The sequence below is a fragment of the Cryptomeria japonica genome, chromosome 5, assembly GCF_030272615.1.
Source record: "Cryptomeria japonica chromosome 5, Sugi_1.0, whole genome shotgun sequence".
Classification (NCBI taxonomy): Eukaryota; Viridiplantae; Streptophyta; class Pinopsida; order Cupressales; family Cupressaceae; genus Cryptomeria; species Cryptomeria japonica.
In genome coordinates, this window is record NC_081409.1 from 163,556,719 (window position 1) to 163,617,666 (window position 60,948).

The following is a 60,948-nucleotide window of genomic DNA, read 5'->3' on the forward strand; positions in this document are numbered from 1 at the left end:
GTATTAGGATCTTATGTAATTGGTGTTTGCAGTCAAGCTTAATTTCATTGTAATTCTGGTTGAGTTGTCATTATGTCACATGTTATTATATCTCCTTGTTCAGGTGTTGTTGTGTAACCTTGTTGATGTAAGCCATTGTATGTTTTGTCCAAATGGTCAATCTTGGGTTAGTGATTGAGTATCTTTCACCTGTGGTTTGTCAGGATTAGATATGGTTGTTTGTTTCGCCATAGAATTCTCATAGAGAGACCTTTCTTGTTAGTGTCCTATGAGAGAGAGTGGCTTTCGAGCGGGGGTCGCGCCCGAATTGGATGGCAGGATAACCCGTTGAAAGTCGGTTAAGAAGTGATAACCTAATAATTGATTAGGGGGTGGGTAGAATAAATATTAATTAAGATAATGTACCTCATGCATAGGTGAGTGCTAGTACAGGGCTCATAATGTTGCGAGAAGGCTTGGAATGGCAAACTTACCACCTTGTCTTCACGAAAGGATTGGTAGGGTCCGCATGAGACTTAGATGGAGCCGGAGGTTCGGGAGAGGTTAACAAGATAACCTAGGATGAGGGTCAAGACCTATGGAGGCCTACCATGGTAACCACCGTAATCTATGCGATGACACTCTCTCCTTAGAGTCACTAGTGTTTGTGAATTGAGTCACATGGATTTTTGCGGAGTCATGTAGTTCTTTCGTACTTGTCTTATTTTGCTTGCTAGAGGACAATCTCCTAGCACGGTGGGGTGGTTCCATTTCGGGATCACATGATCGGGTGGTAGTGCCACTTCCCATCGGATTAACTAGATTGTATCTTCAGGCGAGGAAAGGCTTCACTGGTGTTTCTTGGTTCATGGTTCATGTACCAGCTCTTGTTCGTGATCATTGTTCGGTTGAGACCTTGTGGTCATTGTATCAGACTTTTATGTAACCTTGATATTGTAACTTTTGGATTTCGTGGTATTTTTGGAAGCCATGTATTTATGGATATTGTAATATTATGTCAGTGGAATGTATGTCAATTCAGTTGCTTTGATCTTATGTATAAATGAAATATGGATAAATAAATGCATTGGAATACTTTGATTCTTTCATTATGGAATTTAGATGTATGTGTAGGTTTATTTAAAGCATTTAATTTACCTAATTAAAATGGACAATTGGATTAACCATGGTGTTAATATAATCTATGAATTAATCTTCATTGGTAGCCCTTAGGAAATAATGTGTTAGACTTTCGTTGTGTTATTAAAGGTGCAATTGTTATAATTAATGCACTTAATCTTTTTAAAAAAAAAAATTCACCCTTTAGTTGCCTAGCTGTGTTGTTTTCCTTTAGGGTTCCTAGCGGGGCATTACAGAGTTCTAACTGGAAGCTAAAAGGATGGATAAGCAAGAAGATGTGGGAATGCTTGGAAGGTTTATCTAGTTTCTCAATCAAACATATCTATCGAGAGAGAGGCCAATAAAGTGGCTGATTTTCTGATAAAATAGGGGGTACAAAAAGAGACCTTGAACGGGTTGAGAGTTTTCTAGCGGTTTGGGATGTTTTGCTAGATGTTATTGAATGGGACTGGGAACTTTGTTAGCAAAAGGACAGAGATTTTATGGATCTTACAACAAGTTGTATAGAAGAGTGGCTTGAAGCTTCATATCATGTCAGCCTTTATTTATTTGAGGCTTTTAAAAAGTGATGTTTAAAATGACAACAGATTGTAGTATGGGGTTGTCGGGTCGCATCATCAATAAAGAGGTTGTGAATGGCAGTCTCACAGGTAGATTAGTGTGCCATGATATCTCCTATTGGGATTTCATGCACTTTGGCGAATGGGTTTATGTAAGGGTGGTGTTCTATGCTTTCTCGAAACTCTCTGGATTAGATTTGGCCCCCCAAGCTCTTTATTTAAGGCTCGAGAAAGGTTGGTCTCTTGTAGTTGGAAATGGTGGATCGCTTTGGGGTGCAATAGTGGTGCATTCAAGAGTCAAAGGAATAGTAGGTGGGTCGACTATTTCAACTCTAGGAGGAGCTTGCGAGAGATGTAGTGATGTAGTGGGAGTTAAGCTAGGGTCTCAAGGGTAAATGCACGATGGAGCAGTTTATGATGTGTTCTTATCTGGGGTTGCTCAAATCACAGGGGATCATCTAATAGGAATATGTTTTTTCTCAATTTTTGGTGACCATAGTGAACATGGAGGTTGTAATGAGAAACTACCCATGCTTCTCTCAACTAGTTTCTTAGTTGGCACCTTCAGCGTCAATTTTGTGAAGCACGAGGAGATAACGAAGAAGGCTCTGAGTATCTTTTAGGCTAGGGTCCATGGAGGGGGGCTTCCTTAAAACAAATAGTGGGTGTTGAGATTTTTTGGGATTATTTTAAAGCGGGTGATCACATGAATTTTGCAATATAATTTTGGTTTAAGAGTTTAAACTCTAAAATTTATGAAAGCTAGTGGTCTCATTCATTTTGTTAGTTGATTTAGTATATTCAATTCACGTGAGTAAATAAATATAAAAAAATAATTGATAGAAATTGAAAAAATTCATATGCTTGACAAGTGGTAGGGAAGAAGCCTAAGTTGGTGGGGCAATTTCTAGCCCCCCACCTTTTCCACCACTCAAATTTGTAGCCCTAAAAACTAGGGGTTGTTATTGTTTAGGGGAAGATTCTTACTAATCCTGTAGCAATTTTTTTTTACTTCATATGACCTCCCACTCCTTAAAAATAGACCTTAAAGCCCCCCTCATAAGACCCCACCCTTAGAAACGTTTTAAAAATGACAATTTAGAAGCATTTAGGACTCATGTAAGTGTTAATGGGGATTTATTTTCCCCCATCCAAATATATAGGATATATGTATGCCTTTGTCAATGGGATAATGTATATAGTATATATGGTTCTATAATATTTTTTTCAAAGTTTAATACAAGGAGCTACCCCCTACACTAGCAATTATATCCTTACTAATTTAATAATTTTTTATGACCATTTTTGTTATTTTGACAATTTTTAGGAGCTAGTAAAGATTCAACTGCAACATTTTTTATTATTTTATCACTTCTTAAGACCTAGTAATATAATTCTCAAAATTTATCTTAAATAAATATATAGCATCCATTAAATTTCGTTCATGATAAATCAATATTTAGAAATAATAAAATCAATCTAATGATGTTTATATTTAATTTGCATTAAATATTATTAAAAAATAACTTCTCATATTCAACAATGTTCATGCACTCTAAACTTTATTCAATGTACACCTTTCATTAGAAATATATGCAATTTTAAAAAAATTTAGCTTAATTTATCTAAAAAATTAACTCCTTTACCATCCAAGAATCTTTCTAACACGTTCTAGTTAATCACTATTGCTTAACTATTTATTTAAGCAACCACTAGTTTTCTAAACACAAGACTTTATATCTCAATTTGCTTTGTTTTGGTGATTTATTGACTTTACCATTGTGAAATGGTTTTATCTTTTGATCATTGTGAAGTTGTGAATCACCATCTATAGTTTGAGTAGCCTTTGATAGGTATGATGTTGTTTTTTCTTATTAGGCCAATTCGTCACTGTTCATGTTTTAAATAGTGAATTGTCCAATTAAACTTGCATGTTCTAAGCAGGCACTCTTTAAAGCTAAAACAATTCAACAACCAACATCAAGAAAATTACAAGGATAGAAACATTAAGAAAGTAATCATTAAGCAAGCTACATAGTAGCATAAATTTGAATTATTTGAATATGTTAATTGAATTATTTGTGTAGCTATACATCTAACTTAACTCACTGTAATGAGTTATATGTTGGCTTCTCTTTCCCATTCTCTTAGACCTTTCTGTAAATAGTTGTGACAGGCTTAAGCTGCCAAGTTAGAAATGCTTGCATATCAGCAGTGAATGTACAAAGTGTATAAAATAATACACCATTAGCTTAGTTTTCCTTCGTAGGGTCTATACTTATGACTTGAGCCATCCACATCACGCAAGATAGCCATATAGAGCATCATGAGGCTAGTCGGTGGCTTTGTCAAGTCCCTTCTATGCAGAGTACATTTAGAATGAGCTAACTCCAAATTAGGTTGTGGCTAGATACATGGTGATATTATCCAATATTGTAATGTCCTCTATTTGATTAACATAATTAATTTATTTCAATATACTAAAATTGGTTGAGAGACTAATCATGGAGCTAATCATTGATATTCTTCAATTTGTTAGTTATTAACAAGTGCTTATTTATTTTCCTCATTAAATGATTAATTTCATTATTCATAGTTCTTAATATAGATATCAGACCCTGCTACTACTTCAGTTTTATGGGAGAAAGGTCTATGTATGTTACCAAAGCGCTTAGAGACCAAATACAGTAGGTTCCCTCAAAATTTACAGATCCAAACCCTTACCTATCTTGGGTCTATACCCTCAAGGCTTATGGGTTGCTAATCCCCACCCTATTTTGAGACTTAACCTATTGCTTGGATTTAGACTGCCCCTCTTTGGAACATCTCATCCCCATCTTCTTAAATACTAACAGTGATAACGTGATTTAAACTAGTATACTAACTTCTCATGCATTACGAATATATATGAAATTAAGTATGATTGTCATACATATTGCAGTTTATATTTATATTACTACTAAATTTTGCATAATAACATTATCAGGCTTCATATATTAATCCCCATGCATACCACCAAGAACACATAACAGTTCTGATCTGATCTGATCAATGGTGATGTCACTAGATGCTTTTGTTTCCTTCCCTTTATATCTCTCAGTGTGAGGGAGAGGTCACACCTCTTCATCATGTATGCCCTTTGGCAAGAGACGCGCCCTTTGAAAGAGTCCAACTCTTCATTATTTCTGCCCTTTAAAAGGGACACAACCTTCCACAATCAGATTATACTTCTTATTTAAATCAGAACTGCACTTCTCATTTCCAAATTGTCCCCTCCTCAAATGAGGTTGTCTGCTTCCTTTTATATCTCACGTTTGAGGGAGACACAACTTATCATTTCATGACTTTTGACCATTCATTAACTTCATTCAAATTTTAATTATATTTAATTATATTCTGTTATATTTTAATCTAATTTTTATATTTATTCTTTGATTTTTTTTTTATTAGTATTAAATTATATTTCAAAGTAGGGACATTACATATGCCAAGGGCAAACACATACATATTAGTGCCCCAAACATGCATGTTAAGATTAATCCTGCTCCAAGTTAAAGTTCAAAGTTGTTTTCATTATATATCGCATGCTAATTTAACAATCCAACCAAAATCCTCTCCCTATAGGTAGCACGAAATATGCAGTGTGGAGCATTTAACCTCTACACTATATTCTTTGGAAGAAAACAAAATCAATCAAGGGGGCAAAAAGGACTCTTCTTCCTTAACTCTTAATAAAGATTAAAAACATGGGACGCGATTGTTCATATAACTAGTCATGCCTTGAATCCTTCTATATTGAACATTTTTCTAGCAATAATTGAACATGCTTCCTCCCACAGTAGAAAATAACAAAGGGATTATTTTTTATTGGAGGGAAACTCATATAACACCTTAAGGGAGGTGTCTATTTATCAGAGCCCACTTGTATGAATTTCAGATGGCCATAATGAGACTGTAAACTTCAAATTCTTGACGGTAGACATTTTCATAAACAAGAACATGTTGAACATTATTGACTTTTGTGTTGTCATTGATGTCAAAGGTGTGTATCATGGCAACAGTCAGATTATTATTATGTTCTCCTCGCTTTCAGGCATCCAAAAGGTTGTTGTAATTTAAATTATTGCCATGTCATGTTAGAGCCCCTGTGTCAAACCATGTTGGATATCTTTCTTTCAGTATGTCATCAGTATCATCATAATCATGTTTCAGGCGTCTTCAGAGATCCAGAACTGTTTGCAAATCATATTTCAGGCGTTTTCAAAGATCCAGAAGTGTTTGCAATATTTTTATGAGGTCTATTGCTTAGAAATTGTATGTACGCTGGCACAATGTTTTGTACTGAATTTTACCGCATGTGTATTGCGATTTGGAAGACTAGTAAGGCTACCCATGAAGACAAATCTATTCAAGCTTCAGAGGTGTAGTTTCAAGAGAAAGAAAGTTATGGTCGGCAGAGTGCTCACAGTGACTAGCTCACTGTCTATACTAGTGTCTTGATGAATGCACCGGAGAATTGCACTATATGCTAGCTAGATGAAGCGTGTGGAGGCCAATTGGGACCGAGTTAGTGTTGGGCAACGCATAGTGTGTTCTCACTCTTGGTGTAACGTGTGGGCTTTTGGATTGAGCCTATTGCGGGTTGGGGTTTAGGTGTATTCATATGGCTGACTTGCAGATGTTGTAAATAAGTTCTAAGCCAACTTATTGTAATTAATGTAGTAAAGCATAGATAGTAGTGATTGGATTCATTCCAAGAAGGTAGTAGAAGTGAGTAGAACTAATTTTTGTGGCAAAAGTCGTGCAAATTGTCTACTCAATTTGTGTTTAAGTACATGCAGCTTGAAATGCACATCTTATGCACGTTATAAGAGTGCTCTGACACTGATCAAATCAAGGAAATGTTGAAGGTTTAGCCTTGAAGGTCTGCATGACATATCATTCATATATTTTGTTGTAATTGAGGTCAGTGATTCATCTTCCGAGTTGGTGCTCAATTCTTGGATTAGAGAATTGGAACCTCCTATAGGTTGGTGCCTCCAAATTTGATTGGGGACCTGTGTCTCCATTATAAGTGGTAATTCTTTTAGGTAGGTGCCTACAAAATATTCTAAGTTCTTCATTTGCTTTGTGAGGTTGAATTTGAGCAATAGATCCAAGCAACCATTTTCAGCATGGTTTTTTCCTTCTAGGTTTCCACGTAAATCTGATGTTCTATTACGTTGATGTGTACTTATCTCTTTCATAGCAATTTCTATGGCATTTTTAGAAGCTATTAATGGTAATTAATGTTGAATTAAAGTGAAGTTGGAATTCTAAGTTGTGACTCTTGATCTTCCATAATTGGCTTTTAATGGAGGAGATTTCCAAGTAAAAGGGGATTTCTAAATAGTCTCTTGGCCTTTCCATAGGTTATTTCTAGTGTGTGCTCATTAGAAGCTTGTATTGGTCTCATGTTGATGCTTGAATGAGCAAAGATATTTGTAATTGATATGTAATTCGAAAAATAATAATAAGACTATCATATCATCATAATTTACTTCTAACTACAGTGTCGATCTCAATTAATTATGTTTCTACCCATATAAAATGTGCATATGAGTTGGAAAATCTTCAAGTCAATTTATCTTCCAAAGATTCAATGTTTTGGATCCAAGAATTTATTTTGTTTGTTAATGATGTTATTCTTAGAGTGAATTGATTGTAATGAAATAATGCTTTTAAGAGATATGATACCCATTGGGCTCTTTTAAGATCTAATACCAAAATGTAATACAGCTTTTCTTAGGTATGTAATTGAATAGATTTAATTTATCCGAGCTTATTTTATTTGCCAGTAGATTTATTTATGTTATTATCTAAGCTTAAAGATTATGAAGTATATCTATAATTCAAATATAAATGCACCAAAAAGCTTATTTATGATCGTTAACTAGCTTAAAACTTAAGAACATTAATAAATCTGCTGCCAAATCAAATAAACTATGATATATTAAATCTATCCAATTCTATACTTGGAAAAAAGTTGTCTACATTTTAAATCAGGGCCTAAAAGAACCCGATGGGTATCATATCTTAGACGAGCATTATTTCATTACAATAGTTTGTTGATAATAGCATTTATTGCAAGTGCCCACTATCAAGAAAGCTAAGTCCTTCACGAGAGTTTTGGATCCTTCTGAAAAAGTGTTTTCAAAAGATTAATGTGGATACAAGCAAGATTTTCTTCTAAAATCCACACAGCAAATGCAATGATTTTCTTCTTAAATACCCCTGCTCAAAGGTAAATGAGGATTGCAGAAATCCTGGGACCTGAAGTTGGTTCTCTTCCATCATTGTATCTTAGTATCCTTCTCTTTCTTAGATGTATCTTGGCATCCCTCTCTTTCTTAGTTAGATGTCATCTAGTTTGTGGGACCCTTTAATTGATAGGTTTCATAGAAAATTATCAGGCTGGAAGGGCTGCCTCCTCGGCCAAGCTGGTAAAATCCAATTCCTTAAAAGCATGCTTTAATCTATTCATGTCTATCTAATATGAGCCTTCAAAGAACCTAAGAAGATGCATAGGACCGTTGACTCCATCCAAAAGAGGTTTCTCTGGATAGGCATTGAATAAAAAAGTGAGTTTCCCCTGCTTGAGTGGACCAAGGTATGTATTTCAAAGAAAGTAGTAGGTGTGGGCCCAAAGAAGAATAGTCTGATGAACTTTGCCCCTGGAGCTAAGCTAGGATGGTGAATATTTTTTAAAATGCTATAGGTTATGGGCCCAAATTTTGAGGTTTAAATGTCTTAACAATTTGGATCAGAACTGTACTTTTACAGTCATGGAGCCATGCAGGGTTTCAGTTTTATGAAACCATGCGGTGGACAGCAGAGAAGCTCTTTGTAAAGGCTTAAGGTAGAGAATTGGACATTGTAAGAAGGTTCTTAGCTGGGAAGATACTTGCACTTATTAAGAGCATTTAGCTAGCGACCATTTTTGGAATTTGATCAAGGATGAGTATCAAGAAAAGACAGGGTGATAAGGTGTCTGATTATACTGAAAACCAATAAATTGTAAAGAAAAAATGGGAAGAGGTTGGAATGGCATACTCAGAATGGTAATCAAATGTGTGGGTGTTTAGTCTTCGGCACCAACTAGTTTTACTGGGTTTTTCATGCAAGAGGCTCAGAATGTAATCAGCAAGGTCATGTATGATTCTAGCAGTCAACCTTGGATGTGGTCTAAAACCTGGTTCTTTCCCTTTTTTAAGTGCATTGTTCATTTTGCAGCTGGTAGCCAGAATTAACCATAATTATGTTTATTTAGTTGGATAGTTGTTTTCAGGGGGCTCTTGGTTTGGCCTTCTTTACCATTGTTATAGCTTAATAGCTTATTATGTTACAATTTTTTCTGCAGGGCCACCACGATACTCTGTTTGCTTGTGGGTTGTGCAGGGTTTTACAATCTCTTGCCTCTTTTATTTCATTCTTCATGGATTCTTTTGGGGAGTCCATGATATTGTTTGAATGTTGTTGATGACAATGATCTATGTTTGTTGCATAGGATCCCATTCAATACTCTTTTTAACCTCAATCACAAATAAACAACCACCTAACAGACTCCTTGAATATCAGTCACCAAGCATTCCAAAACAGAATACGTGCAAACCATACTTGACTGCATAATTCAAATTAAGCATAAATAATAACTCTGGGCATGGTATAATACTGTAATGTCCCTTTTTATTATATGCCCTAATTTTGCCCTAAAATCAAATTTTCCAAGTAGGAGATGGAATAGGGTTACATACAAACTTAGATCATCCAAATTGAGGTCCTGCAAATATGTTAGAGAATCATTGAAAACATAATTAAACAAATCTTTGTTAGAAATAGTAAGCAAAACATAGATCTTGTTACTAGGGTTTAGGAACATTAACTTAATTATAAGATAGACATAACTTAATGATGGATCTCAACCATAAGGAGGCTAAGATAAAGGGTATGTTAGGGTGCCTGAATGTTCCTCTACCCTAGGTCCAAGAGCGGATATTCAATCTCTCTTGGCCTCATGGGACCATTTGGTCACCACCATGAGGTGGCGTACCTAGTGAAGATTACTATAGCTGTTCCCCTCACCATCCTTCCTTTATCTTCCCCTATGATCTGAATTCCTTAATCTCATGGCCAATCATGATAGCGAAATCAGGATGATTACAATAGGGTGTCCCAAGAATTCTTCCCTCCTAAGCCCAAGGGCAACACTCCTTGTGCCCCCTTGGTCTCATGGGACCATTTGATCACCACCATGAGGCAGCGTACTAAGGAGAGGACCTCATCGCTGTTTCCCCTCCTTGTATCCCCTCATGGTTGATAGTATTAAATAAACATATAGAAATTATGCATTATTGCCTTCATTTAGTATATAAGAAATTATATAAATATTATGTTCTAGATAGCCTATATAGTTCCAACTTGAGTAATTTGAATATATTCATCATATTTTCAACTATAATTACTTCCATACCAAACAGCAGAACTATTGATACTCTTGTATGTTGAGTCGTGTTGTTAATGTTCTAAACTTGATCTGACTTGAATGATGGGCATATTCTTCTTCTACCCCCTCCATCAGGGGTGGAGGTCTGTGACCATCCTTTAAGGTTGTGATCGTTTGAGTGAGGAGTGTCCCTTCATGCATACCCTGTGTCTCTTCATGCTTAACCCGCTCCTCTAATCCTTTGTTGTTTATCTGAACTAATCCTCCATCCCATCCTAGAGGAAATCACTGTTGTTAAGAAAGAAAAGGAGCGATCAAATGTTGTTTATCACCCAGCAAACCTTATCACCTTCGCTCTGCAAAAGCCTGATTGCTGATTACAAACAATTGTAGAATGTCCTGCAGTCATGAAATTGTGAAATCTTATTTGCTTAAGACAATTTCATAGTTTGATCTGTTGTTTTATTTAATGCTTGGATTGGGTCATGACAAATACAACAAGAGAAAGATTAAAGCATTGTGCTTTCTGAATGGAATTTGCAGTCATACAAACAGCAGGATTATATGGGGGAAATGAAAAAAGTATATGCAGTTCCTATTGCAAGTTAGAGAAACCAATAGATGTACACAGGAAAAGAACCCTAATTCATAAATATGAAAGCTTTAAGGAAACAAAAGCATAAAATAACTTGGAAATGTCTCAATTGCATCACTGATCTTCTTTCTAGGTTAACCAAAAGATGAAAATTAGTTTTCTAATAAACAGCCATTAAGATTCCCACAACCACCATTGAAATGCAGAATGAATAATTTAAGCACGACGACGCTTTGGGAGTCGACACCCATTATGTGGAAGCTGGGTTACATCCTCGATGTACATAATATTAGATCTTGGACCTAATCCTTTTCGAAAACTCAAGACTGCTGCTTTCTTTTTCCCAAAATAGCTAGATCCTTTCACTCTCACTACAACTGACTTCATCCCTAGAACTTTGGCAGATCGCCCAACATGCTCTGCAGTTGCTTCAACAGCATACTTGGTCCTGCGGCGAGAGCCACCTTGAATTTCCTTCAAACAACCTGCAGAGGCCCCAAGCTTTTTATTGCCCTTATCATCTGTCACAGAAATAAAGATATTTTTGTTTTTCAGTGTGAAATGGACAATATTCTTCTCTACACTAAATCTTTTCTGCTCCCACTGCTCATAATCTTCAAGGGCATTTCTTACAAAGTTGTTGTTTCCTTGAGAAGTCCTTCCCAGAGGTCTCGTATCTCTGCTTGGGGCATTTCCTGGAAAAATCCTTCCCTGATAAGTCTGTCCAGAAAAATTCTTTCCATGCATGCATGACTGAAACATTTCTCCAGCAGAGCCAACTCCAGGTACTGAAAACAAGGAAATCAATCTTCTATCTTGCTGCAATTCCATTGTACCTAAGCAACAATATAAAGTTACAATCAAGATATCAGTCTTAATTTAGATTACATTTCATCTAGCACCAAAACAGACAATGGATAGAATAAAACACATGGTACAAGAAGCAACACTATTTATTCCAGTTAAAAAGTGATTTCTTGGCATTGAAAAACTAATCCTAAACAATTTTATGCTGGAGAAGTCTAAAACTAAACTATAAAATATTACAAAATGAATAGAAATATAACATCTTCAAAAAAGTCATTCTGAGGTGTATCCAAGCAAACTCACTAAAGTTCAGAATTAAAAACAGAAAATTAAATATATTATTGCACGACCTAATGTGTTTTCCATCAACTCGAAGAATCAAGAATTAGGATCTGAAGGCAACTTGGAGATTGCATTTCAAAAACTCTTTTTTACAGACTGGTAAAAATAAAACTTAACACTGAACAGCGTAAGACAACTAATTTCAGGCCAAAGAAAATCTGAAACTGCTATGCAATGAATCTGCATTGCTCAATCATGACAAAAGAAAATAAAATATATATAAACATAATAGGGCTATCCTTGTCAATAAAAAGGGTAGGATACAGAAAAGTAAATAAAAAAAGATGAAAAATAAACTAAAACATTGCAAACAGGCATCTGGGTATGCCCAAGGTATCGTACAGGGCATACTCAAAGGCACAGAGTGCCAAAAAGTAACAAAACGAGACATTTTTGACCTTTACTTACATAAAAAACCCTAAAATGCCCAAAAGCATCATTTTGCCCAATACAAAGATCAATTTGCTCTCTTCAGTCTCTCTTTTCTCATTTTCTCTCTATCATTGGGTTTTTCTCACATCTAACACCTTGTGCAGCTTATTATTGCTGCCCCTCAAACCCATAAGGGTCCTGTTGTGACCATTTCACACATCGCCCCATTTAAATGGGGACCCCCTCTTTTTGCTCGTTGTTGCTCGCCTTTCGCTCTGCTTTTTAGGGTTTTGGTAGTTTGTTAGTTGTCTGGATTTAGGGTCAAGCCTTAGGGTTTCTGTTTTGTCGTTTTCAGGCCAAAGTCCAGTCAGTCTTGAGAGCTTTTTTTTGAGCTTCCTTTCGCAGGATGCAATTTTGAATAAAGTGAATTCGCCAGAGGCTAAGTGAGTTGGTCTTTTTTTTAATTGGAATTTTGAATGAATTTGTCTAAGTATGAATGATGAAATTGCGAATTTTGTCCAATTGAGCGATTTTGACCAAATTTTGAAAATTTTGATATTTGATCCTGGGCATTGGAAATGACTTGTTTTTACCTTGTGAAGTGATCAAAATCCCGAAATCATGATATTTTGGCCTGTAGGAGCAAAATCGCTCCTGTCCCTCAGTGAAGGACCGGAGCTCGTTTTCAAAAATCTTACTGTCCCTGCAGGATCAAGATGATTTTTCGAGTGGAAGTAGTAAAGGGAGGCATGATCTTTCCATTGAATATAATTTGAAGAATTTCATGAGCACGGAAATGCCCCAGGAGTGAAAATCGCTCCTGTCCCTCAGTGGAGGACCGGAGCTCAAAATCAAACATCACCTTGTCCTTGCAGGATTTAGACAACTTGACGATTTGAAGAGATCAAGGAGATATGTTTTATCAATTGAATATAATTTGAAGTGCCTTCGTGAAGGGAAATGGACCAAAATGCCAAAATCGCTCCTGTCCCTCAGTCAGGGACCAGGGCGAACTCAATGATAGCTCCCGTCCCTCTCCCAGGGACCAGAGCGAAATTCCTCATGAGGCATGTTTCGGGCAAAAAGCAAGCAAGTTTTGGGTTTGAGGCAAGAAAGGAAGGTGAAATGAACCCGTTGAATACATATTGAAGATTGCAAGACACCTAATGAACTCCAAATTGACCTAGGCGCTCCTGTCCCTCAGTCAGGGACCAGAGCGATTTTTGCCTTAGGTCAATTTCTCGCCAAGTTTGAATGAATTCCAAGCCATGGATGAATGAAGGGATGCACAACGAGTCTATTGAAGATAATTTTTGAAGTTAGCAAAGTGTGATGGAGCCTACAAGTATAAATTCGCTCCTGTCCCTCAGCCAGGGACCAGGGCGATATAGTGGTTATCTTGCCTTCCATCCAAGTTCAAACCACTCCAAGACAGGATACAAGGAGACAAGGACATTTTGAAGCGTCTTGACGAAGGACGAAGTTATGAAGATTGCCAAAGATAAAGGATTTGCACTAAAATGCCTAAATTCGCTCCTGTCCCTCAGGCAGGGACCAGAGCGAAATTTTCAAATGAGGCCAAATTTAAGTTTCCATTCACATTTTAAAAGTTTGAAAGGGAGTAAAAGACATCGTTTTGCACTTTAAAGACAATTGCAAGTTAATATGATGAAGATTTTTGCACTAAAAGCCCAAGTTCGCTCCTGTCCTTCAGTCAAGGACCAGGGCGAAAATCAGTGTAGCTCCCGTCCCCCTCCCAGGGACCAGAGCGAAATCTTCATGAAGGCCTAAGTTTTGAAGGTTTATCAAGTTTCAAGTGGCCAAAAGAGATCAAAGGACCTCATTCTTCATAGTGAAAGTGATTGCAAGTTGGCAAGATCAAGGAGAAAACACCAAGATCGCTCCTGTCCCTCACCAAGGGACCAGGGCGATATCACCCCAGGAGGCATTCATTTACAAAATCAAGTCACTCAAGTTCGAAGTTCCTTGTAAACATGCCACTTTCAACATGGAGATGATGGTTTCAAACGTCGAAGGCACCAGAATCAAGATCAAAATGGTAATTCGCTCCTGTCCCTCAGTCAGGGACCAGGGCGATAATGGTTTGCATCTTTCCCTCCTCCAATTTTGGCGCTAAACATTTTTTTTGAATTTTTATTAAATGCTAAAAATCGATAAGTTTGAAAATTCAATTAAGTAGCATTTAAAAATTGCGCTAAAACATTAATTAATTAATTTTTTGCCTTTTAAAAATCGAGTTTATTAATTAAAAAACGATGGCATTTAATTAATTAATTATTATTTTATATAATAAAAAATGGCGCTTGGATATTTAATTAATTAATTTTGCCTATTTAAAAATCGAAAAAATTAATTATAAAGACAATTAATTAATTTATTATTATAAAATTGGAGCGCTTGGATATATTTTACAAAAGTCGGCCTTGTTTTTTATTTAAAATTTGTTTTTAATTGCTATATTATAAAAGTTGGCCTAGAGGTAAATGAGAGGTGAGCGCTTATAAAAGGAGGGTGAAAATTTTCATTTTCACATTATCATTTTATCATCTTTCATATGCGATTTGGAGAAGTGCGATTGGTATTCAAGTGGAGCGAATTTCCATTCCAAGGAAGTAGTTCGAAGCATCATTGAAAGGGAGTGCGAACCTTAGTTTCAAATGGAGCGAACTTGCCAAGGACATTAAAAGATCACATCAAAGGCATCCCAAGGGTGGCGAAGTTGATAGCTTGAGAGAGATCACGTTGAAGTCACCAAATTTCGATTGTTGCCTAGGCGAATTTTCTTGTTTTGCATTTTAGAGTTAAGCTCTCAATTGAGGTATGGCGATGTGGTCCCTTGTTTTAAATTTTGAATTTTGATCATCATTACTTCAAGTTTTGAATTTTGAAATTTTGAATTTCAATAGCTCAATCGTTTTTAGGAAATGATAACTCAAGGACTTATCATGAGGTTTCCTAAAATTAATTTAATCTATGTTATGCATTGCAATATCTAGTTATTTATCATGAAATGTTGTGTAGGTATGGCGACCCCGAAGGCGGGAGCATCCACCAGTCGTCCTGCTCTCATGAAGGAAGATCAAAAGACCGAAGAAGTGGAGACCAAGATCGTGTCTAAACGGAGCAACATTGGAGATACCAACTTGGGCAACTTCAGTACAAAGAAATTTCGAGAGGTCCCTTACATTGGCAAGCCATCACCTGTCGCCCGGAGGATAATTGAAAGTGGCATCATTAAGGCGGCTGGCTTCCCTCCAGCAGTACAGTGTCATGAGTTGATGATCGAGTGTACTCGTCATTATGATCCTCAATCCAGAACGATCGTGTCCAAGGAAGGAAACACTTTAGCTTATCTTTCAGAGGAAGCTATAAGTGAGGCTTTCCATCTTCCAGAGCACAGAGATATGATCTACAAGAGCATAGAAGGAGCCAGGTCCATGTACGAAGATGATCCAGATGCTTGCCTAAGCATCATTAACAAGAACTGGTTACTCAAGAGTCGTCCTCGCCTGAGCAAGGTACCGAACACACCTCACAGGATTGATTTCCAGGAGGAGTACAGAGATTTGATTACAATGCTCAACCGAGTCACAGGTGCACCTCAAGCTTTTTACTTTGAAAAATGGATGTTCTACTTCATCCAGGTGATAGTTCAGGGTAAAGGAACAATTCATTGGGCTAGAATGATTAGCCATTGCTTGGACGTACAGTTGAGGAGACTCAAAGCTACCAAGTCCTTCCACATGAGTTCATACGTCATCTATGCCTTGATCAGGAGCTTCGAGTACGCAGGACTACCTCATAGAGGAGTGATTGGAAGAGGACCCGGCGAGGTCAGAGTTTGTGATTCCTATGTTCACTTGCATCATCCGCCAGGAAGCAACTACAAGTTAGTTAATGATACCTTCACTATGAACATCACAAGGACGTTGCAAGGCGGGATTCACAACAGATTATCTCAGGATGCACAGGAACTAGTAAAGAGGTACGGTGCTTGGTTTATTCAATTTCCGAAGTTTACTTATATCAGAGTTCATGGATGTCCTTCACCTCCATACATGTTGCCGAGATATCCAACAGACAAAATAGTGTTACTTGAGGTAACAAGACAATTGGCAGCTTATGCGAAGCCATTCAGACACAGACATGGAAATGGAGTTCCGGTACCTATCATATTGGGCAATTCAGTTGAGGTATGTCCTAATGCTTTAGCCATGGAGGACGCAGAGAAGGAGTTAGCTTTGTATTCTTTTTCATTCTTTGCTTTGAGGGAAAGCTTTGATCCACATGGATATATAGAGGAGACAGTCGGTAGGAAGTTTAAGCATGAGTTTCAGATTGAAGATTTTATGATGAATCTCTTAGACGATCTTGAAGTGAAAAGAAAGATGCATTCTAGATTGCCTTTGGATTTCATCAGGAAATGCAAGATTTACAGAGTGGCCGACCAAGCTCAGGACAGTGGCAGACATCTCCAGTCATCCTATGATCGAGAAAGCAAATCAATAAGGTTAGATTGGAATGAGCCCGAGGTCGCGGATCTGGATGCTTTGATGGCTCCAGTCTTGTCTTGTACTCGCAGATGGGTTGATGTGCAGCATCAGAAGTTGAGAGAGCAAGGCATAGCTATGACTTTCACTTTGGAAGAGAAACCAGCCGAGGGTGGAGCTAGTATAAGCGAAGGTAATCCTAATCCCAGAAATGCAAATGAAGGCAACCTTCGAAGTGCAAGTGAAGGCGATCTCCATCCAAGAGGCTCGAAGAGGAAAGAGAGACCTGGAAAGAGAGAATCTTCCAAGAAGAAACAAGAGGCCAGCCGAGATCGTTCATCCGGTACATCTTCTCGACAAGAGAAAAGGACACTTGAAGTGGAAGAGTCTATGGAGTCGATGGTTCAGAATGATAAAGAAGGACAGGTACCTCAAGGGTCGCCAAGTGGATCTCTCCAAGATTATGAATTACATGAAGACAAGAACAATGACGAGGTAACATCTCCTCACAGAGAAGAAGAAATATTGCATAAGGAAATACAGGTCAAAGAGACAAGATCAGCCATCCCAGATTGGTTGAAGGAAAGATTAACCAAGGTGATCGTAATAGAGGACGAGGACAATGTAATTGATTTAGAGAGCCTTGTTGGACATTCCCAGGAAGTGACAGAGAAGAGAAAGGCTACCAAGATGTCCAAGATGATTAGAGATGAGACTGGATCCAGAAAATTACAGATAGCTACACCGGCAGTAGACAAGTACGAAGGTGAGATCCTAGCAAAGGAATATGATATAGAGACATTTGAGCTAGGTCCATCCACGGCCGAGCAGACATTAGATGATGCCACAGATTCCTTTGAGGCATTGAAGGACAAGCTTAGGGAAGAAATGGAGAAGAATAGGAAGCTTGAGAGAGAGGTCGGTGCATGGAGAACATATTTCAGCCATCTCAATCAGCCTTTAGGACGTCAGGATCCAGCAAGATCACCCATACAGGCACTTCCCCTTCAATCAATTGGTGAGGCAGAGAGATTCAGGAGTATGGTCCAGCGTATGAGTACTTGGATGGACAAATCTCACACAGTTGCCGTAGAATTTACAACAAGGATGATGAAGACTATTCATAGAGCTATTCAGGTTCTTAAGATTATCCATAACTTGATGATAACAGTGGCCGCTTTTGCTCATACCAAGGATGTTATCATTCCTGTCTTGAAAGTAATTAGACAAACATCGAGGAAGGTCTTAGCGCAGGAAAAGATTATGGATGGAGGACCTCACAGTTTACTTCAGTGGTCAACCTTACTCCAGATGAAGGAAGTTCTCTTTGAGGACATCAGTACTAGATGCAATCGTGTTGAGGAGGTGATCAACCCGATCCAGGACAGAGTATTTGAGGTACTACGTACCATTCTTGGCAGGAGGATCGAAGTTGAGACAGATGTGGATTTGCAGGAATTGGAGGATAGGATTAAGGTCATCTTTTGCAAGAACGCCAATATCACAGATGAGCAACAGGACCAGATGTTTGCTACCATGCTCCTGATTGAAAAGACTAAGGAACTTGAACTTACATGGGACGCAGCTCTTCTAGATGCATTTGATCAGGTCATCCACTTGGAAGAAAGAATGAAGAATCTTCCCGAGATTCCAATTGCTGAGATCGAGGGAATCGTATCAAGATTCATTGCATATGCTAAAAAGGAGCATTGGAAAGGGAATAAGATTCTAGATGAGAGGTTGTTATAGATGACATGGCACCTTAATTGTCATTGGTCTATGTCTCCTAGATTTTCGTGCCAAATTTAATAATTGGCTATGCATTTAATGTTGTGCAATAAAAGGGGAACTTTTGTAATAAAACCCTAATTAGGGTTTAGGTGTCATGATCTTGACCATTGATCTGCTTTTCGATCTGGACCATTCATTGTAATTGAGGATGCTATTTATACCCTCATTTCATTTCATTTTTAAAAAGTAAGATGTGAGAAGAAGATTAGATTATTGATGTATTAGAGAGATTAGAAGCAATTTACTTTTGTAGCAAGATTGAGTTTTGAGGAAAGAATTCAAACAATTGTTGTACATGATGACTTTGGAATCAATGAAATATTGAAGTTATGGTGTTTTGTTGCAATTCTCTTGGTTATCTTCATGGTTGTTCATTTTTCTTGAAACATTCTCAATCAAAGTAGTGTGTTAATTCGAAGGACAAAGTGTTGGACTTGATCTTTGGTAGGATTCGCTTTCCAAACCACTAGCTTCTTGCTGATTGTAGGAACGCCTTGCGTGGTCGACTGGAGATATTTGAATCACTTAAATCTTCAATCATTATTGCATCTTGGATATGTACCTTCGTGGTAGTGTCTTTGATCTTCGATGTATTGAAAAATCATTTGTTACCTTAGAAGATCGCATCAATTTCAATTGAGTTGTTAATTTATGGCAAAATTGAAGTTGGTAGAATCTCACCAAGTCTTGTCCACATCAAGTCATTCTTAGGGGTAGACTAGATTAGACCTCTTGCAACCCTATCCTTTTGTTATTTTTTTTTGGAAAGCTTGTTTAGTTTAGTAAAATCTTCGGCAACGTAAGGCCCCTTGAGGACACAGCAAATCACAACGACCACTGGTGCTTATCCACACGTAGAGACCCTACTTACAAGAACATTGGAGTCATCCTAACTGATCCTTCTTGCGATATCTTCAGCAGTTAGCGACTTTATTCAAGAGAGGATAAGATGCCTTTGGGTATTTTATTCTGTGTATGATTGTGTACAAAATACACGTCAACAGGTCCCCACTCCCAAACCCCCACTAGTTAGTGGGATCTCTTGTCATATAAGAAATTTGATTACAATTAGAGGGTTTGGGAGTGGAGACTAGAATCAAAAACCTAGACAACTAAAATTATCACTATTAAATGTCAATTGATAAAGATAAATATTAAATATTTAAGTATCAATTGGCATTTAATATTTATCTTTATCACTACCATGTTAGCATTTGGCATTTGCATTGATCAATGTTGAAGTATCATACTATCAAATGTATTTAATTTTACAATTCTGTATATTTCTTTAAATTTTTTGCATATATATGTGTGTATATACAGATGTACACAAACACACATACCCAGGTCAAAAAAGAAAATTGCCCATACCCACGTACCGGGTTCTTGTACCCATACCAGCAACTTGATCTAAAAGAATGGATCCCAAAAAGAATAATAACAGTGGATTTCAGGGGAGAACTAAAGTCTGCTCTTGTTCTCAGTCAACTCGGTAAATCTATTTCTGTCATACGAAGCAAAAGTAGGGTGCAGTAGGCAGAGGTGATTTCAGGCACATCTTTGGTAAGAAAAATATTGGACACAGATTTGGGATCGAAGGCCTTCTTAAGAGAAGCACAAAAAAAAATTCCCAAAAGGTAAAAGGTAACAAAAACATGGAACCTTTGGGAAGAAATCACTCACCCCTGGTATGGGAAAGGATCATTTATTTGAGACAGAGAGAAATCTGAGAGGATGACAGTTCTTATTATGGGTGAAATTTTAAAAACTGTTCAATATGGAGTTTGATCCTACAAACAAATGAGCCCTTGTGGTTCAAAGTTTGAGAAACCTTTCGTTAAGGAATCAACAAAATTTCTTTGCCCTTCCCTGCAACTTTTCTTTACAAATTTTGTGAGAATCGCATGATTATTTCTGTTGCAAGGACATGGTGCTGGAAAATTATTTCCAAGGTTGTTAAAACAGTAGTCAAGTGGATGACGATAACTTGTCAATAAATTCAGAAGTGGAAATCTGACATTAACTGAATAAATTGGTCAGCCATCAAAGGAGAATGCTAAGTCACTTGCCAGAGCTGCCATAGGAGAATAATTAACAAGATACTAATAATGGAGAAGGACGAAAGAGATGTTATGAGAGGATTCTAATTTCTTAGACAGAAAGAGTGCAAAGAAGGTAAGCAAAGGTCACAGAAGAGGATCGTCACCAAGTTATCAAAAAGAGATCTGCATATATATATAAAATCACTGTGGATTAAGAAAATAAAAAATCAACTTCCTCCTGCATTCCAAGTTTCTTTCAAGAACAAAGGGTGAGGCAATGTGATCTCATATCCCTCTAGATTTTTAATTTTAAAATTATGATTGAAGAACTTGGCAGATCTATATATAGACCAAATTACCTTGGAAGTCAATTAAAAATCTTGTGGATGATACATTGCTTTTCAGGAAGCATAAAATTGCAATGCCCAAACATTTCAAGAAAAAACTCTTTGCAGATATGAAATTACAGGTAATCAAAATAGACAAGCAACAGATCTTCTTCCCCAATGTGGCCAGAGGAGCCCAAACTCAAAATTGTAAAATCCTGGAGTTTGATTGTACTCTATCCCCAGCTCCTACCTAGGCATTTCCTTGTTTGCTAGAAGAAACAATATTAAACTGGAGACCGCCCGAAATCAAAATTTAGCATATTGGAAGGGAAACAGAAGGGAAACAGCTCTTTTCAGCTGGTAAGATCCAACTTCTATGATCAATGCCTCAAACTGGGTCAATTTATCTTACATCAAGTTGAAAGATCATCTACAAACTATTAAATGAATTGATAATACTAAAGAGAGATTTCTAGCATCCACTTTTGAGATATTTATCATCACATGGCAGCTTGAGTGTAATCTAAATTTTCTGATAATTTCCCTCCAAAAGACCAGGGATAATTTTGATGGTCACCCCTAAAGACCTGTAACCAAGATGAAAATTATGTCTTGTGGAATCATATTTTTGTAGAAAGTTACTAAATTGACAAAGCAGAACCTGCTTAAATAATTTAGGAAGACCCCTCCATGAAATTGTTAAGATCAACAGTTTAACTCCATTTTACAAATTACACTTCTAAACAATGAATTATCATGGTGAGCCTGCCTGCGGTGTTCTGACACTGGGTAATCATCATGGCAATTGCTCAAACTTGTAGGTAGACTAGCCTATGAGATTGGTACAATAAGGCCATTGGTAGTGTTATTGCTCCAAATCACACCCTGCAGATGGTACACACTGCAGACTAGCTCTCAAGAACAAAGTTGAGTTAAGCAATTAGGTGAAGCTCAAATCAAATTGCAAGTAGCCTAGCCAATTGACAAAAGAAGGTGCAACTCTTCTAGACTCTGAGTTCTACTAAACTCATGTGGGTGTTCCCTAAGATCTTGCAGGACAGTACAGGATAAACTGCAAATAAATGTTAAACCCTACTGGCACAAAATCAATCCAATACTTTTTCATTAATTTCCTTCTATGCTAACTTTTGCAACCTTACTTTCAAATATCTATATTCAAAAAATATGCAAGACTCCTCTATTACAACTCTCGACTGTCTATTGTTGGATAATTCATTCACAAAAGCCCCTACAGTTTTATAGCTTGGATGCATGACTCATCAGCCTTGATCAAAGTACCTCTTGTTCTGATGTGACACCCTTTTTTGGCAAACCCAAAAATGTACCCAGATTCTTTTGGAATGCCCTCACTCCGTTGCTATAAACTCAATTGGTTCCACTTACTCAATATGAATGCAATATGAACTGACAAGACATTGAAGGACTTCTATTCTTCAAAGAATAAATGAATTAAAGAATTGGTGCCAATTCATCCCCATACACTTTATTCAATAATCTTATTCTTTAATAGTTGGGAGATCCATACTGGTCATCATGTGCACATTTTCCAAGGTGGTGTCTGTTGATGTGTTTTTTATGGACTTCAAACACAGAATAAAATACCATAAGTATTATATCCTCTCTTGATCAAAATCTTCTTGGATGCTAAATTATATGATCAACCAAGATGACTCCAAGGTTTCCATAGTCAAGTCTTGACATGTGGATAGCTCAATTGGTTGATGTGATTGCTAGTAATCCAAGGGAACTTACATTGAATACTTGAATGTTGAACGTTTAGATGTTGCTGGAACTTAGATTCTAACTATTTGATTGGAAAATAAATTGGCAAAAGAGATAGAATTTAAGAAGTCTATACTACTCTCAAGAATTTGAGAACAATGAACAACCTTTGGTGAAACTCAACTAAGCCTTGCTGTGACATGCAAAGCAACAACTCGACAAAGCTTAATGCGATCTTCTAAGGAAAGCAAGTGATGTTCAAATCACTATCAACAACAAGGATACCATCAAGGTGATGCATATCAAGGTACGAATAGCAATTGAAGTTAACCTCATTTAAAGATTCCAGTTGACCACACAAGGCTAACTTACAATCAGCGAATTGTTAGTGGTATGGATAAATGAATTTCACCATTAATCATTCACAATTCCTATCATTCATCTAATCAACATGAAAGCAAATGAATTGAGAAGTAGAGACCATGCAACTTGTTGAAATGACACGATAATTCACCATAGCTTCAATGAAATCATATGCTCTTTACAACAAGATTTTGACAACAATCTTTGCCTTCTCCTAATCTAACTTTCATTCTAATTGCTAACTATTGATTGCTATCTATGAACTATTATCTATTACTCTACTCTTGTTGTCTTCTATTATTAACCCTTTACAAATGAGTGATTTGAGCCTTTTATAGTACTCTCAATACAATTCAATGGCTCAGATTGATTCATAATCAGTGGTCGAGATTGAAACCCTAATTAGGGTTTGTTACAACAAACTTCCTTCTAGCCAATAAGATCATTACAATGAATTGGACACATGTTCATCTTGATTTCTAACCAATGAGAGAATAGGTTAGGTACATAAAATAGTATTTGATGAGGTGCCATGTGTCATTTGCTCCACCATGAGATGAATCAGGTTCATTGAACTTGGACTTGTTGATGTGGAAGTAGCTTGATTGGCCTAAATGCGAATAGGATGCCACATCAGCCTCTTCTGAACCTATCGTCATTCCTTGATCACGTTCACTCTTCTTTACAACTTGGAAATTTTCCTCGTTGTGATGCATTCACAATCTCAACTTTTGAATCATGAAGTATTTTCTTCCTTAACCTTCTTTGATCTTGGAATTCCTTGCCTTGATTTGGAACATGTTGTTGTCTTGAAAAGTAGACTTTGATGCTTTGGAATCCATGTGACGTGTATCCTCCTTCACGCATCTTTGAGGTATCTTCTATCATGTTGATGACCTTGATGTTGAAATGTGAAGCATGTGCTTCCCTTGGAACGTTGAGCTAGACCTCAATGTGTGGATCTCCTTGTTGACTTAGCTCAAATGTGTTGACGTTGTGATACTCTTTATCTCTACACTTTCAAGCTTTCAGCCTTCCTCAATGATGCCAATTCACCTTCTCCAAGTTGCCTTGATTCGTAGTGGTATCTTCCCCTAACATGTTCATGTATGAGGCTAGAAGTTAGAAGGTTTAAAGAATATTTTAAAGCTTAATTCCAATAATACTTCTAAGTTCTGCTTTTCTTGTTAGTGAATAAAGATGCTTTCAAATTTACAAGATCAAAACTTAGAATCATTTATGTTAAATTCTGAAGATAGCATAATAGTGCATTCAATCTGTGTTTCAAAACCTGATTTTTGTGATCCTAAAAATTTGATTATTACTCAGAAAATCTGAGATATTACTTCTGGAACAATTGATGAGGCTTTACAATTCAATCTCTGAGATAGATGCATCTTTAATCAGCACTCAGAATGTGAGACAATTTAGGCTTTGGTCTTTGACCAGCCTTTTGATTCTTCTTTCCCACAAGTTGATGTTTGAAGATCTTTCTCTCAAGCTGTATTTCCTGAGTCTTCCTCTTGATGTAGATCCAAAACAACTTTGATTGATTGAGGTTGGCGGGTTCCTCTTTTCACCTTAGGCAAAGTCGATAATATTTCTTGAAGCGATTTTGATCTTGCTTTCAACTTCACCTATCAAAACTTGAAGCAAATTTGATTCAATTCTAACCTCTACTCCTGCAGGTTGCGAATGTGAATCTGATTGTGAATTTGAATGAATGAACAACACACTTCCTCACCTTTATATGCTTTAACTCTCAATAGTCATACCTTTTCAAGGCTTAACTAAGTCGGCTTTGCTAAAAAAAATTTTGTTACTTGATGAAATCGCACCCTTTCAACTTCCTAGGATGGCAGACTTGGTTTTTTAAAAAAACATTTTATTGCCTTTTGAAAATACACCAGGGGTCATTGTGTTCATTTTTTTCCAGCCGACTTAGCAAGTTCATAAACCATTTTGTTTTTCTTCAAATTAAATCGCTTCCCTTGTAGCACTCAGCAAACTTTCATCTTCCAGCTTTCATCTTTCCAGCTTCTTGCCTCTTTGATACCAAGTTCGATATATGTATTCTTGCAAATTGTTTATGTTTTGAACTTCATCTCTCCCAACATCTAGCTTTCATCTTTCCATCTTCTTAATTTTGAGCTCTTCAAATTCGCTTCATCCAACCTACTTCGCTTCATGTTTGATTTCCAATCAGGTTGGTTTCAACTTAGGTTCTTGTGAATCTCACTCCTTTGAACTTTGCCATTTTCATTGCTAATGAAATGAGGTTCGATGTATGTGTCTCTTCATTGATTTGGAAAAGGTAGGGGTTTAAATTGCAGCATCTACCTTAAATCTTTTAGACTATGGGGCAGGATTTTATCCTCTAAGGCTAGGAGTTAACCTTTATCTCTTTTGCTTGCCCTTCTCACGAACTTAAGTTGATTCACACTTTTCATCTTCTTAAGAAGATCAATGTCTTATCAAGCGAGGTTGTTGTGAGCCTTTTTCTTCTTCTTTAAGAGGATTGATTTCCCATCGAATTAAGTTGGTGTAAAAATTTCTTCTCATCATTGGGAGTTGAAATCGAATAAGCAAATTTCATTTCCTACCAACCTAAGTTGGTGCGCAAGCAACCTTATAATACTTGATCACTTCACACCAACCTAAGTTGATTCGCATGAGGTTCTATATCAGCCTAAGTCGAAATGCCTTCATCTCAATTGATCCTTCAAACTTAGTGACTTCGCCTTCCAGATTTGATCAACTTCTTAGTTTGGAAGTACTATTCCTTAATTTGTTAAGAAATGAAACCCCTTTCAAAATTAATTCTTCCTGCCAACCTAGGTTGATTTGCAATCCTTTCCCTATTATTGAAGGTTGACATTTTCGTTTAAGCAATTTCACTTCCCCTTCTCACCAACCTAAGTTGATCCAAAGGCTTAATACTTAGAAAATTTTGTTGATGCCCAGGCTCTTGTTTGATGTTCGAGGTTGATTGTCCAAGACCGTTGCCTTAGAATTTTTTTCTCTCTCCTAAAGATGAAAATTGAAATGCACAAGAGAGGGACTTCATTATACAAGGAAGATTTTATTTCCTTCAGAATCATTATTTTCCCAAAATCAAAGCCTAGAAGGGAATTTCCTAGTTCGTCCACCTTGACTCCCTAACAACCTTGGCAATTCTTGCAACATATTGACATTATTGACAACCTACATACTCAAGCAATTTTGCAACGTGACCACAACCTGACATCTCTTACTAGCAAAGGTTAACGACTAAAGAAACTAAGAAAACTAAGACACCTAATCTAGGCAAAAAAGTGTGGGTCCCCATTTGCAATGGGACGACGTGTGAAAATGTCACAATAGTGTCCCTTAATATATGCATTAAGGTGTGATTCTAGTGCAAAAATATCCTCAAGGGCTTTATTAAATTTTGTAGAATTGGATTGATTGTCCTGAGTCATAGATTCTAAAAATTCATATGTCAAGTCCATAAACTCACCTTTCCATATCCTTAATTCCTTGAAATTCACCTTTTCATCATCCCTAGGTTCAAATACTACATCTTTTGTCAAATTCTTGTAATCTTCAAATTTTTTCTTAAACTAGTCCTCACATGATTGGCAAATGAAACAATATCACTAACAAGATATAATATGTTGTGTTACTGTGATCTTGGGGAGTTCTTCTAGCTTAGTATATTTTGTGATAAGGTATTTTTTATCCATCTGATGCATCCGAGACATCCATTTGTCTCAAATTTTCATGATCCCTTACTCTACTTTGGCACGGGTGATTATTGCTTTATTGATATTCTCAAAAGACTTCCACAAGTCCTCACTGATCTAGAAATTATCTGTACTCTGGTAAGAAGTCCCTCAGATCACTTCTATCAGCTTTGATTTGGAATTGCTTACCTCCAACATGGTTTCATCTTTTTCCTCCTAAGCCTTTTGCAATGAAATTTCTACAATTTTACTCTTTTCTCTGTATCCTCTCTCTTCTATGATTGGATTGATTAACTAAAACATAGATACATGGAGGAAACCTTTTCCAAAGGAAACTGAATTTGTTCCTCATTTTGTTGTAAGCCACTCTTTAAGTGTATCAATTAAATCCTTAACATCAATTTTCTTCTTCTAGTTTTTAACAGATCTCTACTATCTTTTGGGCAGTGACTTGATTTAATTGGGCAGGACAAAGTTACAAACTACCAATTTTGACGCATCCATTATTGAAATGTCTCCGACACTTTTGACCATGAGTTTTCTTGCTAACTATTGAGGAAGATGGTCTACTTAAGGTTTGTCATATGAGGGGGCCAACGCCAAAATAGCCAAGGTTTGTAAATCAAGGTTGAATGATGACCCAAAGAAAAACCGAGCAGCCTCCACTTGGTCCTTGAAAATATCGACAGTACTCTCTCTTCTCATCATGGTTTCAAACACCATGGCTTCTACAATGTCCTAGATAGGCAATAATAAACACCCACTAGCCTTAACTATCTTTTTCCCTTCCTATTATATTTTGCACATCAAAATCAAAATGGGAGGAGATCCAACGCTTTCTGAATTATTATGTTCCTCTGATGGCAAGATGACCTTACCTTTCTTCACAAGCTGAGCTTGCTTCTCATTGCATTTGATCATCCAAGCAAATATTTTGAACTCAGGAATTTTGACAAACTAGTCATCTACCAAGAAATACTTGCAAACCTTCATTTAGACATCTTCACTGTCTTAGACACTGATGCTCTAGTTTCTACGCTGCTAAGTTCAAGCCCTCCTATGTGCCGAGAGACGATGTAATCAAATTCATATCCTTGCTGAGGCACACACTTGCCAGTCATTTCAGTCACAGGGTAATGCACCAAAGGAAGAGGATCAATTGGCATTGTCATTTGCTCACTCCTTTGGGGTAGTTCATAAGCCACTAATGCTGCAGGTGAGGTTCCTACCTCCTAATATTTCCACAAATTCATACTCAACAGACTAATCACCTCCTTGTCCTTCATCATGCACTGGCTCTATTTCAGGCCCAGGCTCCTCAAGCATAATTTCATAAATATGGACATGAACGTGTTTGAGGAGTGCATACATTCTTTCAATCTTGTCCAAAATAAGGAGGGAGGCTCCTGGATGCTTAGGATTAATCATGTACCTTTTTTACTCTACCAAATTAATCCTTAGCTGACCATCCTTTCGCATCTTCTTTTATACATCATTTATGCAACTCTTGATTAAATCTTCAGATTCATCAGATTGATGTTGCAGCCTCGACCTATTGTAAGATCTTCTCAATCCATCAATGAACTTTTCAAGGTCATAAATTCTACAAGTAGCAAATCTCATGCCCAATTTGTCAACCATATGTAATCATTGTATTAAATGCATCCTTTCCCAGAAATTTGAAATCCCGAATTTCTATAGCATGAGGAAGAAACCCACCCTTGCCGTGATTCTTAAAATGGGACTTGCCAGCAGGGTGCAACCGTCTTATTGCTTATAGAAAAGCAATTCAAAGAGATACAATATGAAGCAATATATAGGGGTTGATCATGGCTCCAAAAATTTTGATCAATGTATACTTTTTGAAGAAGAACAAATCTCTCGAATTCCACTACAATACTCCAGTAGGTTTATCTGCATGGGCTTGATAAATTTAATTACCTCCTCTATCAGCCAAGGCCTATTTTCCCTGTCATGCCCCACCTATCAACAGCCTCTCACCCACCTTCTAACAGGAAGAAAACATAAATAAATAAATCAAGAGACACCGTTAATCAGAAAATCATCTCATTTATGAGATTTCGCAATTTTTTGAAGTCAACATATCAGCCAGCAATTATCTTCACAAAGCAGAAATGAGGGCAATGATTCCATTCCATCAATGGCCAGCAATCTTAGATTACATCAATGCATAGACTTATCTAAGATAATAATGCACAGAATAGATTTAGAGGCATACGAAGGTTTGTGCTTATGTTAATATGTGTCATTAAACAATCATAGAGGTGCGATCAGCAAATGGTTGTTAGTTAAGGCAAAGGATAACTTATGGGGAGTAGCGACCCTTACAAGAATATGGAGAAAGACACAACTCTCCATCTTCGATTGGGATATATATAAAGTTATAAACAACACATGACCCTCTAATGGAACCATGGAATCAGATCAAAAGAGGATATAAAAGGATTAATACTCATCAAGGAGAAGATCAGGCATTACAGTTCTGTGATAGCAGATTGGTATGAAGCTAATATCTTACAACATCAATCTATTTATATAATTATATATTTTGTTTCCCAAGTATTTAATACAATCAATTACATAAATGCACTAGGAATATCGATTACAATATGATTGATGTTTATATTATGCTAATGATATCGATATATGCATATATTCATAATACAGAGCATACTAGCATATTCACAGCCCAATTACTTAATCATTTCTATTGTCCCCCCCCATAAGTTGAGGCGTGATGTTGTTAGGGAGAGACGGAAATCCATCCCAAATTAGGTGATCCCCAAGGGTGGTCTGGACGGATGTTCCTGAAACCTGGGCCCAATTATGGAGATGGTGTCATCACGCCCTAGACGAGTAAATCCCCATCCAGGGTTGAGGATTAGAAAGGAAGTAAGAATTGGAGCTTGAATAAAGCCACTATCAATTCTACTATGAATAAATATGGTTATCTAGTTTGATAAATTAATATAAGGCATGATAATATTAAGTAATGGGTGTTGATTATTGGGAAACTGGCAGCCTCCTAGTAGGGGACATTACATTCCCCCATTAGTTTCTTTAAAAGCAAAATCACAAAATTATTTTCAAAACTGCAATAAGATGAGTAGGTATGATGCCTATCAATATGAGTGTACCATAATTGCACCAACTTGATCCAGCCTCTAGAAGTTTTTGGAGAGACAGATTTTATTCCCAACCTGACATCCTAGCCATTTGGCAGGGCATGCAAGAAAATGCAACATAGAGCCAAGTACCTCCCAAATCTTTTGTGATAATTCATTCTTTCGAAATCAGCTATCTCATTGTGAATCTGCCTAGCCAAATAATTCCCAAAACTGTACAAAATTGTCCTGTGAGAGTTTTGAATATAAGATAGAGACCCTAATGACAATGGAGGTATCTTCGTTCCAGCACCCTACCTGTAGCATGGTTAAAGACTTGGATAGCGTCTTGGAAATTAAACATAAATTTGTCTGCATCCAATGGCTCAATTCCCCTAGCAAGGACAATCATGTCAACACGAACTTCATCTCCAATAGGTTTCCATTAATGGGGCAAACTAACTACCCTATAAGTTAGCTTAAGGGTTACTAGATTTGACTGTGTATGCTTTTTTCTCCGTCAACATTTTGGATTACACTCCACAATCCATCATCATGATGAGATATGTAGAGAAGAGAGAAGGCTTTCTGAACTTTTTGTACATGAGGACCAAATTTCTCAACATCAATTCCACTCTGGCTTCAAGTGTCAAACCAAACACCTTTTGAATAACTTTAGTGTGTCTCTCGACACCTGCCAATAAGAAGGTTGATAGCTGGAGATTGTGTCTGGGTAATAGAGTCTGAGCGTAGGCAAGATCAGTGTGATTCAAGGAGAGAAGGACCTGGCTCAGTATCAAATACTGGAGGATCTGTGACAAAGAAAAATCATATACGAATCAGTCTGAAGAAGAAAGGTTGCCCAGAATAAGGCTTACATCGGAGAATGTCATTGTGTCTGACCCAAAAAAGCAGAGAGTCCAAAGTTACCAGCATCGAGTGCTTGCACCTGAGAGCTTATCGGGCCATGTCACCTAAATCAAATAGTCTGATCTGTATGTGATACTTCCATTGGCATTATACTGGGATAATGATGTTCCTGATCATATGAAACTCTGTTTTTTTTAGAGTATGTGCTAATTAATAATATTCTCCAGTAGCATATGAAGTGCCAATCCTTTGTTCATTTGCAGACTGTATTGATGTTGAGAATTATTTTTATCTGCTAACCTATATCAGCGACTTCTAACGCTGATATTGTTTTATCTGTTCCATCGTTTACTTTCTGTGTTGGACCTTATAATCTCTGTAATCAAAGTTGTGAATTGTGTGAAATATATTAAGTTGCATTGGTATATAGCAAGGTTCCTTTCAGAGCAAGGCAACCACTACGCCAAAAGCTCTGACTGGTGGTGAATGGCACCCACTAGCATTAAGAGTGGGGTTTCCAGAGTGTCAATGCAGGTCAGCCCCCTCGTGGACACACGGTTGCCCGATCGTGGGTGGGTCCTAGCCCTGGGTACACGCCCAACGGGAATCTGCACCACCACAGCATTTAGGATAGAACATCACAGCCCACCACACTCTATAGGGCTCGACCTCAAGACCTCAGCTCTAATACCAAGAAAGGCAACCACTACGCCAAAAGCTCAGATTGGTGGTGAATGGCGCCCACTAGCATTAAGAGTGGGGTTTTTGTCCGACCGGAGTGTCAGCACAGGTCAGGCCCCTCGTGGACACATGGCTGCCTGATTGTCAGTGGGCCCCAGCCTGGGTACATGCCCAACAGGAATATGCACCACTGCAGCATTTAAGCTAGAATGTCACAGATTTCCAATACAGCAGACAATTATACACTCTCTAACAAGTAAGGCTTGCTTCCATGCAGCCTAGCAAAAAAAACAGCATTTTAGTTTCTCTTGCTCTTGAGAAACAAAATGCTCTCCATCAGTTGCAGAAGGCACATCTGACATACCGTAGAAACTGTAGAAAAGTCGTGATAGCATTAGAGAGTATTCTACTTCCTTGGGTATGTCACCAGTTTTCTACACACGTTTGCTGTCGTTTCCTTCTAATGCTCTACATCCTCTTCCTCTTGGGTAATTCAGGGAAAGGACAGCCAACACACTGTTAATCTTCAAGGTTTGAGTTGGGCACATCACAATGTCACAGCAGGCCAAATAGCAGATATTGTGGGAAGTTGGAACTATTTCCATTGATAGAACCTCTAACCTTGTTAAGCTTTTTGCACGGCTTATTTGTTTTGCAAAACAATTACATGTCTTGTAATATTCCTACCAACACAGCTATTACATGATTTACATTTTATTCCTCTATTTTACCCTTCTAAAAAAGGCTGCATTCTGGTCATATTTCATCTATTATCAATGGAAAGAAATAATATAGCACAAATTTGTGTCATCTCTAGATGCCATAGAACCACAGTAATAAACCTGACATAACTAATTTATTTCTGCCTTACCTATCCACCACTATCATAAGTAAGCTACAGCCTCGGAAAGGTGCTCAAGACTGCATGCTATTTGTCTCATGGAAGAGGTTTGCAGTTGTTAGCTATAGCTACAATTCATATGTGCATGACATTTAAAAATTAGCAGACAACCATAGATTGTATCTATCCTGCTGTGTCCCTTCCTGCAGTTCCAAAAGTTGCATAGATACCCAAATTATTTGCCCTCTTGGAGTCAAGTGCTTTTGCAAAGAAAGAACATTCATATGCAATATGTAATAATTATTGTAAAAAACTTGGTGTTTCCTAAAGCAGTATTAGAAAAGATGGCATTAGATCCATGCAGTATGACAACTATTGGCATTTCAACCAACCTCAGCTACATAACATGGGAGAAGAAGCTAACTGCAGCTTCTGACAGATATGGGCAATTGTGTTGTCTATCTTCCTTTTCGTCAATATTCCTTATGGGCTTAAGCAAAAGGCAGACTTTAAAATTATAAAAGAGAGACGAGATAGATCATACAAGGCTTTGGCAAAATAATCATACATCAACCAGCATGGACTAGCAACAAAGAAGCAGCAGATTAGAGACATTTAACTTGATAGAAAGGAATTGAATACAGAAAGTTTCGATTAGGTAGAGATTTTCTAAAATTCTATATATTGGATCCCTTTTACATGCATTCTTCTCGTTGCTCGGTGAAACTTTTCCAGTATCAACATGACTCTTTAAAGCATTCAGATACTTTAAAGCATTCAGATATGTCCTGTAAAATGGGTGAACAAGTTTTCTGATTTTGTTGAAGTCAATCTCGCACCAAAAGGTATGATTTAAAAAGTAAACACGGTCCTCTAAAAATTGGTGATTTAATGTCCCCTACTAGGTTTAGGCCTGTTTTAACCATAATTTATCTATTTCAATATACTAAAATTGATTGAGAGACTAATCATGAAGCCAGTCATTGATATTCTTCAATTTATTAGTTATTAACAAGTGCTTATTTATTTTCCTCATTAGATGATTAATTTCATTATTCATAATTCTTAATATAGATATTAGGCCCTGCTACTACTTCAGTTTAAAGGGAGAAGGGTCTATGTATGTTACCAAAGTGCTTAGAGATGAAATACAATAGGTTCCCTCAAAGTTTACAGATCCAAGCCCTTATCTATCTTGGGTCTATACTGCTGATTGTAATTAGGAAGGAATGGTGGATTCCAATTGCCTTAGGCAACATTGGAATCCACCCAAAGGGCTGGCCCCTCCTTCAACGTGTAGGGCTGGGCCCTATCTCTCACGGCACCCCTAAATCCTCACGCCACACTCAAAACATGCTCCCACAAAATAGGGCCGACCCTATTCTATCAAGGCAATTCGCTCAAAAGGAAATTAATAAATAAAAGTTAATTATAAAGCAAAAGCCGAACTAACTAAGATCTTGCACCACATATAAATAAATGACAACTTCACCTCATTATTCACTCAACATAAGATCTCTCAATGCGAATTATACATCTGCCTTATGTGAAGTTTGAAGAAGGAATAATTGTGAATTATCTTTGTCATCGAAGGTGCTAACATTAAGAGCAAATACCATCATTAAGGAGGGCAAACTATTCTAGATTCAAGGCGCTAAGGTTGCAGTCCAGTCTCAAGCAAAAGTGCAAACTTAAGATGCACTAAAAGTGCAGATCTAGGGTATGAGCCTGAGTGCTGGTTGGTGTGTTAAAGGGGCAGACCTGATGCTCATGAAAGTGCAGACCTGTTGTTGATTTCATCAGCCCTAAGAGCAAACATCTCAGACATCTTCAAGTAATTGAGATAAGTGTTGTAATCATTTTATGAATATAATCCATAATCAGATCTGAGGATCTTTTTTGGCTGGGTTTTTCCTCCTAGGAGGTTTTCCCAGGGTGACCGTGTCTTGTTCTTATTTTTGTTCATTTCTATGTTATGCCTAAATCTAGAAATCTCTAAATCTTTCAGCTAATCAATCTAGTTAGAAACTAAATTCTGATTTCTAAGTTTTATATTAATCTGAAAGTATTAAACTCAACATATACCCTCAAGGCTTATGGGTCGCTAATCCCCACCCTATCTTGGGACTTATCCTATTGCTTGGATTTAGACTGCTCCTCTTTGGAACATCTCAATCCCCAACTTCTTAAATACTAACAGTAGTAACAAGCATTACATATAAACATATTCTTCTTGCTATTATTAACTTAATGGTTATTTCTGATTTACATTCTAATATTGTTATTTGTCTGATCAAACATTCTCTCTCTCTCTCGCTCTCTCTCTCTCTCTCTCTCTATATATATATATAAAGTATGACTGCCATACATATTGCAGTCTATATTAATATTACTATTAAATTCTGCATAAGAACATTATCAGGCTTCATATATTAAGCACACATATTAAACATATCCCCATGCATACCACTATTGACGTGTATTTTGTACACTATCAAACACAGAATAAAATACCTAAGGGTACCTTATCCTCTCTTGAGTAAAGTCTCCGAATGCTGAAGATATCGTGAAAAGGATCAATCGGGATGACTTCAAGGTTCTTTTCTGTAGGATCTCTACATGTGGATAAGCTCTCTGTGGTATGATGTGATTTGCTGGAATCACAAGGGGACTTACACTTGATGACTGGACGTCTGATTTGCTTTGAATATTGCTGGAACACAGGATTTTACTGCCTTAGATTCGAAAAAAAGGAAAAAGACGAGGGCGAGGAAAGGATCTAATCCTAACACTAAGAATGTAAGAGCAATGAATGATCTTTGATGAAATTCTAACTAAGTCTTGTTTTGACATCCCAGGACCATCTCCACAAAGTTAGTGCGATCTTCGAAGGAAAGCTTTATGATGTTCAAATCATCACTATAGGCATAGACACCATCAGGCTGATGCATATCAATGAAGAAGCGGCAATTGAAGTTAAGCTTAAGCTGAATAATTCCAGTTGACTACACAAGGCAAGTCTGCAATCAACAAACTGCTAGTAGTATGGATATACGAATTTCACCATCAATCAAGCACATTTCTTCCACTCATCTAATAACATGAAATCAAATATGAGAAGTATAGAGACCATGCAAATTGTCGAATCGACCCATAAATTTCACCATTTCTTCAATGAAGTTTTACAAGTCTTTTACAACAACATATTGGCAACAATCTTTGCCTTCTCCCTCTACTCTACTCTAATTGCTATTCTATCAACTAGCTAATCACCTTCTAACTACTGATTATCTGTCTTCTATTATCCTTTACAAATGAAGAGCCGGGGCTTATATAGTGCCCACAATACAATTCGATGGCTCAGATGAATTTGAGATCAATGGCCAAGATTCAACAATGAAAACCCTAATTAGGGTTTGTTACAACCATTACATAACATTTAATGCTTGACCAATGATAAAATTACATTTTAAGGACACATGTTTTCTCTGGAAAATTCAACCAATGGATAGCTAGGGTAGGTACATAGAAGTTTGTGCCACCTCCCATGAGTTAGGTACATTGAATCTGGACACGCTGAGATGGACCACATCGTCTGGAGAAGTGATGACTGGGATGCCACCTCGTCCGACACTTGGTTGATGCCAATTTGATGTTGCTGAGAAGCTAGCTTTAATTAACTCTTCTGAAACTCTCTGCTTCTTCAACGAACCCTTGCTCTGACTTCTTTTGTCTTTGATGTGCAGGATGATTGATGTACCTCGCCTTGGAATGCTGGATTGGAAGAGGTCGCCCTTGATGACGTTAGTCCAAAGAAGGTCGTCTTTGTCAATGCTAGACTGGAGGAGGTCGCCCTTATCCTTGCTTGATCGTCTTTGATGAGAACCTGCCAACTTGTAGATCCTCCGAGCTTTGGAGTCGCCATCTTGATACCTACACAACATTTCACAATTAGTAATATATCTTGCAGTGTAGAAATTAGGATTCAAAAGGAAGATTTAAGATTTTAATTAGGAAACCCCATGATAAATCTAGAGTTATCATTTCCTAATTAACCATGCAATATTTAGATTTTTCCAAAACAAATGTTCAAAATTCAAATCTTCAACAATGGTGTCAAGATGATTTCGCCATACCTCCTCTTGAGCATTAAACTCTAAGAAATGATGCAAAAATAGATGAATTTCGCTAGGCAAAATGTAGATCAAAGTTCTCCCTTGGATAAAATGCGCCTCCTTTAGCCTTCAAAAGAATCAGCTCCACTTCCTTCTAGTCTTCAACACTTGAAATAAATTCCCTCCAAGCAAACCAGATTTCGCACCTCCAATTAGCTCTCCAAATTCGATCTTAAGGCAATGATTGAATGATTTGAATTGTGGAAAAACACCTCCAATATATAGAGCGCTCACCCCTTTGCTCCCTCTAGGCCGACTTGGCAAAAAAGAGGTTAAAAATAAATAAATTTCCAAAAAAGGGGGGCCGACTTGGCAAAATAAGTGAAAATAAGGCCTTGTGCGCTCTATATTTAATTTTAATTTAATAAAAATTAATTTTAAATGCCTTCACAATAGAAGTTCGATTTTTTTAAGGCCTAAAATCAATTTATTAAATGCCAAAATTTTAATGTCAATTTAATCTTAATTTTCCACATGCCTCAAAATTAGCAATTTTGGCGGCCTAATGCAATTTGGAGAATATTAATTTTTAAAACAAGGCTTAATGAGATTTCATGAGGATTTCGCTCTGGACCCTCTCTGAGGGTCAGGAGCGACTTTTGATTTTTAGCCTTGAATATTCCACATTTCAACTTGAAAATCTCCTGGAGGGTAAATTGATATCCCGTTAACATGTTGTACTTCAAATTTGACATTTTTTATGAGGAAAAATAGGTGAAAATGCAAATTTCGCTCTGGACCTTCACTGAGGGTCAGGAGCGATTTTTCATTTTTTGCTCAAGTTTAGCACTTTTCAACCTCCAAAACTTCTTCAAGATGTTTCAACTAGGTCCTTTCATGGAATTGCAAACTTAGCTTTGTCAAATTTTGGGAAAAAGGTGGGTTTTTGAAGTTTCTCGCTGTGGGCCTTCAGTGAGGGTCCGTAGCGATGTTTTTGAACTCTCTGACAGGATAATTTTATGGAATATAACATTTAAGTATACTTATACTTTAAGTTATATTCCATATATACTTTCAGGATGTTTGAGAGTGGTTTTAGACCTCCAGGAGTTATATTGCAAAATCTAGTTTTTGGAGGTTTTTCAGTTTCTAGACTTAGTCAAATTTCAAGATCAAGACATTCCAGACTTAGCCAAATTTCAGGATCAGGACTCTCAGACTTAGCCAAATTTCAGGACCAAGACTCTCAGACTTAGCCAAATTTCAGGACCAGGACATCACTCAAGCCGGACTTGCTATCCATGTGATCCCCTTGGCGACACTCAAAATGCAAAGGCTAACTGACAAAACCCTAAAAGACCTAGAAAACAAACCCTAGAAAGCAAAAAAGCAGGGGGTCCCCATTTGCAATGGGGCGATGTGTGAAAACGTCACAACAACCACCAAGAACAAAAATGTTACTGCCTGTAACTTAATAACAGTTCTCATCCGATCTGATCTGTGGTGATGTTACTGGAGACTTTTGATTCCTTTCCTTTATGTATCTCAATGTGAGGGGGGGGTTACACCTCTTCATCATGTATGCCCTTTGGCAAGAGACACACCCTTTGAAAGAGTGCAAATCTTCATTATTTCTGCCCTTTGAAAGGGACACAACCTTTCACAATCAGATCTGCACTTCTTATTTAAATCAGATCTGCACTTCTCATTCCCAAATTATCCCCTCTTCCAATGAGTTCTCTCCTCCTTTTTATACCTCATATTTGGGGGAGTCACAACTTATCATTTCATGCCTTTTGAGTTTTGACCATTCATTAACTTTAATCAAATCTTAACTATATTTAATTATATTTTTATTTTTATTTTATTCTTTTGTATTGTGATTTTATTATTATCATTTATTATTAAATTACATTTCAAAGTGGGGACATTACAGGTGATGTGATGGTAGGTTGTGGATTTGGAATGCCAATACTCATGCTGTTTTGATATTTAATCTGCATCACTCTCCTAAAATGGAATTGGAAAAGTATTAATAAACTTTCCAAGCATATATTTCTTTGATGTATAACTTGGCTTATGGGTGAATGGAATCTGAATACTACTTTGAAAGAAGAAGAAATTATTTTAACGTCCACAAGGCTAACTATAGCCTTTGATTAAAGATAAAATTATCACAGGGTACTAAACATTAATATGGAATTTAATAGCAATAACTCTCTCTGGGTATATATGTCTAAATCTCACAATTTATATTGAAGGATCCTGTATAAGTATTGTAAGCAGTAGGTAAGGCAAGCTGCAACAAAGGTAGATGATATAGCTAGTGACAGAACTCCACATTCATGGTCTTGCACAAGATTTGATGAGGGTATAAAGGTACTTTTGTTAGTATCTTGCTTTAGCTTTTTGCATTTGTTACAAGCAACTGCTTGTTTCCTGAGTTTACTTAGTGGCCTCAATAGGATGGTTGATAAAAGAAATGGGGATAAATAACCTAATCTATGAAGTAAGAAAGTTGATTCATTGTATAAAAAGCAAAAGATGAAGTTCTGTGTCTGAATTTTGCAAATAGTTGTCAGGCCGGTAAGACCACTAGCATCCAGGTTTTTGTGGCACGAGCAAATCCCATTCAAGTTACTGAGAATACTGGCAAAACATTAAAAGCATTGGTTTGATCTGCAGAAACTCCTCAATACTCTTGCAGTAGAAATTCTCTCACAATTAGTGTAGGTCCATTATTACCTATTTTCTGTGAAGAAGTACTTGTTTGCTGAATTATTTTCTAAATCATAGATTTTCTGCAAGCACTGGGCTGTGGAGCATGGATTTTCACGAGTCAGTTGATGAGAACCAGACGGCAAAAAAATGAGCGGAACAATTGTATTTCAAATCTATCAAACAAAATGCAATTATCAAGATTAAGGTCAGGCCATAGGAGATCTATTCCAGTAGATAAAGAAAAATTTATTGTAGATGGGTTTTCTAACATATACTGAATATTGCAGCGTGGCCCTGGTGCCCGTCAAGGCTATACGAATACAGTCTGTAAAATGGAAGATTTGAAGCTAAATAATCAAATTCAATAACCGCTCACCTGGTGAAAATATGGAGAAGAAAGTGCATGCCCGCCTCTGAGCAAAAATACGTGCCAACATTGTTTTTCTCCTTTCCCCTCCTCTTTTCCTGTATTTTGTTCTGTTTTGCTCAGTGATGTTGTTACAAAGGTTTCAGCATGGTTTATGGCCACTTTTTGTTTGCCAGGGTTCGAATTTGGGGCTAAAGTTATGTGCTGACGCTCCCAAAATCTTTTGAAATAAATACTAGGCCTAAGGCTGCGGTCCCATGGAAGGGGCCTTTATAAGAAATTCAATGGACGCTGAGGAGATTTATAGAAGGAAAGAAAGTATGAAATTATTTAACGTTCACGAGGTTAAATATAATCTATGGGACAGAATCCTTTACAAACTGATTTTTGCATTTCAACTTTTTTCTTGTGTCATGATGATCAGTACCCCTAACTTCTCCACAAACCCCTCGTTGAATAAGTTATCCTATGAGTTGGGTGCTAGGCTGTCAATATAACTATCCCTACTAGTCTTGAAAGCATCACATTTTAGAATGAAGTGTTTTTCTATTTCAACTTTACCTGAAGTGCAAAAAATGTGCACTCTTTCCTCCCAAGCTTCTTTTAATCTTTTCCAACATTCGGTTTTGCTGCAGAGTTGATGAGAATTAGTTCTTAATTGAGCAATGAGGATTTTGGCTTTCCATGGTATATTGGCAACGAAGTAGGGGAGAGGGAGTCTGTAGTGGAGTGGGTTACTTTTGGGTTTCATGTGGTTTGTTACGTGGATTGAAAAAAATTTAAAAATAATCTAAAAATTTTAATATTGTCTGTGGATGTCTACCTATCATGGGTATGCATATCATTGGTCCAACATGTTCAATAATTGCCTATTTGGATGGCCCTCTCTCTCTCTCTCTCTCTCTCTCTCTCTCTCTCTCTCTCTCTCTCTCTCTCTCTCTCTCTCTCTCTCTCTCTCTCTCTCTCTCTCTCTCTCTCTCTCTCTCTCTCTCTCTCTGTGTGCACGTGCATGTGTCTGTGCGTGTGCGTGCATGTGTCTGTGCGTGTGCGTGCATGCATGTGTGTGTGTGTGTGCATGTGTGTGTGTGTGTGTGTGTGTGTGATAGATCCAATTAACTCTTTCATTCCCTAATTAAAACAATCTTGAGATGGGAACAAGGTAAAGAGATTTAGGTATATGACATATTTAGTACAACATCGATTCATAGTCGTTGATGCACTTCATACATTCCCCAATTAGAATAGTCTTGATATGAGAACAAGGCAAAGAGATTTGAAGATCTTAATTTGCAAAAATCCATTTTATCAATTAGACCATAGTCATTGGATTACCAACGACCTGTGCTTGTAGTCTTAATCAACCATGGTAGGTACCCAAAAAATCATAGAATGTTAAAAAATACAATAAAGTTACATATGCTAACACATGAGAGAGCAACAAACATAAAGTATTATCCTCTACATGTAATGTTAGACAGAGGGGCCCCTTATAGACTAGGGTACCTTTGGGAGTCCACATGGAGTACCACATGGACCAAAAATTAATTAAAACAATATAGTGCCACATCAAAATTTAAATGGTTAACCCAAGAAATTTAAATTCACTTATGTGGATGCAATATGCCACAAGTATGCCCATGTCTTGTTGTAAATGCCTAAATTTTCTAGATGATGTAAATGTTGTTTGCCACTATTGTGTAAATATCAGAGTCGGTTAGTTGTTGATTTGCATCTGGATCTCGTTGGTGGTACTCTTGTAAGAAGCTTGCACTACAAATATATTGTAATTTGTTGTTGATTTCTAAATAATGCATTGGATGACTTTTGGAGTGTACGATTTTTCTTTAGAAAGGGTTTTCCCCATGTAAATCATTGTGTTGTGGTTTGCATACTATTTATGTTTTTTTATGTTAAGTTTCTATAACTGTTGTAATAATTTGTGAATTTTTTTGCATTACCCTCCTCTTAAGGTTAGTGTAGGAAGTTGTTCCACTACTTAACTTCCTTACACAACCAAATCCATGAACGTCTCCAATTAACAACATTCACATCATAAAGGCATTTGCACAACAATGCCAACATCATTTGCATCATAAATGACATTAAACTTAACTGAGTGTGAGGTGGTAACATTTGGGAGACTTGGTTTCCAAAGAGACTTTGGTGTTCAAGTATGTTGTAGTTTTCCTTTCACATTGAATTGTGGATATGTGCAACATAATTTAACACAAAAGGATTCTAGGAAATCAAGTCCCCCCAATGCATTATTGAACATAGAGCATAGCAAAACATGTATTGGTGACTATTGAAATTGTAAAGTGGAAAATTAGTGGTGAATTCACTAAGCCGATTTTCACTTGGAGGACTTTACATTCAAAAGAGGGGATGAATCCACTAGATCCAATCCCAAATCATGTGAGGATTGAATACTAAGTAGATTGATTGTGTTTGGAATGTGTTTGACCCTCTTTTGTAAGTTGAATGAGTAAAGTGTTAAAACTGAAGACAAGATAAGCGGAAACAGTGAGCTACATATTTGGGATTCAGTCGTGCACTTGGATCTAAAAAGTTTGAGATGATTCATAGCTGATCTACGAAATCTACCAAAAGTTGCAGGGACCGTTTATCTGGACCAGGTCGCCCTCCTAACGGTCCTCCAAACTTTATGTGCGTCAAAAAGGCTTTTTCCGTCTGTGCAAATAAAGCTTAATTCTAGAAGTACAGTTGTGCACTTGCTTCCTGCACACAAAAAGAAGAAGAAAAGGGGTTGGGAATAGGGGTTTGCCTAAGTCAAACCCCGGTTTGGAATCAACCTTGAATGAAATACTACAAATGTTTGAAATAAATGATGGAAAGGTATACTTTCAGATCCACAATAGATGATGATGATGCTATGTTTCTTAGATGTAATCACATGTGTTGTATGAAATGACATGAACATGACAAAACCCTGACCCACACACATGCTTGAAAATGAATGATGTAATTATTCTCCAATGGATAGATGAAGAATATGCAGCCTTCAAGAATGCTCGATGAATGAATGCTTGAATGTAGTCTCCTTGCCTTCTCCACTTTGTCATGTTATCATGTTCTATAAAATGAGAGGGGAAGACATCCTTATATATCTGCATATCATCGCATATTTAATTTTTTGATATAGGCCAACATGGGCCGACATGGGGGATTTATTTCCCGCTCAAATTTGAGATAGGGCCTAGGGGCCAAAATAGGGCCCAATTAGGGAGGACTAGGGTGTGGTGCCCTAGTCCTACCCTAAATTGGGACAGGGACAAGGGGTTGTGCAAGTTATAAGATGCAATCATGAAGTTTGGTTGCATAGCAGAGGCATAGATGGGTCTCGATCAAGCATGAGGATGAGACCTGTAAGGTGAGGGCCCAAAATGCGGTCAAAATTGCATGGGGTGCAATTTTAGGACGCTAAAGAAATGAACACTCGAGAATATGTGTGTAGGCAATGGGGTGTGTGTGAGCAAGATAAGTGAGATTGTGAAGAATTCAATGCTCAAATGTATCAAAATTTGGCACCATTAGAATTCAATACATGGTAAGGGATGCATAGTAACGTGTCTAGATAAGATGGAACGAGCAGATAACACACAATAAATGCAAGAAAGTATATGTTGCGAGTGATGAACTACTACTTTCTCAGCATATGGAACTACAAAACATGTATTAGTGGTGTGCCACATAATGTTTGAGCGTGGTCTCAACCCAGGAGCAATTAGCCATCTAAATAAGAAACCATTGAACACGTTGGACTAATGCTATGTACATATGGTAGATTGCATCTACATAGGGAAAATTACATTGAATACATCTTACCGATTGCATATGCTTTCAAACAAAAAGCATGTCATTACCATCTGAAAGAACTAAAAACTTATATTCGTAACAAAAATTTGTAATCCCTGACATACACTAAATAAGTAAACAAAAAAGGATGTCTTTGTAGGCTTTAATGATATTTTTTTGATTCATTCCTCCCAACCTTAATTAAACTAAATGGGAAAAGCATTTGGAGATAATGTGACAGAGGTTGTTGTTTCTTAGCAACTCAAGCTAACTATTCCAACCATGTTCTCATTCCATGTTGGTGGATTTGGATTGGAATTTGCATGAGTTGGTGTTGGACTTAGAAATTGAGTATAGATTGCATGGGATGGGGTCATATTTGAACAATTTATAGTACATGAAAGTTAAGGGATATGATGTTCATACTAACTAGGTGTTGGAATTGAAAACTAAGTGCAACTTATATGAAATGTGTTGAACTTAAACAATTCATAGTAGTAAAATATTGAGGGATATTGATATTCACCTTGAATCTCGAAATAATGCAAGATTTTTTGTTAACAGTTAAGTGGACTAGTCAAGCACCTTTCTCCTTGTAAAGCACTCTAGGCCACCTCCATCTCTTTTTCCTTTGTCTCAATCCCTTTGAACCCTCTCTTTCTACTTTTTCTATTTTTTCTACTCTTTTTCATTCTTTTGTAAAAAATTGTTGCTCTCTTTATTGATGTTGTATTTTCCTATCCACTTTGCCTTGCTCCTTCAATTCCCTTGCCACAACATGTACTGCCTTTCTCTCCTCATTTTTTTGTCTCTTCCAAACTTTGAGCTCATCTAGCTTTTTTTTTTTACTCCTATTTCATTACAAGACTCATATAGTTATCTAGAGCTATAGCAATTATCCAGACAAATGAAGGTAGTTTTGCACAAGTTTGAGGTATCCATGAAGCAAGATCAAAATGGAGTGTCTAGTGACACTTCGTATTTTTCATATTTACTAGAGCTATAGATGCATTTTTGTAATAATACTTCGACACCTTAAGTGTCATTTTGTATTCAATTTTTTGCATCTAGAACATGCACGAGTTCTAAGTCAAATAGGACTCTTCTTTGTTTTAGTCATAGCTTTCCTAGATTAGCTTATTGCACCTCACCTATGTATACGAGGCTGCTTATTGTTAAAATAAAATTAATCTTATGCAACAAAACTCGGCCAAAGTGAAAATCAAAAGTGAACCTTTGAGTTCCTATTGTTATTTTGTGAACTTGATCAAATAAGAAGATATATTTGGCATTCAAACTTTGTGTTGTATTCATTGTGTTTGTGGTGAGAGTATTCTTACCAAATCTTCTTTTGATTAAGTAAAGGTGTTGTGGAAAGATATCATTAAAGAGTAGGACAAAATTTGATTTGTGGACTTTGTGTCATATTTCAGCACTTGTTAAATAGAGTTAGTAATTATCTGATATCAAAATAAAGATTTTGCACTTTGTTTCCGTTATCTTAGTAAAGGGATATTGTAAAAGAGGTAACACTTTGAAGACTTTGAGCTTCATCTTGTTATTTTGAGGAAAGGTTAGTTGAATTGTTATAAGATAGCATTTCAAAGACTTTGTGTTTTTATTTGTCATCTTGGTAAGAAGGTAATGATTTGAAGATTTTGAATTTCACTTTATTATTTTCAAGAAAAGATTATCAAAATTTAGCCCCCACTTTAACGAGAGTATGAGCCTATGCAAATACTCACGGTAAAGGAGATGAAAGAGATGAAAGAGAGGAGCAATCAGGAGCACATTCACAAGGAGTATAAGACATCACTAATTTTGAGGAACTAATTCCCCAATCTTAGGATCTTAACTCACTCAATCGCATGCAAAGGCACGCAAAACAAGACAAAAAGGCAAACAAAGATGAACAAAGGCAAAAAGAAAAAAGACACACAACACAAAAGCTAAAAAACAAAAACAATGCCTCAAGTCAACTAGCCAAAGAGACCTCGATATCAAAATGTCTCAACCACTAATATCATTCCTGAAAAATGCAATCTCAAGAACACAAGTGATCACATAAAAAGAGAAAGAGCAAGCATCATCCATGAACTACAAATAGCAAAGCTATGAGCTCATGAGAAGAAAGAGAGTAAGCATAGATACACATTCTTGATCTATTTTTCTAGGTGATATATGAGAAGAAGAGTGAAAGAATATGTGGATACACATTCTAGATGTGTTTTTCTAGGTGATCCATATTAGGGAGGAGAGTAGGAATAGTCTAGTTGTGTTTTGCTAGTTGCACTCATCCTCATGCATGTGTGTAAGTGATGTTTGGTTTCAGGTGTTAAGTATCCTGTGTAAGAGTTTTTTTTCTTTATTTTTGAGCATGCAACAACCTATTTAAGACATAAAATGAAAATGCACGTGTGTATGGTATCAGGAACATCTTGTGTAAGAGTTTGTTTGCTTTGGTTTCGAGAATGTGTAATTATGTTTAAGACAGATATATGTTTGGTTTCGATGACATCTCGTGTAAGAATTCTTTTGCTCTGGTTTTGAGATTGTGCACCCTGTATAAGACATATAAATGCTATGTCTGGTTTTGCGCATGAAGCATCTTGCATAAGAGTTTGTTTTCTCTGGTTTCAAGAATGAACACCCTATTTAAGGCATTGCAAAAATATAGTACAATATGGTTCAAATATCGGGTGATGTGTATGCCCCCCCCCCCCACCTTAAGATGTCAACATAGACCTATGTTGATGTCTTAAGGAAGCTAGAAACAAGGATACCCACCTTCAACACCAAGGAGATATCCTTTAGGCAACAATGTTCATAAATCCAAGCTAAAGAGGCAATACTCTTACAAGAAAGGATAAGATAGTTGAAAAAGAGATATCTTGCAACAAGCATAAAGGGATCCTTGGAGAAGAAGAGATATTTTCTCAAAATTCGTATACCTCCAAGAGGAGTTTCTTACAAATATAACATCTTCTACCAAAAGAAGTGAAGGAGAATAAGAATATCTACCTTCCTCATATTGTTAGGTGAAAAATATTCTTGATGAAGGACGACACACTTTTGACCCAAAGTGAGGGGTATGTTTATAATAGATGTACATCCAAGTGTAAAAGAGGTTGTAGTCAGGGATACACACCTCTTGCATAAGAGAGAATCCTTGAGCAAACAACAACTTCACACGAGGAATGACATCAAATCATAAGCAAACACCAGTCAACAAAGGAAAAGTGGATCCTTAGAAAGGATAAGAAAGATCAATGCCCCCCAAGTGTATGGATGATAAGAAGAATTACACAACCTCTAAGGAGAGATTAAACATAAGTAAATGGACAATATACTCACATGAAGAAATATTCAATGCAAGAAAAGACATTAATGTATGTAAAATGCAATTCTAAAGAAGAGGTAATCTTGAAAGAGAAAGAGAGAAAGAATTATAATGAAGGGTCACAACTCCCCGAAGGAGAGATTAATCATAAGAGACATACCATTCCATTCAAGAAATGACATGAAAAAAGCAATCCCTAAAGGGAATAGTGAAATCTTAGATAAAGAGAAAAAATAAGATAGAGGCAAGAATGAATTATGTTGCTGCCCAAGATGTTTGTAATTGAAAAATAATCACCTCTTGTGACCAAGAGCCCCCATTTAAGTTAGCTACTTGTGTCATAGGGTGAGGAGCAACGTGATAGGGTGATTAAATGTTATAGAGATGAAATAAGACAAGGGGTTACCTCATCGTCATCAAATACTTGAATGATGTGAGCTACAAAAAGTTGTTGAATTCTATTTTCCAAATCATTACACTCATTGGTAGAATGACCATCTATTTGATGATACTTACAAAAAGAAGGATTGTCCAGATGTTTCTTACAATTCTTTCTTCGACTTTTCAAAGGTAGAGTAATTAAATTGGCTTTAAGGAGCTCATGCAAAATATCCTCTTGTTATGATGAAAAGTTAGGAATGGATGTAGTAATTAGTGGGAGAATATCTAAATGTGATATTTTGAAGGGTCAAGGGGATAAGTAGATGAATAAGGAATATCCTTTACTGTAAGATTTCCCTTTCTATCATTATTATTCATGTTTTCATCTAAGGCTTCGTCTTGTCTTAAGTTTATGTGAGAAAATATATTTCCATATTCTCTACAAATATTGTGAGGACTAGGAGAATGAGGAAAATCTAAAGAGACTGATAAGTCAACATTTTGGTCTTGCCCCCCTTGCGCTAAAGTATCCTTATTAGAAGAGGATTGTGTTATTTTTCTCTTCAATGCTTTCTCTCCATTAAAGAGATCATTGATAGGAGTATTGACTCTTTCCTCGTGAATAATATAAATTTTAGGAGGGGCACAAAAACTCATTAATGCTTCACCTTTAGGGGGTAAAAGCACAAAATTGTGTCACATTTCAAGCCAACTTATCAACACCAATGAATTTAAGTAATTCTAGCTAAAAATTAATTTTATTCAAACATATGGTCTATAGAGATTCATTATAGCTATCTTATATATAGGCCACGACTTTTCCAATTGGAATTGTCTACTAAATGTGTATTTTATACCACTTTGGGTCTAATTACCAAAATTTTATTTTTATTTTTGAAAAACTCGATGTTTCAACAACTCCTACTATTATAAATAATATTTTTTTTGAAATGTAAAAATACCCTTTTATAGATCTATAAGTAAATTTTTCAAAATATATAATATTTTAATTAGTTATGGAGATGACCCCATAATGTAGCGGTTAGTTGTGAGCCTCTTACATGGGAGGTCATGGGTTCAAGTCTACTCGACTAGTTCTTAGCTCCAGGGAAAAGCTAAACAATACCGCTTTCAGTTGTGACTTGTCAATATATATATATATATATATATAAAATTTTATATTTAATATTTTATTTTTATTGAAAGTAGGTCATCAACACTAAAATATAAGGTTGATTATCTCGTAGTGGAAAAATAATAAAAAATTATATTAATTTTTTGAAAAAACTAAATGCATTAGAGAAAAGAGTCTATGTCACGATGATATAATTCTTTTCTAATTTGGATAAATAATTAAGAAAAAATGTGAAGCCAAATGGAAAGTTATATTTTAGTACACACAACTTTTCAAATTTATTAAAAAATATATATACATAAAAAATAGTTTAAAATATATTTTTGCACTAAAGTTTCAAGTTATCAATATACACAAAAAAAATTGAAGAAAAAAATGTAAAATTTATTATATAAAGTGTGACACCTTGTGTAAGTTCAATTTCAGTATTTTATCAACAACTAAATCATAGTGTTTACTTTATAAAAAAGTATATTTAAATAATTTTTTGATTTTTTTAAATTACAAATATAAAATACACAAAAAAAATATACATTTTTTAGTTTATATCATTTCAAAATTCAAAACATATATTTCACTTTCTATTGGTTCAATTAAAAAAGTTGAATCAACATTGGTCATTTCCTTTATAAAAGTGTGACATGACTTTGTGCTTTTACCCTAGGAGTAGGGTAAGGTAATATTAAGGAAGGTGTTTATGATATCATCCTATTCTTCTAGGATCTCATTATGAGATGATGTAGGAGAAAAATCAACGTCGTTAATTAAAACATCACCCCGAGGAGAGAGTTTTAAAAGAAGTGCTAATAATCTCATCTTGCACTAAAGTGTCCTTATGAATAGGAGAATCTTTAGAGGAGGGAAAATCATAATCATGCATAAAAGAAAAACATGAGCTATCATCATATGCACAAAAGGGAACATTATGGAGATCTTTAATTAAACTTAAAATTGATTTAGAAAAGCAAGATAACAATTCCATTTATCCAATAACCCAAAATCATCTCTCAAACCAAGGCCATCGAATATACATACTAATCCTTCACTGAAACGCCCAGTTTGACCGAAATGATTCTATCGAAGAAGACTACCAGTATCCTATCGATAAAGTGACCCATCGAACAAACCTTGGTCGCGATGGATCTCCAAAGGGATTCACGGAAAACATTAGTTCCATTGACATAAAGTACATCGAGGAAATCAAAAGTGGTCCCACTGATAAACTAAAGAGTTTCGATGAAACTACAGTATCGATGAGACATGTGAATAGCTCACTGAGGGAGGAAGTTTGGCCAAAAGAGTAATATCAAAGGAACCAACATATATTTTATCGACGAAGCTATTTCGAGGAAAAGAGCGTATCGAAGAGGCACACAAGATGTTGACCAAAGATACCTTTCTCATCGAAGGATAAAGGATCGATGAAACATGAGAAATTTCCATCGATGACTTGTTATCGACCGAACATAAAGAGTCGAAGGAGAGCATTTTTCTTTTACCGAAAGAGAAAATTTCATCGACGCTAGTACAAAGGCCGGATAATGAAGGATTGTTTCGATGGAATTCTAACATCGATAAAATGATGGAGGGACTTAGCGATAAAAGCATTTTCATCAAAAAGGAAGATTGCGATGAATTGATAAAACATTATACCAACATAAACACTTACAGCGAGGCTTTGATGAAATAAAGATATCGACAAGACCAAGAGAAGTGTCGGCGATGATGTCAATTTCACCGAAATAAAGAATGATGTTGATGGAATATGGTATTTCGGGGAGACATAAGATAAAGCCATCGAGACATATGGTTTCATCGAAGTACAACATAGGTGTAAGGTTGAATAAGCGTCAGTGGAAAATTCAAAGCACTGCTAGACAAATGATTACCCGTTGCCGCAAAGATCAAAACAAATCTCAGTACAGTCACATCACCATAAATTCGAGCGAATATCTGTGTGACCGTTGCTTAACCAGAATTATTAACTGAAAAATTCACCATAAATGCTCAATGAATTGATGAGGGGACATGACTTCTCATAGAATAGGTGTTGCTTGTTTATTTATATGAGCATATTTTGTAAAATAAAGGGATCATTAGAATATTAGAGACGGGACAGATACTATAGCCTTGGGGCATACTATTGTACCATTTTGAAGGTTTAATAGAATCGGTCATTTTCTTCTGCATATGTGTTGTGGATTATCTCATTTTTTGTAGGCAGTTGTTTGTGATATTATCTAAGGGAGATAAGGTTATTCGTATTCTTATAGTGAAGTTTATGTTTCTATGTTATAAATTTGGATTAAAAAGATCTACTCGTGGATTGTAATTGTTCCTTGTAGTTCTTCCTTGAATGGTCCCTTAAAGTTAGGGTTAAATTCATTCAGGCGGTTTATAATATAAGCATTTAGCATATCTCATAAGAAAAAGGGGGTAGGTTTAAAATTTGTCTCACAAATCATACATTAAGTCCTAGAGAAATACAAGACTATGTAGCCCAAACAACAAAGAAGGCACTGGTCATCCATAAACCATAATTATCATTATATAAATGCACCATTACATTAAAGCAATAGGGACTAGTTGAGTAAGAAGTATCGAGTTAGTTAGAAATAGTGTACATATATAGGAATTTCAAGCACAAAGATCAAATAGCTTCCATAAAAACAATCTTAAACTCATCTAAAAGACATATATTCCAAGAACCTTTGCCATTCTAAGATAGGGGTTAGTTAGATCAAAATAATCAATCTGCTATAAAAAAGCATTAGTTATCAAAAGCCACTAGTGAATAGGTATACTTGCCTAGGTCTTGCAGAGCCTAAAGTGAGAGAGTTAGTAACCAAATAGGTTCACTCTATAAGTTGGCCGAGTCAAATTGGAGGGTTTGATCATAGGAGTTGGCATTTCCTTAGAACCTATCCAATCTATTGATTTGAGATCCAATAGATTGGTGACTCTGTTAAGGAGAGTATTCATTTAAAAGGACTATGATGTGGGAAAGAACTCATATAAAAAGAAACAAATTTCCTCTCTAGAGAGAGGTGGCGACTTTGAAGAAAAGAGAAGAAGTTTATGTACGGAAGGAGGTCAATAACACAAGGCCATCCAATAGTACAATTGAACTTTGATCAGAAAATAAACAAGAAAAAACCAAACAAAGAACCGACAGACAATCCAATGGAACACATGAATGATTTCGTGAACGAGAGGTATAACCAGTATTACTCTAAAAATAACTCACAGTCAACTTGGAATAAACAGAACCATACAATTCCTTCATGCCCAAGAAATGAGGACTTGGTAGCTGCAGATAAATCATGAAAAGGAAAATTCCCTCCTGGTTTTGAAAATCATCGCCCAAATTCGAGAGCAAATACATCAAGTTCCTCAGGTTCAAGCAGGATGGATGCACTAAACCGTTTTGCAAATTTGACGAAACAACTGTTAGATGTAGCTACTAAAATGAAAGATACTGGAAGAACAAGGGAGTGTGTGGAATTATGTGCTAGGGTGGGTATCAATATCAATGAAAATAATATTGATCATGACCTGAATAAGTATAAAGAAAGATGTGAACATGCAACCAAAGGGTCAGACAAGGGAAGAAATCATAAAGATGAAACCAATGTAAAAAAAAATACCTATAAGATAACTGGAAACCCCTTATATGATCATGTGAATGGTAACTATGCACACACCCATGTACCTCCTGAACGTCAGTACAATCATTATAACAACTTTGCATATCAAACTCAATTCCAACCCCGAAACCAATTTCCCCATTATAATAACATGAGTCAGAACCATGGAAATTTCTTCCAAGGAGGATATGGATTGATGAATACAGAGCGTATCAGACAATTTGAATTTTTAGGAATGATGGTGTATCCTCATCCCATCCCAAATGAAATCAGGACTGCAGTACCAAAATTCACTGGGAGTAATGCTATCACAGGAGAAGCACATTGCAAAGCTTTCGATATAGTCATGGAAGATTTCTACCTCCCATATGAAGATGTTAAAATGAAGTTATTCATGCAGTCTTTAACAGAAGATGCACGAGACTGGTTCAGAACATTACCTGATGCTTCAATAAGTAGCCTTGCAGAGTTTAGGAGACTTTTTCTCGAACAGTATGGAGATCAAAATAGCCCTGAGTTTGCCCTACATGAAATCATAAGTATCAAAAAAGAACCTAATGAGATAGTAGTCGATTTCAATAGAAGATTTAACAGAGTTATAAACAAAATTCCTAATAGGATAAAACTAGTCCCAGAGGTAAGCATCTTGTACTACATAAATGCCTTTGACAACAAGACAAATTATGAACTCAGAATAAAAAACCCTACAACTCTTCAAGGAGTTATGAAAGCTTCCATAACTATAGAAAACAATAGAAAAGATGCTGGGAGAATTGGGAAGAGAGAAGATACTAGGTTGTTCAACCCAAAAGCTCCCAAACAAACTAAAGATGAAGATAAATTGGACAAGGTATTAAATGTTCTAAAAGATTTATCTGTGAAGGTAAATAAAACAGAAAAACAACAGTTCTTCTGTCATGATAGACCCAGACTACACGATATGCCTTACAACACTACCTGGAAGGATGGGAAACTAGTGGAGAAGATTCAAAAGGATAATATGCAAACACCAGATCCTCTGAAAAGAACTGTTAATCAAGTATCAGATGATAACCTGTAGTGCTTTTCCTGTGACATGCCACATTCTCCTTAACAATGCATAGTGGCAAAGAAGTTGCAAGAAGAAGAAAAAGAATGTGAAGGGTATACAGATGACCACACCATAAATTTGCTATCATTCAAAGAATACAACTCATCTGAGGAAGAGGGGGATGGTGATGTAAGTTCTAGACAAATCAATCAACAATGTTGTATGCCGCAAATATTCTCAGGTGAGGAAGAAGAAATCAAACTCAGGGTCCCCACTGAAGAAGAAAGGGAAAGAATCACGATGGCTGCAGTGGAACAAGCCAAAAGAACCTATGCTCTCAAAAACAAAACCATAAACCCCGAGCAGGGAAAGCCCTTTGGAATGTTCATGAAAGAAGTCAATAAAATATCTAAACCAATAAATAGAATGAGTAATATCCAAGATAAGGAACCAAGAAAAACCAAAGAGAAAGAGGTTCAGCTAACAAAAATGCAAAAGGGAGAGAGGGAGAATATGACAGCTACTTCCCCAATATCCGTTGCCACATTGTTTGACATTGCCAATTCTTTGACACAAATGAAGGTCTATGTGCCATTGCTTGAGATGATGAAGTTCCCAGAATACAGAGAGAAGACTCTAAGGATGATCACAGATGTCTTAGGAAATAAAGTGAAAGAACACAAGCAGGGTGGTGAAGACAATAATGGTGAACATGATCAAGCTCCATCCATTTATTTGGGATCGACAATAACAAAAAATCCTTCCCAAGTAGATCCCTTTTACTTGACTCTAATGATCAATAATAAGATGATTAAAAACTGCATGATTGATTAAGGAGCAACAATAAATGTTATGCCCGTGGGATTTATGAAAGAGCTTGGAATGGGGGTGGATACGACATTCGACAAGTGTTACATTGTGGATAATAGATCTATTCCAGTGGTGGGTGTTATGAAAGATTTAGGGTTCAAGCTAGCAGCATGCCCTGAAGCATCCTACAAAATAGACATCACAGTGGTGGATGTCCCTCCAAATTATGGAATGTTATTATCCAGATAGTGGTCAAACCTGATAGGGGGACATGTCCAATTGGATTTGTCATATGCAACCATACCAGTGAACGAACATGAAGTGAGAATTGAAAGAGAGCCTCATTCCTCATATATCATTGAGGATGTGGAAACGCTTGAGCCAATATGTTTTATTCAGTCAGACATGGATAATTTTAAAGTACAATTGACGAAGCCAAAGACTGAGGATTTGTCTCCAATTGAGTCTTACATCAAAGAAACAAATAATCAGGTGTGGCGCATGTACTTTGATGGCTTGTGTAGTAAGGAAGGAAGTGGGGCTGGGATTCTCTTCATTTCACCAAGTGGAGAAACATTTAAGTATTCTTTCAAATTAATATTTGAATGTACCAACAATATTGTTGAGTATGAGGCTCTAATCACAGGATTGAACCTAGTAGTTAAGCATGGGATTAAAATCCTTAGTGTATTTGGGGACTCATAACTAATAGTGTCCCAAGTTAAGGAAAGATATGCCTCTAAACATATCAGACTGAAGCAATATAGGAATGCAGTGTGGGACACCATTGAATTGTTTGATGCCTTTCAAATAAATTGGGTTGATAGGTCAAAAAACATAATGGCTAACTTTCTGGTGAATATTGCACTAAAGGAAAATGATATGACATTGAATGGGATATCGGAAGTGGAGATAAAAGTCAGACCTTCTATACCTGATAATCTGTACAATTGGTAGATTTTTCAAGATGATGCTGGCTTGCTAAAGTTCTTGCAGTGTATGGATCATTATCAGACACAGGCTATTAACTTTAATGAATTTGTGGAAAAGACTGATGGGAAAGAAACCTTGTTTGGACAGGAGATCATACTGTTGAAATCAAACAAACTACCAAGAGGTTTAGTTGCATTGGAAAGGACTTTTAATGCACAAGACAAAATAGAAACTAAAGTGACTGCAGCTAGAGAAAGTGGTGTTGAACAAGTTAACTTGGGAAACGAGGATTCACCAAGGCATGTGTTTGTTGGAAATAAATTAACTCCTAAAATGAAGCAACAACTGATAATATTGCTCATAAAGTATAGGCACGTTTTTTCATGGTCATATGATGACCTCAAAGCCTATAGAGAAGATCTTTTCCAACATGAAATACCCCTTAAACCTGATGCCAAGCCATACAGACAAAAACAGAGACCTATAAATCCAACCTTGCTACCTAAGATGAAAGAAGAAATAATAAAAATGAAAGATGCAAGGATAATCAAACCTTGTAGGTATTCCACTTGGGTTTCAAACCTAGTGCCTGTCAGAAAAAAGAATGGAGATATAGGAATTTGTTTAGACTTCAGGAATTTAAATATATCATCTTTTAAAGATAACTACCCATTACCGAATATGGTTATCATGTTGCAAAAGGTAACTGGATGTGAACTATTATCTATGATGGATGGATTCTTAGGTTACAACTAAGAAAAAACCAGTGAGGATGAGCAATGCAAGACAACCTTTACAACACCATGGGGTACATATGTGTATGCAAGGATGCCATTCGGCCTAACTAAAGCTGGAGCAACTTTCCAAAGAGCAATGGATGTAGCATTTGCAGAGCTAATAGATGTGATAATGGTGGTATATCAGGATGATCTAATCACTTATTCAAAAAGGGCTGAAAACCACTGCAATCACCTTGAAAAAATATTCAAAAAGGCTTTAGAATATGGGATCTCTCTTAATCCAAAGAAATGTCATTTTGGAGTTGAGGAAGGAAAGCTCCTAGGAAACATAGTATCCAAGGAGTGAGTAAAAATTGATCCTGAAAGAGTGGTTGCAATCAATGAAGTCCCCATTCCAAAAACTGTTAAAGCCATTCAGTCATTCCTGGGACGAATCAACTTTGTCAAGAGATTTATCCTAAACTTTGCAAACATTGTAAAGCCTACAGTGCAGATGTTGAAGAAGGAAGCCAAGATAGATTGGGATGCAGAAACATTGGATTCCTTTGTAGTAATCAAAAGGGCAATATCTGAGGCACCAGTACTGATATCACAAGATTTTAGCAAACCTTTTATGATCTTCTCTTTTGCCTCTTGTCACATGGTAGCAGCAGTATTACTACATAAGAACCAAAATGGTTGTGAGCAACCCATTGCGTACTTCAGCAAATTATTGAGCCCATCTAAGATCAAATATGATATAAATAAGAAACAGGCCTATGCCCTAGTAAGAGTGGTAAAACACTTTAGACCATACCTGGTAGGGGCAAAGATCACAGCTTATGTTCCTAATGCAGCAGTGAAAGATATTTTCAGACAAACAGAAGTAACAGGAAAAAGGTGCAAATGGATGAATCAAATCCAGGAGTTTAACATTGAGCTCAAGATTTTGTAAGTCATTAAGGGTCGGGGATTAGCTAAACTCATTGCAGGAGCGGATTCTAAAGGATTCCAAATAAATGAAGTGGAGCTTGAGGAAGCCAGTTTCAGTATCGAGCACACAGTATGGTACACAGATGTTGTGTATTATCTTAAACATATGAAGTGTCCAGACAATATGATTGATAATCAAAAGAGGACCTTGAAGTTGAAATCATTAAAGTATGTGATCATCAATGGCAGACAAAATCTTGCAAGAAATGCATGGTGGAGTGTATGGTGGTCATTTTTCTGCCAGAACTACAACTCACAAGATATTAAGGGCAGGTTATTATTGGCCATGTGTGTTTAATGATTCCTATCAATATGTTAGAAAGTGTGAAGCATTCCAAAGATTCTCAGGAAAAATGAAATACCAAGGAGCACTCCCTTTAAGACCAATGCAAGTTGAAGAACCGTTTCAACAATGGGGATTGGATTTCATAGGGGAAATATGTGATAAATCTAGTGGGGGACACAAATGGATCTTGGTAGCTACTGACTATCTAACTAAATGGGTGGAAGCAATCCTTACCAAACAAGCTACTAGTAAAGTAGTGATCAAATTCTTGATGGAAAATATCATTGTCAAATTTGGTGTCCCTGCAAGAATCATCACAGACAATGGTATGTGTTTTAGAGCTGAAGAATTCAACACCTTTTGTGGAGAATATGGCATCAAATATCTCATTCATCTCCTTATCATCCCCAAGGTAATGGATAGGCTGAGTCTAGTAATAAAAATATTCTGAAGATTATTAAGAGGATGTCAGGACAAAATAAGAAAGGATGGGATTCTAAATTGAATCTGGCAATCTGGGCAGATAGGATAACAGTGAAGAACTCTATAGGAAGATCTCCATTTGAGTTAGTTTATGGCAAGAAAGCTAGACTTCCTCTGGATAACCTCTTACCCGTTCAAAAATTCATAGTACAAGAAGATATTGATATCATTGATCCTATGCAAGAAAGGTTTGTGCAATTAATAGAGTTGGATGAAATTAGGACAGATGCCCAGAAACAAAATATTAAATTACAAAATCAAATGAAAAGATTATATGACAAAAAGGCAACAAATAGGAAGTTTGAGATAGGTGATTAGGTCCTGATGTGGGATGTCAGAAACCAGGACAAAGGCAGGCATGGAAAGTTTGAGGCCCTTTGGCTTGGGCCATATGTGATTATAGAGAAAGCAGGGGAGGATTCTTATTACATACAAAGTACAACAGGAGACAATCAGGAATTGCCAGTACATGGACAGTTCCTGAAGAGATTTTTCTCTTAAAATATTATTACATGTACAATAGGTTAGGGTTCATTTTCCATTGTATATACCGCCAACCATCTTTAGTAGGTCCCCATTCACTAGAGATTCTAGATTCTTGAAGGCATCCATAGTATAACTCCATCCCCAGTTAGAGCCATTGTTGAGCATTGAATTAAAATAAATAGAACTCTGTGGTTTCAATTGAAGCTATAGAAGTTTTCTTGAGAAAAAAATTGAAATCAAGCATGCCCTTAAGAATTTCGATAGAACCCTTGGCATTTCCATCGACATTAGAATCCTAAAAATTTATCGCTCAAACCAAGGCCATCGGATATACATAGTAATCCTTCACCGAAACGCCCAGTCTGACCGAAATGATTCTATCGAAGAAGCCTACTAGTATCCTATCGATAAAGTGACTTATCGAACAAACCTTGGCCGTGATGGATCTCCAAAGGGATTCACGGAAAACATTAGTTCCATCGACATAAAGTACGTCAAGGAAATCAAAAGTGGTCCCATCGATAAAATAAAGAGTTTCGATGAAACTACAGTATCGATAAGACATGTGAACAGCTCGCCGAGGGAGGAAGTTTGGCCGAAAGAGTAATATCAAAGGAACCAACATATATTTTATCGACGAAGCTATTTCGATGAAAAGAGCGTATCGAAGAGGCACAAAAGATGTTGACCAAAGATAGCTTTCTCATTGAAGGATAAAGGATTGATGAAACACGAGAAATTTCCATCGATGACTTGTTATCGGCTGAACATAAAGAGTCGAAGGAGAGCATTTTTCATTTACCGAAAGAGGAAATTTCATGAACGCTAGTACAAAGGCCGGATAATGAAGGACTGTTTTGATGGAATTCTAACATCGATAAAATGATGGAGCGACTTAGCGATAAAAGCATTTTCATCAAAAAGGAAGATTTTGATGAATTGATAAAACATTATACCAACATAAACACTTATAGCGAGGCTTTGATGAAATAAAGATATCGATGAGACCAAGAGAAGTACTGGCGATGATGTCAATTCCACCGAAATAAAGAATGATGTCGATGGAATATGGTGTTTTAGGGAGACATAAGATAAAGCCATCGAGACATATGATTTCATCAAAGTACAACACAGGTGTAAGGTTGAATAAGCGTCGGTGAAAAATTCAAAGCATTGCTAGACAAATGATTACCCGTTGCCGTGAAGATCAAAACAAATCTCAGTAAAGTCACATCACCATAAATTCGAGCGAATATCTGTGTGACCATTGCTTAACCAAAATTATTAACTGGTAAATTCACCATAAATGCTCAATGAATTGATGAGGGGACATGACTTCTCATAGAATAGGTGTTGCTCGTTTATTTATATGAGCATATTTTGTAAAATAAAGGGATCATTAGAATATTAGAGACGGGACAGATACTATAGCCTTGGGGCATACTATTTGTATATGGTGAAAATGGATAACAATAATAACAATATTGAAAGGCTAAATGAATTCAACCACAAAACCCTAGCCTAACAATCAACAAAGATCCACCATAACATATGAAGATTACCTAAGACAATGCAAATCACATGAAATCACAAAGATTATACCATCACATGTCCAATAGGGTTTTGATCTCCATTCTTCCTATCTCCATTGATCTTGCTTGATATATTTGCTCTCAGATTTTATGTGCACAAGAGCTCAACAAAGAACGGAATGTGGTTGCAAGTAGGATCGTAGTGTAGTCAAGTCCTCCAAATTGTCGATTAGGGTTTGATAATGAAGAAGGCATCTCCTTAAATAGAAAACACAATATGAAATGGAGGGATAAGATTAAGAGGTGTAAAAGGAGGTCGGCTATGATTAGAGGGTAAGTAAAAGAAATAATAAAATAATGAAAGAGGTAGATAGTGTAGGAATTAAGAGATGAGTGACATGTGTCATGTGTAGAAAAGGATAATGAATTAATTAAATAAATAAAGATTTATTTAATTAATAGAAGAAGTAGGATAATTAAATAAATAAGAATATTTATTTAATTTAGGAAAAGGATAATTTAAATAAATAAACATATTTATTTAAATGAGAAGTAAGGCTAGAAGAGGATAAATGAATTAATTAAATAAATAAGGATTTATTTAATTAATAGAAGAATTAAGCTTAGATAATTAAATAAATAAAATATTTATTTAATTAGACTGGACAATTTTAGGTGTCTACATTTTGCCCCTCTTTGAGACAATGCGGCTTGTCGCGTTGTTTCAAAGAAGATAAGATGAACTGATACAGAGTTGCCCCAAGATGGGAATGATATGCCCCCTCGAGAGATTGGATGAAAATGTCTGAAAAGATTGCAGACAATCTCTCGATAAGAAAGAAAGGCTAGAATGGACTGACCGGATAAAGTGACAAAGTCACGGGATAACGAAGATTGACTCGGGAAATGAAGGCGAGGGCTAGGGTAGGCTATAAGATAGACCACGGGGGAAAATACATCCTCATTGTCATCCACGCATCCACAAGAGCATATTGCAGAGTGAAAATAGAGCAGGAGCAGTCAACAGCGATGGCTTTGGTTCACTGATTTGACTGCGTTCGCCGATTTCAGAGGCCAGCAGAGGCAGGAGAGCCGGTAAGTACCACCAAACCTCCTCGTACTTTGACGCATTTAATTTTGTCATTAATGCATGCTAGTTAGAGCAATAAATGCGCTTAGGAATAGGGTACAAAAAAGTCTAGAGTCGTGCAACCGCGTCTGCGTCAGTGCGAGGCGCGTCTGTGTCGGTGCTAGACACGTCTGTGTCTGGAACCACGTCTATGTCAAATGCGGGCGCGTTTATGTCATGCAGAGGCGTTTGTGTTTCAAAGTCGTGTTTATGAAAAATATAGGCACGTTTATGTCATACAAGCACGTCTGTGTTGTTCAGGTGCGTCTGTGTAGTCTGTAGGCGCGTTTGTGAGTTAAAAGCGCGTTTATGTCCGAAAATGCAAGGTTGTGTCTTCTAGGTCAAATCGGCAGTTCTGTGATGAACATACGCTGTCGATTGGATAAGATGCTGAGAGGATACACTCAAGCAGGTCCTCTAAGAAGACTAGGATAGATCAAGGTACTTTGTGATGAACAGTAAGCACCAAGATAGAGTACTTTGTGATGAACAGGGAGTACCCAAAGTATGAGCAACACTTTGTGATGAACAGGGAGTGCAAATGTGAGTAACACTTTGTGATGAACAGTGAGTGTCACACACGTAGTACTTTGTGATGAACAGGAAGTACTACTAGGATAGAAGCAACACTTTGTGATGAACAGTGAGTGTCACTAGAATAGATAACCATATGCATTTAGATAAAAAAGTAGCATTTTGTGATGAACAGTGAATGCCACTATAACTG

The 60,948-nt window shown here is 36.7% G+C and overlaps 1 protein-coding gene across 1 annotated transcript; it reads right to left on the bottom strand.

The window, feature by feature from the left end:
- Positions 1-10,841: 10,841 nt before the first annotated feature.
- On the bottom strand, positions 10,842-39,753 carry LOC131072717 (small ribosomal subunit protein uS11m). The gene is made up of 2 exons (XM_058008961.2): positions 39,511-39,753; positions 10,842-11,592 (listed from the first exon to the last, which is right to left on the bottom strand). The coding sequence occupies exons 1-2, from the start codon at positions 39,569-39,571 to the stop codon at positions 10,973-10,975; spliced, it is 681 nt and encodes a 226-aa protein (XP_057864944.2). The 5' UTR covers positions 39,572-39,753; the 3' UTR covers positions 10,842-10,972.
- Between the last annotated feature and the right edge of the window lie 21,195 nt (positions 39,754-60,948).

Bases quoted from the DNA above. Each gene is read 5' to 3' on its own strand.
- LOC131072717 (XM_058008961.2), bottom strand. From the start codon at position 39,571: ATGTTGGCACGTATTTTTGCTCAGAGGCGGGCATGCACTTTCTTCTCC. The intron at 11,593-39,510 runs GTGAGCGGTTAT...ATTGTTGCTTAG, and splicing joins CTTCTCCATATTTTCACCAG to GTACAATGGAATTGCAGCAA.